The following is a 72,089-nucleotide window of genomic DNA, read 5'->3' on the forward strand; positions in this document are numbered from 1 at the left end:
AAGATAGGGGTCCAAACAAAATTCCTAGCCACTCAAACACTCTAATAGACTATAACAGCTGAGTAGTACAAGTATAATAGCCCAGAGTGACTATTGGCGAATTTAGTTAAAAAAGGAATAGCTATCCTTAAGACCTTAACAACTCTAAGAGTGACCTATAATAGTGTAACGAATTTTACAATCAATATATATTAGATACAAATTAAATCATTTTTAATTTACATGTGAACATCAAGGGAGGAAGAAGCATTGGTTTAGTCAATCCGACAAGTGCACTTGCTTTTATAGTAGTTTATAAGTCTTATTTGATTTGTAAATCAATCGAAGCAGGAACTAAACAGAGGCTTCAGTCTATAAAGAATTATATTATCATATATTCACTTTCCTATTTAGTGTAACTTAGATCCCGCATAATATGAATTATAGATTTGGTGTCTTAAAACTAGGCTTTAATTGATTTATAAAATATGTATATATGTATTGGTATTCTGAAAATGTAATATACAACTTCAGTCATTTCTCTTCTCCTCTAGCTAGACGTCCAAAATGCATACTTGAAAGAAGAAGTATATATGGAATATCCACCTGGAATTCACAGACAAAGGGAGAGCACTGTATGTCGTCTACACAAATCCCTTTATGGTCTCAAACAAGCATCAAGAAATTGATTTCTCACCTTTTCAGAAATCATTCAAAAGGCTGTCTATTAACAATCAAAAGTTGACTATTCTCTTTTCACGAAATCCCAAGGTACTTTATTTACTGCAATTTTAATTTATGTTGATGATATACTTCTCACAGGAAATCATCTTGAAGAAATTAAGTAGCTCAAAAGGTTCGTTCTCAAACGTTTCTGTATCAAAGATTTTGGAGATTTGAAATATATTTTGGAGTAACACCCCAAATTTTTTTAAGGTAAGACCGAGCCATCCTTCATATAGGTATGGGGTGATACCGGATGATTCATAATTGTGTGTATGTGTGGAGGTTAATTATTTAGTATGAGAATAGATTTGGAGATGAATTAAGGTCATAAGTATCTTCTAGCACAAAGTCGAGTTGAAAGCATCCTTATCGATTGAGTTTTGGAAAAAGATCTTACTTGTGTCAACTTCAAATGACCATATCTCTTAATATATGAGGATTTAGGTAGCCTATGGCCTATCAAATTAAATATCTATGAGTCTTCTTTCCAATGCCACCAATATTGCATCAATTGGAGTTTGGAATAAAACGTTATTCCCATTTTACTGGGCACTGTCTTGCCGCGCACCCTAGGCATTTTCCGCGCGCTAGCGCAACGAGGTAGTGACTACTGCCCTCTCCACGCATTGGCCGTGCATCTGAAACATTTTTCGCGCGCCACGCACCTGAGGCTTTTTAATAACCCCCCTCCCCCAAAGACGTAATTCATCTTCCTAGTTCAAATATTTATCCTAGAAAGAAAAGTTCTCAAAATATTAACTTCCTCCAAGGTTCATCCATCATCCAAGGTAAGATTTAACCATGAAATCCCATAATTTCTTCATATTAGAACCAATTAAAATCTTTTACCCATGGAATTCCTAGGTTTTCAAGAAAATATACCTCAAAGGTTCAAGAAACGTTCTTGCCATCTCTTTCTAAAAAGATCTCACATTTCTCAAGAGTTAGGAGCGTATAAGGTTTGTAAGTCTAATTATAGAGTTGGATTAAGTTCATCCATTCGTCCTACATCTACTTCTATCAATTGTTGAGAATCAGTTGAGTCTAACCTAGTTTCTTAAATTTCGAATGAGTTAATTCTTCTTCTATTGAGTTCCGTATAATTATGTATTGAGATTATTGTTGTTTTATATCTCTCACTCAATTGGAATTGTCGTTCATGACTACTTTCCCATGAATTCTAATTGATTTGACAATTATAATATTTACATATATGTTTTTGAGTATAGATGATGAATTTTATGCATTGATTAAGAGAGTGATTTGGACTACTATTATAGATATATATATTTTATAGACCTTAAATGAGTTTGAGTTTTCAGATGAGTTGAGTATGAGGAGTCTTTAAAAGTTTTCATTATTTTGAACATTAATATTATGAGCATAAATAATGGTTTTGAGACAGATTTTTAATAAATTGTGATTGATTTCAAAAATATATTTTTTCTTAAAGAACTTGATGATTTGAGCATGAGCCTAGCCCGAGTTGAATTGAAAGAGTCTTTAGGATTATAATTATTTTGATCCTACTTTCACTATACATTATTTTGAGTCAAGATTGCATATTTTAAAGAGATTTAAAAGAGTTGATTATTTAATCTAAATGGGTGAATTTGGTTGAATTGATTTAAAAGAGCATAATGATTGAGACGAGATTGAGTTTTGATGAGAGTCCAATGAGACTAGTCGAAAGTTTTGATTGAGCTGATTGGTTTTAGTTGCATGAGCATATTAAGTTTTGAGAATAGTATCGAGCACTGAATTGAGTGAAATCAAAACTCAATAACTACGTAGCCAGCGTAAGAGAGGATTGAACCGTTAAGTCGGATGTTTCCCTTTTTATTATCCAAACAAGATAGGACTTGATTGACTGTGGATTCAAGATTGGTAAATTCGTCTTTTACCTTGGCAAGTATTTGATAGACATGGAAACGACGTCGTTTCATTATACATCACATATTTATATGTGGTGGGATTGTCGGTTAAGAGAGACTCCCAGATTGTACATGAAAGTATATGACATGTTTTGAGCAAGATGCATATTACTAAGCCCTTCTTGAAGCATTGTTATATTTTATACTTAGATATCATATTAAGTTGGGTGAGTTTCATTCTATCTTGAGTACCTTTGATGTATTGTTGTTTCATTCTACCATATTACATACTCGTACATTTCATGTACTGACGTCCATTTGGGCCTACATCATTTTATGAAATAGGGACAGGTATTAGAGATCATCAACAGACACTTCGTTGAAGATCTACTTCTTTCCTGATAGTGGTGAGACCTCCTTTCTTTAGGAAGGATCATATTCATTCTTTCCATTACTTATGAGTAGTTCTTTTGAGGTAGCCATGAACCTTTTATTGGCACCATCTAGATAGTAGAGATAGATACTTCATAGACTAGATAGTGATGGATTTTTTTAATGTCTATAACTCTTGATTAGTTTTCTTTCAAATTATGTTTCTGATTTAAATGATTAAGATTGTTGATTGAGTTAGCCCATTAATATTTTTTTCTCTTAAATTAAGTCTTCCGCTGAATAAATAAATGTGTGATCAGTCTAAGTGATTCGCTTGAGAGCCAGCAATGGTTGTTGAGTACCGGTTTCGTCTAGGGTAACCTCTCGAGGTATGAAAAACTTAGTATCAGAGCACAGAGTTAAAGTGTCCTAGGAAGTCTATTAAGTCGTGTCTAGTATAGTCCTTATTATTGGTGTGAAGCGTGTCACATCCATAATGGGGAGGCTATATGACATTAGGAAGTGTTGACCTTCTTTTGGTATTCTATTTCGTACCTTAGAGTTTAACTCTGTATAATCCCTTTTAACTCTTGTGTTCACGCGTTGTTGTTAATCCATGCCTTCAAAACTCATAGTGAGCTAGAGAGACACAATCAAAACTGGGATTTCCTTGCCAGAAAATGCCCTCACATCTCTAATAGGGACCAGGGTTCGGGTAGAGGAGCTTGAGCCTTTTATCAACTTAACATACATACTTGATGGGAAGGAGAGGACAAGGAGGAGGACAGGGAGGAACCCTGGGGAAAAAAGGCTGACTCAGTAGGACACAAGCATAGTCAACAAAAGCAAGGGAATGAAAACAAGTCCTTCTTTCTGAAGAGTTCTTAGAGTTATGCGCCGCCATCAGTATGGACACCTATATCTAATAGCAGGTATAATCTGAGGCCACGTGGTATTCAGAAGTTTAAAGTCCGAAATCCTTAGATCAAAAGAAGTGTAGCCCGCGATTCTAAAGAAAAACCGCCATGTGGTACTTTTAGAAAACTTTATTTGGGAAAGTGTTGAAAGGGCAACAATAGATGCTTTCAGTGTGGTCAAGAGGGTCACTTTCAGAGATATTGTCTGAAGTGGGCCAGCAAAGCCCAATCTTCTGCTCCAGCACCACCAGTTCGAGTAAATTAGAGGGGTACTACTTCTGGTACGGGCGAGGGTACAAATTATTTGTATGTTATGGGTAATCGCCAAGATCAGGAGAACCCAGCAAATAATGCCACTAGTATGTTTTGAGTCCTTTCCTATGATAATTATGATTTGTTTGATCTAGGTGCCACCTTTTTTGTATCCCCCATTGATGAGTTTATCCTGATTGAGTGAGTCGATAGTGATTGTACCATTCCTGTCTGCTATGATTGATCTGATTTGAGTTGAATGTGATTGATTCTAATGTCGTTCTAGGCATGGACCGACCTTAGGCTTTTTATGCCACCATTGATGGTAGAATTTGGAATGTCAAGTTTTAGATGTTGATCGTACCTATCATATAGTGGAAAGATTGTAGTATTGGTTGTTGCCAAAGGGGGAGATATGAGTTCCTTTCGATCCTAATAGCAATGTTGATGATAGTAAACTGAGTTGAATGAGAGTAGATAGAGGAGAATGATTATTTCCTGATTGTGATAGTTGTGTTGTACTTGTCTAGTTAAGGATAGAGGTGTGGAAGAGGAGAAGAATGGGATCTTGTCATATGAAATAGATAGGTAAGAGTATTTTGGTGTACCTCTTTGTAGAAATTAATGCAATTATTGGTGTAGAGATACTAAGATTGGCATTAGAATTCTTAAGAGATATTGACTTCAAAGAATCCATAAAGTGGTTAGGATGATAGACTTGCATGTGTGGTGGTCATTATATGAGCGATTGTAGTATGCTATTAATGATTTCTTGTTGAGGGTTTCAAGTAAGGATATTTAGATGGTTATAGAACTAGACTTGAATGTGATATTGATGGCATATAGATGAATGCACGATGCATTAGGTGCTTCTTGATTTGGACTCGAGATTAGTTGAATGTAATGGAAACGAGTAGTACTCTTGAGATAAAATTCTCTAAAGAGGTATGAAGCTTATAGTGTAGATTAGCATAATTACATTATGTGTAGTACCTGGTCACTTAGCATTCAAATTGAATATAATAAGAGCATGTAGTTAGACTTGGACTCTTAGGCCTAGGTGAAAGTAGTCATATGTATCCTTCTGGGAGTTATGAATTGCAGCTTTAACGATCTAGCACGTCGTTACTTAAAATATTTATGGTAAAGGTATAAGAATCTCTTTCAACATAATACTAGGATCAATTCCTTGGTATGCGAGTGCATTAGTTGTGAAGTGAGGTCGTAATATGCTTTTATCTCAAAGTTAAGTTGAAAGTGTCTTTTCGATTTAGTTGAGGACTTGAGTTTAAACTATGGTCAACTGGAAATGACCATATCTCTCATCCTATTATGAATTAGGTAGTTCAAAACCTATCGAATTAAAGGTCTCTGCTTCTTATTTCCAACGCCACCAAGTTAATGTCATTTAGAGTTTGGAATAAAAAGTTATGTCCATTTTATTGAGGACTATCTGTGCTGGCCCGCTAGAGTGGGATTTAGACCGCCAGAGTGGGATCCGATGGGCTAGAAGCTAAAATGGGGTCTTTTATTATCTTATTCTTTCCTAAGTTCAAAAATAGATGTGAGTGACCCTAGAAACCATCAAGAAGCTGTTCTAGGCTTGAAGAGAAGGGAAGAAGAGATTTCTAGTGTAAGAAGGCTACAAACCATGGATTTCAGGCTCGTCTCCATAAGTTCTCCTTCCAAAAGTCAAAGATCGTGCTATAATCCTTCTTCAATTGCCTGGCGCCTAGGTAGGTTAGATTTTCTAAATTGAGTAGTTATAAATTCATTCTCATTGCTTAATATAATATAGATTGATGTGAGATTTCATGCCTAGGTCTTCGGGTACGGAGTCTATGTCATGACCCAACCCCATAGGCTGTGACGGGTACCCGAAATAGACACTCGTGTACCCTTACTAGTTATAAGCAAACCTGCCCCTATTTGTACAACTGTGCATACGTGCGTATACAACCCACATATATATCTACAAACCTCTAAGAGTACAATGATAACATAAGGCGGGACAGGGCCCCCGCCGTACCCCTGAATAAACAAAACTAGTGTACAAATCAAGAGACCAATACCACAATTAGGCTCTGATATAATGGAGCTTTTCCCGAACTTGTTGGTAGGAGTCCTAAGCTGGTGGGTCACTAAAATGTGCATCTGTACCTGCAGGCATGAACGCAGCCCCCCCCCCCCCCCCCAAAGAAAGGGAGGTCAGTACGACATATGTATTGAGTATGTAAAGCATAACTGGAAACATATCTGAAATAAAAAGAGCCAGGGGGATAAATTCGTTACTTAAGAAAACACTGTAACTGTACCTTGTGAATCATAAAAGATGCATGCTCATATTATACAATATAGCCGGCCCCTTCAAGGACTCGGTGAAACATATATCTGTAGGACCATCATAGGGCTCGGCGCCATCATTACCTTATCACATCACATCATATTATCATATATATATATATATGCATACGTTCCCAGCCCTCTAGTAAGGGACTCAGTGAGTTGTTCAAGTCATTGCATTATCATTTCCTCAAATAGCGTATCCGGCCCTTTAGTGAGGGACTCGGTGGATAATCCAGTGAACTGCGCACGATTACATTCTCAGCCCTCTAGTGAGCTCGGTATCATAACCTTCTCATTGCTTTACCATATCATCACATAATGTACCCGACCCATGATAGGACTCGGTGAGTAATCATAGCATTATAACATCGTTCTTATGTCAAAGACATGTCAAGAGGGGAGAAGGGTAGCTTTACCAACTTGTACCAAAAACATGCCAAGAGAAAGAAGGGCTTCACATACCTTTTTAGGGATTAATTGAAATCCATCTTGTCTTGATACCTCCTTAACCTATTTGACATGAAAGTAATACTAAGGTTAATAGCTTTTCACTTTCCAATATCCCACTCTACAACCAAGTACTAATAGGAGTCATTTCCTATCCATTACCCTCGACTAGTTTATTATTAGTTCTGAAGCTACCAAAAATTGGGCAGCATTTCCTTTGTAACTTCAACGTCCTAGAGATTTCAACTCGGACAAAATATCAACAACCATACCAACAACAACAACCAGCAGCATATTTACAAGTAAATCACTTCAACATTGCAAAATATAAGCTCCAAACAACTAGCTCTAGAATACGATACCAAAATAGAGTTTTTAATCTTTATTTCGCAAAAATCTTTAACCATACCAAATGGAGGGTCGTGTGGCTACACCAGAAGCACCCATAACCTTTTTAAAATACTTTAAATCCCTACAACACGCAATCCCACCAGCTGCACCCGCAGCACCACAACGACAACACACTACGCGACTTTGATTTAGCTACTACGACTTTAATTTAGCTTGTTTTTAACATCAAGCATCCTTGTGAAATTTTTTCAATTTCAGCATCATTTAATACATGTAATATACTTCATCACGTCATCATAAACTCCAGTTCAAAAGATAAACTCTTACCTTGCCCGAAACTCGTCAATCTCATCGAAACTTGCCTCGGAAGTTCCTTTAGCGCCCCTAAAATTTCTTGGCTGTTTAGTAACGTTTTGGGATGCTCAAAACCATAAATTTTCATTACTAACACCTTCATAACATCGTGGTACATCTTAGATAATTAATTCACAGAAGGAAATCGGAAGCTTACCCTTTTTTTTTCTCAAATCCGAAACTCTCTCTAGCTTAAGGGTTTCTCTCCTCTTCTTCTCTTTTCTAGAATATTTGGATGAAGTAATAACTTAAGGGATAATGATGACTAAAATTCATTAACATATATATATATATATATATATATATATATATATATATATATATATATATAGGCAACTTTAAGGGGGACACATGTCTTCCCCTAAGTGGTGACACATGTCAAGCCCTAAGTGGTGACACGTGTCAATCCCTCATTGGGCCAACACACCCCTTTCCTCTAATCACAGGCTTCCACGTGGCATATGGGGGGGTTTCCACCACCCTTTCTGCAGCTGCTGCCATATTGCATTTCCTCATGCTGCCACGTGGCACTTTCTCAAGGGCTGCCATGTGTTGCTTTCTTTTCCTCTTCATGGGTTCGTAATCTCATCTTACTTTAGGAACCTATGTAATCCTTTCCACATAAGCTTGGTATGAACTCAAGTAGTTTAAGTACGTAAGATTTTTAAATTGGTAGCTTATGTAAGTAAATCGAGTCCTACGACTCATTACTTGGCCTCCAATTCCTTCTAGATTCTCATAACCATATTTCCAATCTTTCCTTCTATAGGGTATCACATTTTCCCTTCCTTAGAGTTATTTGATAGCGTCATAGATTAACCGGCTCACATGACAACTTATAAAAAGATTACGATCCTTTTAAGAAATTTAAGAAGCTTAAATAAAACTTAAGAAGCTTAAGAGGTTCAAGAAACTTAAGAAGCTTAAGAAGCTTGAGAACCTTCCAAGGTACAAAAGTATGGGGTTTAACAGTCTGGATGGTTAAATGATTGTTAATTATTGTTTAGAGTGGGGATGTATGCTGTGGGTCATGATTATGTTGTGATTAGTGAAAAAGACTCAATCTTTGAATGTTAATCTTGGTAAAACTATTAGAAGGACAATGATTCTTGTGAAATTAAGTATAGACAATAGCTGGGCCATAACAGAATCCTGAGACTTGGGGATTATGGGCTATTGATGCATATAAGGATAGGCTTATACAATAATTATATGTGTTTATGCTGATTATTCCCTATGAATTACTTGAATAATGGAAGTCATGAAATAAAGGGTAAATGTGAATGACTTAACATTGATAGATCTCATGTCGTGAGCCAATTTGATGGCATGTAGCTGTAAGTTATGGTATAGACTATATCATAGAAAGATTCTTAATAATGATTGAGTAATACTGTGATATTTACCATGCATTTAATTGTTATGGTTGGATGAATGATATGTTGCTATGCTTGGTTTATAATCCGAATACCGTGAAATCCATAATCTTGAACTTGTTCTACCAAAAGTGATGCATTAAATAAAAAAGGTTTGATGAGATATTGTTAATGAAAGAAAGATAGAATGAAACTAATGAAAAGACTAATTATAAATAATTACATGTAATGAACCTTTTACTTGATTGTACAAGTATGTGAAATATTCATTGTGGACATGTGATTATGGTTGTGATTGTGATATTAAATTGGGTGTCACATACTGACACATATATTAGATCAAGTATCATATTTTGACACATATATAAGATCGGGTATCATATTTTGACATATATATAGGATCGAGTATCACATTCCGATACATATATAGCTTGGGTATGGGTTCTATGAGAGAACCATTGTATGAATATCACATGTAAATTGATCTTGACTATATGGTTGATGAGAGAGAAACTAACCCAAACATAGCTAAACACGCCCATCATGTGTAGTAATTGATATAAAAGGACGGAAGATCCAAGTGTAGTTATGTTGAATGTTGTAATTGAGATTTAACTTATGAAACTATATATTACTGCAGAAATGGTAAATTGATAATGTGTTTCTGTGTATGCCTATTCGGATTATGTTTTGGGCACTAGATGCCTCTATATAGTAGTTATAAGGTTGACGGTAAACAAGTGAAAAGTAGTCAATGTATTGTGAAGTAAGATTGACGACTTAATAGTCAGGTATTTTTGATGTCCTATGGGCACATGAGTTAAAATAAAGATTAGGAGGTTATTCAGAGTTTCTATCTCTAGAAAGGCCGCCGTTGCAGGAGGAATCCTGCTGTGGCGAGGCCACCAAAGCAAGATAAGTCCCACCATGGCGGGCCAGTACGGACCAAAGAGGAGCTTAGGTCCTTAAATGTTTACCTCTTCCAAGTGAGATGTTTATTATTCTAGGTCCATGTGTTGGTGTAAAAACTAAATATAGTAGACAGGTTAGACAGAGTTAGTAGTGGCCCGTAGTTTGGAAACTCCTCTATGTGATAGAATGGATAGGCCTTTATCTATATTAGAGTTGGCAGCAAACCAACTAGAAGGAATAAAAGTTAGGCTTGAACTGCTTAAATGAGGTTAATGAGAATGATAATAGTTTGTGCACAAAGGTTTGACTAGTATATTTTCTTAAGAGCATATTTTCTTCTTGTTAATTTCTTTATATTATGTGGTGGGTATCGGGTTGACTGATAAGGCCTACCAGCACGTGTTATTTGTACTGATACTACTCTTGCTATGCCACTTGGCATAGTCTGGTTGCAGGGTCAGTGATGTTTCTTAGGTTAAGACGAAGATGATTCTCTAACATCTTTTACTCTTCCTTTCTTATGATGGGAGCTGTGTCATTATCTTATTTATACTTTGTATCTTTAGAAACTCTTGTAACTATTTAGACTAGTATCCTTGGGGTGTTAGGTTGTTCTTTGTAATAAACCATCAGATTTTTAGGTTTATATAAAGTGATTTCATAACTATTTTGTCCTATGAGGGAATCGCTCTATCTCGATCAATCAAAAATGCTTTTTTACTTTTTAGCCATAAAGTCTAGATTTTATCGACTTATTTCATATCTTTTTTATTAGTAATTCTTCTACTTGTTATTTCTGTAAGGATTCTCCTATTTAGATTTTAGAGTAGGTGCTCGCACAACCCAATGGGTTGGGTCGTGATAAATTGGTATCAGAGCCCAGGTTACCAGTCTCCCAGTATAAGAGCAAGTGTGGAATAGACTCTTGCGGATTGGTGTGTTGACATCCACATCTAATCTTCAGGAAGCTATGAAGCATTCTAGGAAGTTGTTCCATTTTTTTTCCTTTCATGCAGTTTGTCACTTGTGGTATGGGTTGAATCGAATTGGTATCTCCGGATTCCAATTGGTATCTCAATGAAGTAAATTTTATGCTGTTGTCGCGACTGAAGGGACACAAATAAGAGAATTAGAAACGAGAAGGTTCTAATTGGTATCTCACCTTACAGGTTGTGTAAGTGAATAGATGATCAATTAAATGTCATCCATGAAGCGAACTAATTAAATAAATTGACTTGGTTGTATGATGTGGCCTTGAATTGTGATTATGTGCAGAGTGTTGCCTGAATAACTGCCAAGGTTTGAAGTGTACTTCCCTGATATGATGTGATTATGCGTATAATATTGCCTAAAGTACCTGCAATATGTGAAGTGTACTTGCCTGAATAGTTGAAATTATGTGGGACATGGTTGCTTAGGTTTCTATTAACTTGTTATCAGAAAAAGAGTTATAACTTGGTTATGTGCAATGGTCAAGTGATAAACTGTAATGTGATTAATAAATGAATTTTTGACGTTTAAATGATATACTTATATGAGGAAATACAACTCTTAATTGTGCGTGTACTTACCATTGGTAAAGATGATAAGGAAAAAGAATGATTTATGATTGTAGAGAAACTCTGATTTTAGGACAATCACAATTGGTTGGGAACCATATGAGAAAAGGGCTATTGTTGCATATTAGCAGAAATTGTTGTTATGAAAAATCTCCTTAGCATGTTTCATAACTATTTTTAAATAATGTGACGCTAAATTTTGGTCTATGTAGTGTTTGATATGGTCTTGGAACTATGTTAAAGGCCTTAATGCGGCATCAAGTGTTTATTATGTCAAGACTTAAGATTGAGAGTTCAGGTTATATTTTACTTGTGATCATGATTATTTTAACTATTGGATTGAATTTATAGGGACTCAATACTTTAGTTGTTGCTAAATTATTTGTCTATTTGTCATAATGGTTTTGACTATTGGATTAAGTTTATGAAAACATAATGCTTTCGCTGTTTCAAATATGTGCTTCTATTTATTATGATATATTTGGGTTAAGGTGGGTGATGAACAAATCCCTATGGTGTGCACGTTGTTGCGCCAAGATAATGGGGGAAAGCTTTTCAAGTGTGTAGTGCTCGGTTCGACTCTGGGATAGACCTCACCAAAATTCCACTAGGGGAGTCAAGTTGGACTAAGTCATAACCATGAGATTTAATAAAGGAATTTAGGATAGGGAATACTCCCATAAAAAGTCTTTCTGAGAATTTTTTGCCATAATCACCGCTAAAGAAGGCCTACCAGAGTGGGAACCGTCTCGCAAGAGCGGGACAAGGCGAGATAGAATCTAAGCCCTTTCTCCTTTGTTTTGACCTGTCCCACCCTTCTGCTCCTAAACAAATAATAGTTAACTCTTATTTTCAAACCAGTGCACATAGTAATAGAGAACTGGTGGTTGTCAAGTTAGATAGATGACTAGGGTAGGTGATGGTTTTGTTTTCTGTATGTGTTTCATGAACTTGCTAAATTGCTTCATGGTATGCATATGTGTATACGAATAGGGAAACATGCTAGGTTTTATGTGAAATAATCACTTGTTGGCTTGTTTTGTGATAAACTTGTTCTTGGTGAAATAATATTGAATATTGAATATAATTATGGTTGTTTTGTATGTTGGGATCGAGTGTCATGTTACGATACTTAAATTGGATCGGATGTCACATTCTGACATATATTTGGATCAGATGTCATATTCTGACACAAACTTTGGATTGGGTGTCACGTTCCAACATAAACTTTGGATCGGGTGTCACATTCCCACACATACTAAGGCTTGTAGGTCCCATGAGAGGACCCTTGTATGAAAATGCTTGATATTGACATTGATGTGACTCTTATGACATGCCTTGATAGTCTCATTGTGACTATGAATAAGCATCCTTGCATGCTTGTTTGTAATGTATTGATTCTTGTGTTTGATTCCTAAGATACTTTGTGGTTACTACTCTTTGAGTGGGGGTGATGTGCTTATTATAGCATTGATTAGGGTATAAGTGCCCGAGTAAAGTTCCCCCTAATATGGGAGGTCATAAGATATTAGTTTAGAATAGATTTTCATGAACTTTATGAATTATGTGGGGTAGAGATATTTGGTATTTCGAGGTGTAGTGTTACGGTGGTATCATGATATGTGAGGGACATAGTATTCCATAGAAACTTTCGGAATAAATTATGGGTTAGTAGAATTTTGCATATAGCGTTTGACATAAAAGGTTACTCTGGGATGTGATTTCTCCCTAAGTTGTATTGGTGTCTCATTATTGGTTTTGAAAAACTTTTAGATCGGTTTATTTCCTCTCCTCCGTGTTGTCATTCGCGGATGAACGAGGGTAAATTAGTATTTATTATAATAATCTAGCCCGTCGTAATTAAAAATATTTGTGGTAAATGTATACGAATCTCTTTCATCATAATATTAGGATCAATTCCTTGGTATACGAGTCCATTAGTTGTGAATTGAGATCGTAATATGCTCCTATCTCAAAGTTAAGTTGAAAGTGTCTTTCCCATTTAGTTTTGGACTTGAGTTTAAACTCAGGTCAACTTCAAACGACCATATCTCTCAGATTATAATGAATTAGGTGGTCTATGAACTATCAAATTAATGTTCTTTGAGTCTTCTTTTTAATGCCACCATTTACGTTATTCGGAGTTCAGAGTAGAATGTTATGTCTATTTTACAAAGAACTTTCTATGTTGGCCTGCCAAAGCAGGATTTAGGCTATGAGAGTGGGATCTGATGAGCCAGAAGCTAAAAAAATGTCTTTTTATTATCTTCTTCTTCCCCTAAGTGCCAAAATAGATTAAGGTTAACCTAGAAACCCTCAAGAAGCTGTTCTAGGCTTGAAGAGAATGGAAAAAGAGATTCCTAGCGCAAGGAAGGCTACAACCCATGGATTCCAGGCCCCCGGTCTCCATAGATTCTCCTTCCAAAAGTTAAGGATCGTGCTATAATTCTTCTTCAATTGCTTGGTGCCTAGGTAAGCTGGGTTTTCTCAATTGAGTAGTTATAAATTCATTCTCATTACTTAATATAATATACATTGACAGGAGATTTGATGCCTAGGCCTTCGGACATGGAGTTTAGATGGTTAAATGACTGTTAATTATTGTTTAGAGTAGGAATGTATGATGTGGGTCATGATTATGTTGTGATTAGTGAAAAAGACCCAATCTTTGAATGTTAATCTTGGTAAAACTATTAGAAGGCCAATCATTCTTGTGAAATTAAGTATAGATAATAGCTGGGCCATAACGGAATCATGAGACTTGGGGATTATGGGCTATTGATGCATATAAGGATAGGCTTATACAATAATTATATGTGTTTATGCTGATTATTCCCTATGAATTACTTGAATAATGGAAGTCATGAAATAAAGGGTAAATGTGAATGACTTAACATTGATAGATCTCATGTCGTGAGCCAATTTGATGGCATGTAGCTGTAAGTTATGGTATAGACTATATCATAGAAAGATTCTTAATAATGATTGAGTAATACTGTGATATTTACCATGCATTTAATTGTTATGGTTGGATGAATGATATGTTGCTATGCTTGGTTTATAATCCGAAGACCGTGAAATCCATAATTTTGAACTTGTTCTACCAAAAGTGATGCATTGAATAAAGAGGGTTTGATGAGATATTGTTAATGAAAGGAAGATAGAATGAAACTAATAAAATAACTAATTATGAACAATTGCATGTAATGAACATGTTACTTGATTGTACAAGTATGTGAAATATTCATTGTGGACATGTGATTATGGTTGTGATTGTGATATTGAATCAGATGTCATATACTGATATATATATTGGATCAAGTGTCATATTTTGACACATATATAGGATCGGGTATTACGTTTTGATACATATATTAGATCAGATGTCATATTCTAACACATATATGGCTTGGGTATGGGTTCCATGAGAGAACATTGTGTGAATATCACCTGTGAATTGATCTTGACCATATGGTTGATGAGAGAGAAACTAACCCAAACATAATTGAACACGCCCATCCTGTGTAGTAATTGATGTGAAAGGACCGAAGGTCCAAGTGTAGTTATGTTGAATATTGTAATTGAGATTTAACTTGTGAAACTATATATTACTGCAAATGTTTACCATGAATTTAATTGTTATGGTTGGGTGAATGATATGTTGTTGTGCTAGGTCTATAATCTTAAGACCGTGAAGTCCATAATCTTGAACTTTTTCTACCAAAAGTGATGCCTTGAATAAAGAAGACTTGATGAGATATTGCTAATGAAAGAAAGATAGAATGAAATTAATGAAATGACTAATTATGAACAATTGCATGCATTGAACTTGTTGCTTAATTATGCAAGTATGTAAAATATTCATTGTGGATTGGATCGAGTGTCACATACCAATACATATATTAGATCCGGTGTCATATTTTGACATATATATAGGATCGGGTGTCACGTTTCGACACATATATTAGATTGGGTATCACATTTCGATACATATATAGATGGTATGGGTTCCATGAGAGAACCATTATGTGACTATCATCTGTGAATTGATCTTGACTATATATTTGATGATAAAGAAACTGACCCAAACATAATTGAATACGCCCATCCTCTATAGTAGTTGATATGAAAGGACAGAAGGTTCTAGTGTAGTTATGTTGACTGTTGTAATTGAGATTTACCTTGTGAAATTGTATATTGGTCCTGAAATTATAAATTGATAATGTGTTCCTGTGTATACCTATTCGAATTATGTTATGGGTGCTAGATGCCTCCACATAGTAGTTATGAGGTTGTCGGTAAACAAGTAGAAAGTAGTCAATGTGTTATAAAGTGAGATTAATGAATTAATAGTCAGGTATTATTGATGTCCTATGGGCACATGAGTTAAAATGAGGATTGGGAGGTTATTCGGAGTTTCTGTCTCCGGGAAGGCCGCTCTAGCAGAAGGAATCTCACTCTAGTGAGGCCACCAAAGCAGGATAAGTCCCGCCATGGCGGGCCAGTATGGACCAAAGAGGAGCTTAGGTTCCTTAAATGACTACCTCTTCCAAGTGAGATGTTTATTATCCTAGGTCTATGTGTTTGTGTAAAAACTAAATATAGTAGACATGTTAGACAGAGTTAGTAGTGGCCCATAGTTTGAAAACTCCTCTATGTGATAGAAGGATCAGGCCTTGAACTATATTAGAGTTGGCAGCGGACCAACTAGAAGGAATAAAAGTTAGGCTTGAACTACTTAAATGAGGTTAATGAGAATGATAATAGTTTGTGCACAAAGGTTTGACGAGTATATTTTCTTAAGAGCATATTTTCTTCTTGTTAATTTCTTTATATTATGTGGTGGGTATCGGGTTGACTGATGAGGCCTACCAGCACGTGTTATTTGTACTGATACTACTCTTGCTATGCCACTTGGCATAGTCTGGTTGTAGGGTCAGTGATATTTCTTAGGTTAAGACGAAGATGATTCTCCAACAGCTTCCACTCTTCCTTCCTTATGGTTGGAGCTATGTCATTACCTTATTTATACTTTGTATCTTTAAAATCTCTTGTACCTATTTAGACTAGTATTCTTGGGGTGTTAGATTGTTTCTTGTAATAAACTATTAGAGTTTTAAGTTGATATAAAGTGATTTCATAATTCTTTTGGATTATTATTGGTAATTGTTAAACTTTCACTTGTTATTTCTGTAAGGGTTCTCCTATCTAGGTTTTAGAGTAGGTGCCCGCACGGCCCGGTGGGTTAGATTGTGACAGCAGCCGAGAAAGAGTTTTATGTAGAAAGAGTGTTTAATCTCAAAAGCTATCGGTCATGTCGCTTAATTCATAGTGGTCATACTCTTATATCAGGCTCATAAGCCTCTTTCCCGAAGTTATGAGAAATTTCGATAAAAACATTAGACATTATAGCCCTCCTCATATTTTTTCTTCAGTATAGATGTTGAAGGTGATATCTTTATTCCTATCTCTTGAGTTTGAGTAATTGAGTGAGTCATTTACGACCTTGAGTATTTGAGTTCTTGCATGGCAATTGTGCCTTCCAATGATGATATTGATGGTAATATTCTTTTTTTTTCTATCTTAGAGTTGATGTTCATTCTGAGTTTAAGTATACAATGAGTATTCTTGAGTTCAAGTAATGATGGATTGATTGTTTGAGTGTTTGAGTATCTGAGTTCTTAATTTGCGCTCGTGCCTTGTGCAATTTCCTAGCTTGGTCATCATTCAAAGACGAATAATCCCAAGGGGGAGATATTGTAACACCCCAATTTTTTTTAAGTTAAGACTGACCCATCCTTCATATGGGTATGAGGTTGTACAGAATGATTCATACTTGTGTGCATGTGTGGTGGTTAATTCTTTAGTGTGAGAATAGATTTGGAGATGAATTAAGGTCATAAGAATCAAATAGCACAAAGCTGAGTGGAAAACTTCCTTACCAATTGAGTTTCGGTAAAAGGTCTTCCTTACCTACAACCTATCAAATTAAACGTCTGTGAGTCTTTTTTCCAATGCCACCAAGTTTGCATCAATTGGAGTTCGAAGTATAAACTTATGCTTATTTTACTGGGCACTGTCTTGCCGCGGGCCCGAGGCATTTTTCGCGCTCTAGCGCAATGAGGCAATGGCTACTTCCCTCTCCGCATATTTTTCTTCGTACTCGTGCGTCTGAGGCTTTTTAATAACCCCTCATCCAAAGACGTAATTCATCTTCCTAGTTTAAATATTTACCCTATAAAGAGTAGTTCTTACAAAATTAACTTCCTCCAAGGTTCATCCATCATCCAAGGTAAGATTTGACCATGGAATTCCATAATTTCTTCATCTTAGCACCAATTAATATCTTTTACCCATAGAATCTATAGGTTTTCAAGAAAATCTTCCTCTAAGGTTCAAGAAATGGATTATTGCCATCTCTTCCTCGAAAGTTCTCACCTTTCTCAAGATTTAGGAGTGCATAAGGCATGTAAGGCTAATTATAGCGTTAGATTGAGTTCATCCACGCGCCCTACATCTAATTCTATCGATTGTTGAGAATGAGTTGAGTCTAACCTAGTTTCTTGAATTTTGGATGAGTTAATTCTTCTTCTATTGAGTTCTGTATAATTATGTATTGAGATTATTGTTGTTTTCTATCTCTCACTCAATTGGAATTATCGATCATGGCTACTTTTCTGTGAATCCTAATTGATTTGATAATCATAATTTTTACATACATATTTTTTATTATAGATGATGACTTTTATGCATTGATGAGGAGAGTGATTTGGACTTATATATATATACATTATAGAATGTAAATGAGTTTGGGTTTTCACATGTGTTGAGTTTGAGGAATTTTTGAAAGTTTTTACTATTTTGAACATGAATATTTTGAGCATAAATGATGATTTTAAGACAGAGTTTTAATAAGTTGTGATTGATTTCGAAAATACATTTTTTCTTAAAGAACTTGATGATTTGAGCATGAGCCGAGCCCGAGTTGAATTGAAAGAGTCTTTAAGATTATAATTGTTTTGATCCTTCTTTCACTATAGATTATTTTGAGTCGAGATTGCATGTTTTAAACAAATTTCAAAGATTTGAGTATTTAATCTAAATGAGTGGATTGGATTGATTTGAAAGAGCATAATGATTGAGACGAGATTGATTTTTGATAAGAGTCCAATGAGACTAGTCAAAAGTTTTAATTGAATTGATATGTTTTAGTTGCATGATCATATTGAGTTTTGAGAATAGTATCGAGCACCGAATTGAGTGAATATAAAACTCAATACTACGTAGCCAGCGTAGGAGAGGATTGAACTGTTAAGTCAGATGTTTCCCTTTTCATTGTCATGACAAGATATGACATGATTGATTATGGATCCAATGTTGGTAGATTCGTCATTTATCTTGGCAAGTATTTGAAGGATGTGGCAATGACGTCGTTTCATTGTACATCACATATTTATAGGTGGTGGGATTGTTGTCGGTTAAGAGAGACTCTCAGATTTTGCATGAAAGTATATGACATATTTTGAACAAGATAAATATTACTGAGCACTTCTTAAAGCATTGTTATATTTTATACTTGCATATCATATTGAGTTGGATGACTTTCATACTATCTTGAGTACCTTTGATGTATTGTTGTTTCATTCTGCCTTATAACATACTCGTACATTTCATATATTGACGTCCATTTGGGCCTTCATCATTTTATGATGCAGGGACAGGTATTAGAGATCATCAACAGGCACTTCGTTGAAGATCTTTTTCTTTCCTGATAGTGGTGAGACCTCCTTGTTTTTGGAGAAATCATATTCATTCTTTCCATTGCTTATGAGTAGTTCTTTTGAGGTAGCCATGAACCTATCATTGGCACCATCTATATAGTAGATATAGAGGCTTTATAGACTAGATAATGATGGGTTTGTTTTGATGTTTACAACTCTTGATTAGTTTTCTTTCAAATTATGTTCCTGATTTGAATGATTGAGATTGTTGATTGAGTTAACCCACTAAAATTTGTTTTTCTCTTAAATTAAGTCTTCCGCTTTTGAGTGTCGGTTACATCTAGGGTACTCTCTCGGAGCGTGACATTTAGATATTGTGTTTTTCAGATCACATAAAAGTATTTTCATGTCTCAAAGAAGATATGAATTAGACATCTCATAAGACTCAAAACTTTTTTTCCCGGGGAGGAGGGGGGGCTTAGAAATATTTTCAATGGAACAAAATTTGAAACCTATTCCTACACATGGTGAATTACTGAATGATCCAACTAGGTATAGAAAACTAATTGGCAGACTAATTTATCTTATGGTTACAAGACATGACATAGTATAATTTATTCGTACACTATGCAAATTCATGCACGAGCCTTGAAAACCTCATTTGGATGTTGTTGTACAGCTCCTTAAATATGTTATGGGTACTCCAACTCTAGGCTTACTATTTCATTCCACCAATGATCTGACATTGAAGGCCTTTTGTGATTCGGATTGGAGAGGTTGTAGTGCCACAAAGAGATCAGTTAAAAGATATTACATTTAAAGGAAATTATCTTGTCTCGTGGAAGTCCAAGAAACAATTGAATATTTCAAGATCGTCAACAGAAGCAGAATATCGGGCTATGACTAACACATACTTGGAGCTCACATGATTATGCTATATTCTACAAGATCTAAAAGACCACAATCAACTCCTACACAATTATTATGCAATAATCAATCCTCTTTGCAAATTGCAGAAAATTTTGTCTTCCATGAACATACAAAACAGATTGAAATAAATTATCACATAAGTCGAGAAAATTTGCAAGCCGGAATGATTAATCCATCATATGTACCTACACGCTTTCAGTTGGCAGATTTATTTACAAACATATTTGGGAAAGGATCAGTTTGCAATCAGTTTCGCTACAACACTCGTTTTAGCTAATTGTCCATCCTTTCAAAGTGTGATTTCTATGTTATGTATGGTCGTGCCTAAGGGCATGTGAATTATGGCCAATACCGGATATATAAGCAGTGATTTCAAATTCAGAGGTTAATCGTACTCCGACAACTTTAAGATCTCAAATATCTGGAGTTTCTTTTTGTATATTATATGGATGATCCGATCCACAAGGACCATGATTTTGAATTGTTTGATTGTCTTTCTCTGAGGAAGAGTCGGAATAGAATTGTGACACTAAGCAACAAGTTTAGAATTCATGATGTTCACTCTCCAACTTGAGGAGGAGTATTAAGAAATATTACGTAATCATATATTCACTTTTCTATTTAGTATAAATTAGATCCCACATAATATGAATTACAGACTTGGTGTCTTAGAACTAGGCCTTACTTGATTTGTAACATATGTATATATGTATTGATATTCTGTAAATGCTATACGTACACAACTTCAAACATTTCTCTTCTCCTCTAAAATTTCACTGCTCTTTCTTAAGTTTCTACATTCTCTATTTTCCAAGTCAAAAATGGAATCAAGAAAAAGCGTTAAAACCAATATAAATAAGATCCGCTACATCTAGAAGTTGATCTAGTAACTTTCTTAGGGTAGGAACTTGCTGCAATTTTCTTTGTAGAAATTTTTTGATTAATGAGATAGGTTCCTTTTCCTACTCCAATCATGAAATAATAAACCGGTTAATATATTTACTTGCAGGCCTCAACTTTGACAATTTAACAATTGGAGAATTGACACCTTAATTGCTATACCTTCTACCATAAAATTTTCTTCTTTTAATTCATTATTGTATTCTCTTCAATACTGAACACTATGCAAATTGATAATATTATAGGCCTGGTGGACTATAATATCATAGAGCAGCACCTGAATCATATCTCAAGATCAAACTCTAAGGAATTTAGATTGTATTCTCTTAAATTTGGATAACAACTACTCCTTCCGTTCATTTTGAAATGTACATATTGACTTGCATGACGCATCCTTTAAAAACTGATAACGTCAAAATATTAATTTTATGATATCACCTTTTGAATATAATAAATTTTATATTTTAGAAACTGTTTTGAGAAATATTTATAGTTAAAAAAATTAAATAGAAATTAAGTGAAATTGTTTTTGGATTTTTTTACTGGACAAGTAAAATTAAAATGGACCTCTATATTTAGTACAATAAATAAAGGGAGAACTAATGAAAAGATTAAAAAAAATCCATTTTTTGCGGAGATAATTTTTCTACATTCTAACTTCAATTAGTACAAATTTCATCACTTTCATTCTACAAAATCAGTATAAACAAATTAAAAGAGAAATAAAACGTATTATTCAAACATAGTTGTTGATCTACTGATCACATATCTTCTCTTCATCAATATCTTGTTTAAAAGATTTTTCTGAGAGACACGTTACGGCCATGGGCCATTAATTGATTAATATTAATTGAATTAACGTACCATATAAATAATGATTAATGAATGAGCCAATAAATTAGACCAGTGGCAAGAATCCACTCTATTCTTTAATGAACTAATAAAGACCTTTATCATCAATGTTAGCCATTGCTTACCATTACTGACTTAATTATTTGCATTTTGTTATTTTTTAACGATGACATGAGATTTTTGCTAGATATAGTCTACGTTGAGTTGTTATTCGTCTTTCAATATTTTGACTTTTTCTCCAAATTTGAACTTTTGGAGTGGGTACTTGCTTCTAATATTATTTAACGGAAAGGGTCAGAAAAGTTCATAAATTGTATGAAATGGAATAAAAATATTCTCGCTAATAGTTTGATTTAAAAATATTTATGTCGTCAATAATTTGATCCTAAAATACCTTTATTATTCCTTAATGGATTAAAAATATCTTTTTCTTGATAAATATAATAGCTTTTTCTTTTTAAGCATATTCTATTCCTAATAAAAATATTACTACTTTTAAAGAATCCCTATTTTTGTTTCTAATTTTTTTTTTAAAATCACTTTAACTAATAAATAATTAGGAAATAATCTTTGTTTTTCCTTCTCAATCTCATTTTAACAATAAAATAGAATAACTTCATGTATATTTTTAACTAATAATATAGGTCATATATATAGGATCATAGTAATTCCATCATTAATTTTCATTTAGGCAACGATAATTTATTTTCAATAAAATAGAAAATCTTATTTTTCTTAATTTTTTAGGAATTGAAGTAGGATAAGCATTTCTCTAATTTTTTTAAAAATCATTATTAGGAAAAAAATGTATTTAAAAATAAAAGAAATAATATGCTTATTTGAAAAAGAAAGTAACAATAGATGCATTTTTGGATCAAACTATTAACGGTAAGACCCATTTTAGACTAAACTATCAACTGAGTGCATTTTTGTTCAATTTCACATTTATTTATTTATTTAAACACTATAGTTGATAGTAATTACTTCGTAATTAGTACGATTTATTTGCCAGGTCAAAACTGATAGCCTTTTAATTATAAGACCGACGACCCACTCAAATTTGTAATAATTGATTATCAATTACTATGTCTGAACATTTCGTGCATGTATTGATTTAACGTAGCAGAAAATTTAAAAAACTATTCTTAATTAGAAATTGTCAAAATTGTGACTCATTCTTGTGAGAGTTGCCAAACCTAGAATCATTGTCGTGTTGCTGTAGTTAACATTATTTTTTACCTATAAATACCGCCTCATTTTACTCTCATCATCACAAAATCGAAATACAACAAACAAGTGTAGAACTTCATAGACTATATATTATATAGTAATTATACAAAAAAAAAAATGGCTTCAACTAGCTTCCTCTTTCTTCATGTGTTAGTCGTGTTTACTCTAGCACGCATGGCTTTTTCGGATTTGTCAGATGATTTCTACGAAGATATCTGTCCCGAAGCTTTACCAACTATTAAACGGGTTGTTGAGGATGCAGTCAGGCAAGAGAGGCGAATGGGTGCCTCTTTGCTACGATTGCATTTTCATGATTGTTTCGTTAATGTGAGATTCTTTTTTCTCTTGCACTTAATGTTTGGTACTTTGGTTACTTTAGATGTAGTTATTAATTACTATTGTATTTCTTATAATAAAAATGTAGGGTTGTGATGCTTCGATTCTTCTTGATCAAACATCTATTATCGATAGTGAGAAGACTTCTCGTGCTAATAACAATTCTGTCAGAGGATTTGAAGTGATCGATAAAATTAAATCGGAGGTTGATAAAGTTTGTGGACGTCCAGTTGTATCTTGTGCAGACATCTTGGCTGTTGCAGCTCGTGACTCTGTAGTTGCTGTGCGTATTACTCCTTGTTTTCCCCTAACATAAGCTATAGTTAATTTAATGTATAATTAAACTGATATTTTTGTTACATTCACACAGTTACATGGACCAACATGGGAAGTGCAACTAGGAAGAAGGGATTCCACTACAGCAAGTAGAACCACTGCCAACAATGACATTCCAACTCCATCCATGGATTTACCAGCACTTATCGACAATTTCAAGAAGCAAGGTTTGGATGAGGAAGACCTCGTTGCTCTCTCCGGTGGACACACACTAGGGTTTGCTCAGTGTTTCACTTTCAGGAATCGCACCTACAATGAGACTAACAATATTGACTCCACCTTTGCAAGCCAACGTCAAGCAAATTGTCCTCGTAGTGGAGGTGATTCCAATCTTGCTCCCCTTGATCCTACACCTGCTCTTTTCGACTCGAAATATTTCAGTAACTTGGTGTCTAAGAAAGGGCTTTTGCATTCTGATCAAGCACTATTTAGTGGAGGAGAGACTGATGAGCTTGTTAAAACCTATAGTACAAACCTGAGGACTTTCTCGAAAGATTTTGCTGAGTCTATGATTAAGATGGGTAATATCAAGCCGTTAACGGGGAATCAAGGCCAAATTCGTGTCGATTGCAGGAAGGTGAACTAATGTTGCTAATGAAATCAAGTGTATTTCAAAATCAATTTGTTATTTTCAATTGTAATTGTGATTTTAATTCGTTTGGTACCTTAATTTGTTGTTATTTACCTAAAATTAAATAAATTTATTGTGAACAGAGAATTGTGCGGTACTTTGTTTTTCGAAAAAATTGAATTATGTTGTTTAATTTTCAGCTGGCTAGTAAATAAAATATCAGGATACGATTGTAGAGAGAGAATGAACAATCTTTTTACTTGAGTAATTAAATTGATTTTCCTCAAACTTGTTTGACTAATAGATTATGAAATTAATAATTGCATCGGAAAACATCTTTAACATTAGCGCTTAGTTTTCTTAAATTTCCCTCAGTGATATATGTGGCCTAAAGAGAAACATCAACGAGAGGCCTTAAGTTTTTTATTAAAGAAAAAAATCATTTATAATTTTGTTTGAAATTAATTATTTTAACTTTTTGAGATGCAAAATTATTAATAATGTGTTTAGTATTCATTTCTTTTAATAGTTTTTTTGCTTGATAATATAGCTAATTCATTTAATCTCTTTTGAGTCATTATTGATCTTAGATAAGATTTTATTGATTTCAATTTTGAAAACTTCTTTCCATTGAGCTAATTGTTGTGAGAATTATTAACATTGTTCTATAAGCAATATAGATATTTGGAAAAGAAAACGCTTTTTATATGATTGAATATATCACTTAAAATATCATCTTCTGTATGTATGTACTACATTTCTCCTAACACTTTTAAGTCGAAAAATAAATTCATGCTCTAGTTGATATATTTAAATTAAAAAATAATTAAGAAGACAATATATTGTATGAAGAATTTTCTTTAAAAAAAATACGTAACAAGTTTTAAATGCAAAATAATAAAATATAAAATAATCAAATCTGGTTCGACAAATAAAAAAATTGATATTATTTTTATTGCTTGAGTAATCTTGATGCAACACTAGAACTAGAGAAAGAAAAAAAGAATTGGCAATTGACTTTTCTCTAATAAAGAATTTGGATTTGGAGAATTTAGAAAGGCCAAAGTGAAATATAAAAGTAAAACTATGGTATTAGTAGAAAGAGAAAAATAATAATCCTACTAAAAGACAAAATTAATGTGGCCTGTAATAATGATGAAGGTATAAATGTGGAAAGAAGGCTATTCATTCACACGTGGGTGCTAAGAGAGATTCTCAAAAATAGGATTTTGTTATGAAAGTGTATGTCCATTCACACGCCCTTTTCCCTTTTTATTTTTTCTTGTTTTTTTTTCTTTTTTTTTCCTTCACTAAATTTTATGCCCTCTCCCAATTTGTATAGTTTTTTATTCACAGTATAGCCACGGCAGTTATACAACAAGAAGATAGAATTCTGAAAACTTTTTCTCTTTCTCTTATTATCTTTCTTTCTTATTAATTTGCTGAGTTAATTTATTTTATAACACGTTATTAGCACGAGCCGCTAACCAACTGAGCTATATTTTTAAGAAGGTAACAAACGGGGTAAGAATTTTATTTTCTTAAAATATCTAATATTTCTAAACTTGAATTTGTTGCTCTTGACATATTTGGAAAAGGCTACTCATCATGGCATTAGATGCCGAAATACATCTAGAATCGATAGGTCTAGCAGACACCATCAAAGATGACAATACGGCATCTAGTCAACACCATGCCAAAGCCATGATATATCTCCCTCACCATCTTGACGAGAGATTAAAATTAGAGTATTTTACATTAAAGGATCCCCTTAAATTGTGGAAGAATCTAAAAGAAAGATATGACCGCATGAAGTTGGTCATCCTTCCACAGGCACGTCATGATTGACTAATTCTGAGATTAATAGATTTTAAAAATATAATTGAATATAATTCTTCCTTGTTTAGGATTATAGCTCAATTAAATTTATGTGGAGAAGAAATCACTGAGCAAGATAAACTTGAAAAAACATACTCCATATTTCCACATGCGAATATGCTCCTGGAGCAATATCGCGAAAAGGAGTTTAAAAGATATTCCGAATTACTATCTCACCTTCTAATTGTTGAACGCCACAACTAACTGCTAATGAAAAATCATGATAGTCGGCATGTTGGTTCTTTTCCACTCCCTGAAGTGAATTAGGCAAATTATAACCAACGAGAAAGAGGTGATGGCCCTAATCGTGGTCGTGGTCATGGTCGAAGAAGAAATTATAATCATGATGCTCGGCTGGCACCGAGAAATGATCAGCAGTACAAAAAGAAGAGTGAAAAGCTAGAAGCTTTACAAAAGAAAATTTCAAAAAGTATATGTCATACATATGGAGGTATGGAACACTGGTCACGGACCTGCCGGTCATCAAAACGTCTGGTTCAGCTATATCAGATATCCTTAAAGAGGGCAGAAAATAATCTAGAGACAAACTTTATCTCTGAAGATAATATTGAGCCTGTGCATCTAGATGTGGCTGATTTCTTTAATTTTTCAGAAGAAAATATGAATATTGATAATCCTAATAATATTTAAATAATTTTTTTTATTTGTGTGTACTAAATGATATGTTTGAATTTTTCTAGTTTATGTAAATAAATAAAATTTGTATAATGGATCATGTTTTAATTATAATATGTACTTTATTTTTTTGAAGAAAAAATATGGATATGCCTCAAATTTTATTTAGATCAATGATCAATTACAAGGATATTTGTGTAATTGATAGTGGAACAACTCATGTCATTTTTAAAGACGAGAAATATTTTTCCAACTTGCTTAGAAGAAAAGCAAATGTTACTACAATTTTTGATAATTCAAAAATGATTGAAGGCTCCGAAAGAGCTACTATATTTCTATCTATGGGGACAAAGATTGTTATAGAGGATGCATTCTTCTCTTCTAAATCCCCAAGAAACTTATTAAGTTTTAAAGATATCCGCAGAAATGGATATCATGTTGAGACACTATATGAAATGAATATTAAATACCTTGGTATAACCAAAAGTGTCTCAGGCTAGAAATATATTTTGAAACAATTACCAACTTTGTCGTCTGGCCTATATTATGCAAAAACTAGTGCAATTGAAGCATATTTGATCGTAAATTAGAAGTTTACTGATCTAAATACATTTGTGCTATGGCATGATCGAATAGGTCATCCTGGATCAATAATGCTGCGAAGAATTCTTGAAAATTCAACTGGACATCTAAATATAGCCCATTTATGAATTTTTGGTTGTACGGTATACGTACCTGTTGCACCACAACGTACAAAGATTGGCCCTCAATGAAGGTTGGGCATATATGTTGGATTTGACTCACCCTTCATAATTAGTACCTTGAACCATTGACAGGAGACTTATTTACTATTCGATTTGTAGATTATCAGTTTGATAAAATAATTTTTCCACCATTAGGGGAAGAGAAAAAGGACCCCGCAAGAGAAATTGCGTGGAAGGTTTCATCACTATCTCATATTGATCCACGTACCCGCACATGTGAGCAGGAGGTCCAGAAGATCATTCACTTATACAACATAGCAAATCAAATGCCAGATGCATTTACTGATTTGAAATGGATAACTAAGTCACATATCCCTGCAGTGAATGTGCATATCCGGATTGATGTCCCAAAATGAACATCTACTAGTATCATAGTTTCTGAATCTCAAACACGCCTGAAGCTTGGTAGACCATTGGGTTCAAAAGATAAAGATTCTAGAAAGAAAAGCGTAAGAAATAAAAAGAAATGATATTACAAAAGAACCCCCCGAAGAAGGTCAATATTTGAGTAATCCTGATATTTCTGAAGAAATCAATGAACCCGAGACTCAAGTGAATTAAGAACTTTCAATAAGTTTCACTGGTGATGAGATAAATTTAGATCGATCGAAAATTACGGTGGATAATATTTTTGCATATAATGTTTCAATTAACCTTATACAAGATAGTGAAAGTCTTGGGCCTAATTCTGTCGAAGAATGTCGATGTAGATATGATTGGCCAGAATGGCAAAAGACAATTCAATCCGAATTAGACTCACTTACTAAACGTGAGGTTTTTGGACCTGTAGTCCAAACCCCTGAAAGTGTAAAACCAGTTGGCTATAAATGGGTTTTTGTGTGAAAATGAAATGAGAAAAATGAAATTGTTAGATACAAGGTTGCACAAGGATTCTCTCAAAGACCCGGGGTCAACTATGAAGAAACATATTCACCTATTATAGATGGAATAACTTTTCTATATCTCATCAGTTTAGCTATACATAAAACTCTTGAAATACATCTAATAGATGTAGTTACAGCTTACTTTTATGGTTCACTTGATAATGAAATTTACATGAAAATTCCAGAAGAATTAAAATTGCCTGAAGCATGTACTAAGTCTCGGGAGATGTACTCAATGAAACTGCAAAGATCATTATATGGTCTGAAATAATTAGGGTGTATGTGGTATAATCGTCTTAGTGAGTACTTGATAAATGAAGATTATATAAATGATGTTATTTGTCTATGTGTTTTTATTAAGAAAATGGAATGAGAGTTTGTTAAACTCGCCATTTATGTTGATGACATAAATCTAATTAGAACCCCTGAAAAGGTCCAAAAGCCGATTGAATATCTAAAGAAAGAATTTGAGATGAAAGACATTGGAAAGACAAAACTTTGTCTAGGTCTGCAAATTGAACATTTAGAAGACGAGGTCTTTGTCCACCAATCTGCCTACACTGAGAAAATCTTAAAACAATTTTACATGGACAAAGCACATCCATTAAGTACTCAAATGGTTGTTCGATCACTTGAAGTGGAAAAAGATCAATTTCGACCTCCATAAGAGGATGGAGAACTTCTTGGTGCTGAAGTACTATATCTCAGTGCTATTGGTGCACTCATGTACCTTGCTAACGCAACCAGGCCTGATATAACATTTTTTGTTAATTTTAGCAAGGTATAGTTCATCCTCAATGCGAAGGCATTGGAACGGTATCAAATATATTTTGCGATACCTAAAAGATACCATTGATATTGTAACCCCCCCCCCAAAAAAAAAAAAATTATTTACTAAGATTCGGACCCTTCTTCGTATACGTGTAGGATCGAACTCGACTATTGTGAAGTGTATGCAGGAGTTAGGATGAGTTCCTAAGTAATTGAGGAGCGTTAGAGGTGATATGGGGTCATAAAGAATCCCTAATACCTAGCTAAGTCCAAAGAATTCGTCTTGGCTAAGTTTTAGAATGAGTTCGTATAAGGGGTCAACTTCTAACGACCATATCTCTTGGAATATGGCGATATGGATGGCCCATTAACTATTAAATTAAAGGTCTTCGAGTGTTCTTTCCAACGCCGCCAAGATTGTAATTTTTAGAGTTTGGGGTCAAAAATTATAACTATCCTAAGACAGACTAGTACTGTAGGAATTTCATGCCTGGGTGGTAACCGCTGGAAACCTAGGCTTGGCGCCGCAGTGGCGCGACGCGCCACTATCGCGTCAGGAACAAGCCTCAGTAGTTTGGTCCCTGGCGCGGTGCGCCATTACGAGATGTGTAGGGTTTTTAAGCCTATTTTCCAGAACCTAGAAAATATATAGGCTTGGCGCTGTAAGGGCGCGACACGCCACTATCGCGCCATAAAACAGCCTTAGTAGTTTGGTCCTTGGCGCGATGCGCCACTATTAGGTGTGCAGGTTTTAAGCCTATATTCGACTTGGCGCCATAGTGGCGTGATGGGCCACTATCACGCTAGGAGTGTTTTAGCCCCTTTTTCCAGATTTTCGAAGAAAGGGCAAATTGGGCATTTTCCAAATTATATATACACACTAGCCTTGGACGTTTTTGGACCATTTTCAGTTCCTCTCTCTCTCTCTAAAAATCCCTATAAATTCCCTCTCTTCTCCTTCAAATCTTTCTCTAACAAGGATTGCCTTCAAGAACTTAAAAGGTTCAAGCCTTACATTGAAGACCTAACATCAAGGTTTCTTCAAAGTCTTCACCAAGGTATGTAAGGCTACTCAAAGCATGTGTTGAGTCCGCCCATGTTCCCTACATCTTCTTTGAGATTGATTGTTCATAAGAATGAAGTTTATTGATAGAGTTAGGTCCAAATAAGTCCTTTTCATCTAGTAATCTAACTTTTATTATATTGATGTTGTGGAGTCAATAAAGTGATGTGCTACATGTTGGTATGAGTTGACTGAGATGAGAGATCGAACATATATTGTTAATTTCTTAACTATGTTGATTATGATAAGGAATGTTAATTTTCTTAAACATGTTACCTATCTTGCATTGTTGATTTAAAACCTTGGAGTTGTGATGAGTCCCAAAAGATTTGTTAATTGAATAGAGGCACGATTGGATAGGTTTGTATGTTATTATAAATGTATATTTAATCTATTCTTGAAAGATATGATTGGGATTGATCGGATAGTTTGATTAGGAGAGATTTGATTGTGATAGAGTTGATGAGTTGACAAGGTTGTAAATGAGACTTGTCGATATGATTTGACTGAGTTGATTGGATGGAGTTTTATGAGCATTGAGTCTTGGGAGGAGTATCGAGCACCGAATTGGGTAAGAGTAAGTAATAACTCAAATTCAATAACTACGTCGCCAAACGTAGGAAGGGATAGAACCGTTAAAGTTGGATGCTTCCCCAAAAAAAATTGTCCTGACATTATAGGACTTGGTTGGATTGGATCCATGATTGGTTGATTCGTTCATATCCTGGCAAAGTATGAACGGACACGACAATAACATTGGTTTGTTGTACTGTCACTGGCTCATAAGTGATGGTTGTCGGATAAGAAAAACTCCCATATAGGTCTTGATAGTACTCTGAGTCGGATTTAGTTGAATTGTATGTGAATGGTCCCGTCTAAACCATATTCTTGTCTAGACTTAGGACACTTGATTGAGTTGCTCTTCTTTCTAAGTTGAGATTCTGAATTGGTTTGATTCTTTCTGATGTTGTTTCATTCGGCCATTTTACATACTCGTACATTCCATGTACTGACGTCATTTGGCATGCATCAGTTCATGATGCAGAGACAGGTACTAGAGATCATCAACCGACGCACCGTTGAAGATTTCCCCACCTCCAGCTTGTTGGTGAGTCCTCCCAATTTCCGGAGGATACCGAAATTTTATTTATAGCTTTATTTTGTTCCCTTTATTTTGATTGTTGATAGCCATGGACTTGTCATTGGAACCTCCTGAATTGTTGATAGAGGCTTCATAGACTAGAGTGTGGAAGTGGTGAATTGTCCGTTTTGACTAATTTTATTCTAGTTAGTTATTGATTGGGTATTTATTTGGCCTTTGGCCCTAAATTATGAATAGTATTCTTATAATAGAGTCTTCCGCCGATTGATTGTGAATGAATGAGAGTGTGACTGGATCAAGTGGTTCGCTTGAAGGCCAAAAATGGCTTTCGAGTGCCGGCCACGTCTAGGATACCTTTCCGGGGCGTGACAGATATGGGTTTGTTTTATAATAAAAAAGATTGTGCAGACCTTATTGGTTATGTAGATGTAGGTTATTTATTAGACCCACATAAAACTTGATCTCAGACAGGTTATCTATTTACACACGGAGGAACTACTATATCATGACGATTTATAAAATAGTCTATTGTTACTACTTCTTCAAATCATGCTGAAATAATACCAATTCATGAAGTAAGTAGAAAATGTGTATGATTGAGATCAGTGATACAGTTCATTAAAGAAAGGTGCTGCCTGGAAAATAAAGTCAAAGTACCCACAATTATATTCGAAAACAATGTCGCATACATAACTCAATTGAAATGTGGCTTCATAAAACGAGACAGAACAAAACATAATTCACCAAAATTATTCTTCACACATGATCTCCAGAAGAATGGTGATATTGATGTACAACAAGTTCGTTCGAGTGATAATATTGCAGATTTATTCACAAAGACATTACCAACATCAACTTTTGAGAAGCTAAGGTGTAAGGTTAGAATGCACCGTCTCCAAAATATCAAATAAAGTTTTCATCAAGAGTAAATTACGCGTTGTACTCTTTTTTTCTTAACCAAGGTTTTGTTCCACTGGGTTTTTCTGATAAGGTTTTTAATGAGGCAGTACTCAAGACGTATTACCAGATGTGTGTACTCTTTTACCTTCACTAGGCTTTTTTCTAGTGGGTTTTTCCTAGTAAGGTTTTGATGAGGCACAAGATCTATGAGTGTTCATGATAACTATGTATATTGTTTCTTGTAAAAAAATTAATGGGGCACACTACACGTGGACATACAAGGAGGAGTGTTATGAAAGTGGATGTCCATTTTGTGGACGTCCCTTTCCCCTTTTACTTTTTCTTTCTTTTCTCCTCATTTTCCTTCTCCTTTTTCCTCCACCAAATTTTGTCCCCTCCCCCAACTTGTATACTTCTTTCATTCGCAGTGGCTATAAATAGCCACTGCAATTATACAACAAGAAGATAGAATTCTGAAAACTCTCTCTCTTTCTCTTATTATCTCTCTTTCTTATTAATTTGCTAAATTCGTTTATTTTATAACAAATTTTACTTTTCAATTTATTTCAAAGGTCTCATCATTCCTCCTTCTTTTTTTAAAAAAAAGTTGAAAAAATTATTTGGGTGAATACTTTTTAATAAATAATTATTGATTTTAACGATACTTTTTATTTATTACCAACTATAGTAATACATAATAATATTATGATATATCTGTCATTATTAAAAGTAAATTGTGCATGCAATATAAATGTATTAAAAATATTTTAAAATATATTATGCTTGTTTGATAAGAAATTGACACAATTATTATAAGTGTATTAAAGTATGTGATAAATATATTATTCATGAATAAGACTTGTATTATATGAATTTTATAAATTATTTTCGGTAATATATATTAAAACTGTATTATAAATGTAATATAACTTTCTAGTAAAAACAAATATTATTATTATAAATGATAAATATTTTTTTAATATAGTATATTTATGTAAGTTCCCATAAAAATTGTACTGCTGCAAGAAAATTTTAGGGCCTCCACAATGGTGAGGCCTAAAGCAGTTGCTTGGGCTGCTTTACCATTGGGCCGACCCTGGAATTTAGGAGCGGCAAATGCGTAATTTGAGTTGGATTTGAACAGTTTAAAATAAAGTATATTAGTATATAAATGAGGAAAAATTACTTAATTGAGTATTTTTTAAAAATTAATTATTGATTTTAGCGATATTTTTTATTTATTACAATTTATAGCAATACATAACAATATTATGATAAATCTACACTTGTATTAAAAGTGAATTATGTATACAATATAAATGTATTATAAGTGTTTTAAAATATATATTATGTTTGTGTAGTAAGAAACTGACATAATGTATTATAAGTCTATTAAAGTATGTGATAAATGTATTATTTATCTATAAAACTTGTATTATTTATGTTTTATAAATAGTTCTCTGCAATATGTATTAAAACTGTATTATAAATGTATTATAAGTGTTCAATGAAAAAAAAATATTGCTATAGATGATAAATATTTTCTTAATATTGTATATTTATGTAAGTTTTCCTATAAATGATCGGGTTAATGACTCGCCTAAAATATTTTGATAAGATGATCTAGGAAAAAATGCGCTAGACATAGGTGATAACCCAACCTTTTCAATTTAACACAACTTTTGATCAATAGATATTTTGGAACATTTATAGATATTCTTAATCAATCTTTAATGAATATTTATGTTGTCGAGCATACATATAAACGGAAGAAAGTAGAGGGATATTAGAAAGTCTTCCTTCTTTCATTCTTGTCTCGTGCAATAGAATTGAATTAAGAGTTAATCCTTAGATGTTTTGGTTACAAATAGTGAGAACAAGATCATTCTTAGGAAGACCAAATTGTGAAAGAGGCGTTAAGGCTAAAGCCGTAATATCAATGTTTTATTACAGACTTGACTATCCGAAAAAAAAAAGAAGAGACAACAAGACATGACCCTTAATATAATTAAGCATGATCAAACTCGATCCATATGCATCTTTATTCTTCGCCAACACGATAGCACTAACACCAATTTCACTGGACCCTGCATCGCAATATTAGATTAAACGAACATTAACCAACAAATTTATTGGCAATATTTATACTAATCTTCTCTTTTATATTCAATTTTGATGACTCGAATCTATAATTTTAGAATTTAAGATAGAGGGTATTTACCATCTGATTGAGCAACTTTCTCTTATCCTTTTATAGCCAATTGAATTTGATTGTATCGAAAAAAATATATATATAGCAAGCATTGAGATCTAAAGTTTCAAATTTACTACTGTTGGTGTTACTCCATTATCTAATTTACTTTAACAATGAGAGCTAGCACCAATTCTAAACATATTAGACATGTTTGTTTGTTTTTTGGTTTATTTCAAAATAAAATTACCTTTTTATATTTGAAAATAATTAACTTTAAAATTTTAAGATAATTTATAATTATGTAAATATTTAAGGCTTATTTTAGATCACAAATTTCTTTGTTAAACTCAATATCCAATCAAATACTGCAAGAATCAAAATATTATACTTCCTTATTTAGAAACAGTTTCCCCCGGACCCCGCGCATAGCGGGAGCTTTAGTGCACCGGGCTGCCCTATTTAGAAACAGTTTAACTTTAAACTTCTTAATGAGATTATTTACATTTACACCACATAAAATAATTATAACTTGTTTTAATTTAGATAACACCTTTCGAATTTCTTTTGTTTTTAACATAGTACACATTCAATCAAAACACCACCACATAAATTGGAACAGAAAAAATACAAATATTAAAATTAACGTACTTGGTGCAGTCAGTGGAGAGGCTAATCTTGAATGGACTTTTGACACCACAAATCCCAGGAAGAGCAGCAGCTTTGCCCATGTCAATGCCCTTTATAGTAGTAGCAGCTGATTTCAGGCAAGAGCATGCAGTCCTACGATCCTGTGTAGTCTTAGCAGAATTCACCAAACCTTTAACAACATTACAACAAAGACCCACAGGACCACGATTCTGCAAATAAGGGAGACAGTTAACCACACCAGCCTGAACTTGACCACAAGTAAATGCCTCTGATGCATAGGGTGCAACCATCACCATGCACAAAACCACCAAACATGCAATTTTCCCAACCATTTTTTTTAGAGAAGATATAAAGTTAATTAACAATATTAGAGAAACAAATGTTTTTTGCTCGTGTTGGGTACTTTTGATGGTTTTTTATAGAGTGGGAGAATTAGTTGGCAGTTGGGTCATTAAATTCAATGTTCTTTTTTTTTGGGTACATAATTACATAAATATACTCACTCCGTGTCATTTTACTTGACAACTATATTAAAAATAAATATTTTATTTTATTACTTGTTCATTTTAGCAAATCAAAAGAATTTTTTACCTTAGTATTAAATAACTACACAAGGCAGTAGCACTGTAACAAATAAAGAATTTTGTGGCACTTAGATTTTAGAGACTTTGGATGCAATGACATTAACTCAATTATCGCTACATGCTTTTGTGGTTGAAATACATATTGACGTTAAAAGAAAAAATTATTACCTGTGTCTCTTTTGTTGTAGTGCAATAGTCAAATTTAGAGTTTGAAAGGATCATTAATAAGATTTATGTGGTAAAAGACACATCTAATTAAAAATTTCTTAGAGAGCGCATTAGATCAACAGAGGCTAAATAATATAAAATAGAGGGAGTATTATTATTGCGGTTAGAAAAGAACATAGCTCTATTTCACGAAAATGGTGCAAATATTTTGATTATGAATTTAGGTATAAATTTTTTTAAATAAAATTTACACATTTAAAAATTACATAAAAATTAATACAAGCCAACATAATTGATGATTCAAAATAGTTTTATTTTAAAATTAAAAAATTATAACAAAAAAATATATTTGACTCTCCAAATAATAACATCTTCACGTAAAGGGACGAAGGGGGTATTAAATTCTCATGCAAACTAAACTAGATATTTTCAAATATTCAAGAGATTTGAAAAGACTCACTACAAATGTTTCTAAGTGCTGAGCTATATTTATTTTACTTGTGGAGTTAACTTAATTATAGCAAAGTGATACCAATTAAGAAGTTGCAAATTAGGTTGACGTGGAATATTACTGGTATTCTCCAACGCAATTCATCTTTAATTTCAGCCTATGAAATCAATATATCTAGAACTTGATAGAAAATATACAGTACTAAATATATAAGAGTTTCAAAAGGCATCTATAAGGTTGTGATTCATTATATACTGAATTAAATTGGTTCTAAGTTATATTTGACGATTAATCAATAATTTGAGGTGCTTTTTTGGGTGTATGACATCATATCCACTGTTAGTTCATTTATTCTAATTAGCCGTTTTAACTCTATATTATGATCATGATCAATTTAGCATTAAGATTGTCACTATATATCATCAATATCAATCTCATCAAGAATTTTATTCATTGCTTTAAGACGATTTTGAATTGGATACTCAAATTCTCTCAACAAATCAAAGCCAAATGCTGATAACCCTTTTTACATTAGTCTTCTCTCGGTAGCTACTACAATATTGGGGCTTTTTAAAAAAATAATAATAATCAAGTCGCTTTAGAATTCATTCATTTTTATCTTAAATCTAGATTAATCAGTATCAATAATATATTCAGTATAATCTTATAAATAAAATCTAAATAAAATAAAATATATGTAAACTTTGCCTTATTAATACTATCTATAAACTTTAGTTCCTCGTTATTTGTGTGAAGGCTTCAAATTGTATTTATTATATCCCCGGGACCTCGCCTACTCTTAACAATTGCTCTACGATTTTAGATTGAAGTTATTCTTATGGTGAGTTTGGTAAAGAAAATATTATTCCGAAAAATAAGTGAATTTTTTATTTATTCTAAAAAAATTTAAAATTTAGATAAATATTATGGAAGGTGTATGGGAAGGGGACTATAGGGGTGTCGGAGAAGATGAGGTGTGTTGGAGGGCATAGGGGGAACAAAATTAATATCGAATATAATGCTACTTATAGAACTTGTTTTTCATACTTTCATTAGGAACATTATTTTTCTCATTTTTTTTTATGAAACTTGTTATCAAAAAAATATTTTCTAAAATTTTAAATTTTGACTAATCAAACATGAAAAAATAAAAAATAAAAAATTCTACATGCCGAACACACCCTTAATCTAACAGTGATCAAATTTCTCATGGCCGTGGCCTAAATTCAAGTTGTCAATATTTGTTAGGTAGAAATTATTAATATAATAATTATCCAAACCAAAACACGTGGATTAGGCCAAAATCCCAACTCCGATCCACTAAATAAGAAAAGAAAAACAAATTGAAAGGAAATGGATTAATTCACAAGGGTACGTCAATCAATGTTTAATCTTTGTAGTGATACTTATTAAATAGGAACAATTTCAAATATATATAATAAATATATTCATATTTTATTTACATAAAAAATAGTAAAAAATCATAGAAAATATATAGTGACTATATAATATAGCTTACCAAAAGCCATAAAAAATATATACTAACTATACAATATAGATTACCTATACATGAGTTATACACTGAATATATATTTTAATACATTTTATACATGAAATATACATTGAGTATACATGAATATACACCAAATGACCCTTTTTTTGTTAATTAAAATGACCAATGACCATCTACTGTAATCATCCCTACTAAATACTCCATCGGTTCATTTTACTTGTTCAGTATTTTAAAAACAAATATTTATTTTTATTGGTTAGTTTTAACATATCAGAAAGATATAATTATAATTTTCATATTTTACCATCAATATTAATTAATTATTCTTCAAATTATTTTTGCAAAACCAAATTAATATAAGTATTATGATAAAATACTCTTATTAATTGTCAGTTTTTAATGATCAAGCATGATTCAAAATGAATAAACACAATATGTATATGCATGACCATAGATATCATGCTAAGGAAGGAGGAGGAGAAACCGATGAGAGAAAAGAAAATTAAAACTTAAAGAGTAACAATTTTGGTAATAATCAGACATTAAATCCTTTAAATTATGATGGAAAAGGTTCCAACTTCTAATGTGATAGTTAAAGCCCTTAATCAGACATTTGGTTACAAGTGGAAAATAACACATGCATATTAGAATAATTAGAAAAATAGGTTCTTGCCTAATAATTGGTGAGTAGGCAACAGATTAAAAAGAGAATTTTAACTATTTATTGATGATTTTGATTTTTGACACTGATATTTACTAAAAAGGTAAAAGAGAAAGTGATCAATTCTCTCTTTTAATTTTTACTAGTATATTTCAATTCTTTTTATCCTGAATTTGTTTTTCATTTTGATTCATTCTATTGACTTTTTTTAAAATTATTTTTCAATAATGTTTTTGTGTTCTTAATTAATTGGGAAGAAGGTGACACATTTTTGGAAGGAAATTTTAATTATTTACTTGATGAATTTGACGTCGATTTTACTAAGAAGGTAAAAACAAAACAGACCAACACTCTTTTTTAAATGTCTTTTAATATAATTGTTATCACATATTTCAATATTTTTAATCCTAGAAATGCTTTTCTTATTGATTTTAACTTTCATTCTACTAACATGTTTTCTCTCATTTTTCAATGAACCTTTTGTACTGATTTAGAATCCAGTTTGTTCTTAAACTATGGCGCTACAAATTGAGATAAAATAGAATTTAATGTCGATTCTTCTACTAAGTAAGAAGATATAAAGATATTAAAAAGGTTCAGTACGTCTCATTTTATAGTGACAAAAAATTCTATCAAAACATTATTATGTAATTTTTTAATATTTTTTAAAAAATTTAAGTTTCACTTGCTGATATATTGTTTGGTATTTTACTGTTATTTTATATTGTGAAGTATTTCTTAGACAACCTGAAAAAAAGTACACCAAAGTATAAAACAAATTAAATGTTCAACTTCATGTGCATTAGAAATAAAATAATGTTATCATTAAGGACTATATTTTAGATAAAGAATATACTTTTTAATAGATGTTAAATTTTGTTAAGCTTTATTTTCTTTCATTGTCTGAAAATTATCTTCATAATATTATTAAAATAAGTGATAATACTATGATTACACAATAAAGTAAATATAAAATTGATCGAAGAAAAAATTTAATTGTTTAACGATCACATAAAGCGCGATCAAATTCACCAATTTACGGATAAAGATAATCCTAATTATGCTCAAAATCATGAAATTCTTGTTCAAAAATAAATTAGCTACTGGGACGTTATTTCACTTTAACACCATTGATCGATACAAATGCACAATTTTCTTGGGAAAGAATATGAAATACGACACATCATGTGTCACACATGTACAAGGCCATTGAAATAGAAAAATTAATGTGAAGGCAGCTATGAACATGCCATGTTTACACATTTTAGATTTTACATACCCACGAGACTTCACTCAATGTGATTTTTAGGTCCACTGGGTGCAAACAATGGACAGTTGAAATTGGACTATGAAAATTTCGATTTGAATTTCTTACTTCCAAAATTTTAGAAGATTATATATAATGAAAATCAAAATCAAAGTCGGTTGGATTTTTCAAAGTTCCTTTTGGGGTCATTTAATTTTGATAATTTCAATTCTTTTGTTGGATTTTCTTCTTAAAGGTATACAAATAGGATAATATTTATCCGTTTTAGCTTGATTTTTGGATTTTCAAGAATTAGAGATTATTGTTTTTATATAAAATATATACAATTTTGTCAAAACATACGACTTGTAGATACCATTTTTGTTAGACAGAATCCGGTTAAAACATAAAACTTATAAACAACTTGAATACGAATTTTTTGTTGTATACATTTTCGGTCAAAACATATAACTTATATACAAATTATTTATGTCGTCCTTTTCAAATTTCAATCTGAAATTTCAACCAAAATCATCTCTAATCTTTACCAAATTCTCTCAAAATTGAGATATAAACTTTAAAGGGTATTTTTCATTCATTTCCAACATCCAATCCAATAAATAACTTCACAAAACTCAATTTTCAAATTCAAAACTTTTAAAAGCGTTTCAATTTTCGGCCCATTAATTTTGGTGCTATTCGGCCCACCAATTTTGTTAAAACTTCTCTTCTTATTCCAACTCTTAAAACCTATTGTAGAAAATACTTCACCTCCACCTTGATGAATGTTATCATCTTTAACAAATACCAATTCAAAAAATATGTTGCATCGTTACTTACACTATATTCCAATCAATCATGATCTTCTTTAAACCATTTAGGATTAAAACGACATATGTCTCCATAAAAATCTACTTGAGGAAAAATATGATTCTCAAGTTGACAATGACCTTGTTGGAGGTATGCTCTCCTACATCACAATCATTTAGATGATAGTTTAAGATTGAAGTTCTTTTCACTGGAGTGAACTCTAAAGAATTTAATTCAATTTCTTGTCTTCGAGAAGAATTCAATGGTACTTCTTAATCCAGTTTCATAGGAAAGCGTGGATTGTTTTGTACACCATTGAGTATTACAATCATGCTTAGCCACAATTACCTTTTTTCACAAACCAACATTTGAATAAACCTCTAATGCCATTTTACAAGCATACATTTGCTATGTTTAGCAAAATCTTTGATACCAAGGTCATCAAGAGGTTTCGGAAGAGTGACTTTTGGACACTTCATACGGTATAATTTATGAGATTTATTAGTGTCTTCCCATAGAAAATTGTTGGGGGAGGAAGCACCACAACTAAAGTTTGATATGATGAAAATATTGAAAATAAATTGGACACGAGAATTTTACGTGGAAACCCCTCTAAATGATAGAAGGGAAAAAACCACGGGGTAGAAGGATCTCACTATAAAATATATGGAGTACACAGCTCTCAAATACAAGGAAAAAACAATAATTAACACTTCTCTCTTGTAAAAGGAACAACTACTAAGAAGGACACTCAAGACTAAAAATATTTATCTTGGTGTATAACTCTCTTTGTATTCTTACTCTCTCTTTCTGGGATGATTTAAATGAGGGCAGGAAGCCCTCTATTTATAGGAGGATGAAAACGCGTAAACGGATTTTACGCGTTTCATCAAAACTCATAAACAGCTGTCTGCCAACTTTTTCCTCCATTCCTTTTTCCTTTTTGGCTGCCATTTCTTGCTTTTACTTTTCAAAAAGGACGGTGCATGTAGCACCTCCTTTTTGACTTCCTTTCATTCTCCCACTTGAAGATTTAATTGAGAATCAATTAAGTCTTCACACCATCCTTTCTACCCAATTACTGCAATGTTACGTTTCTGCTAGGCCAATAGAAGATTGACACCATATGAATTTGTTACTGTTGATCGGCTTCGTAAACATATCTGCCAGGTTGTTATTAGTGTGAATTTTCTGAATATCCACACTGCCTTCTTCCACCTTCTCACGAACAAAGTGATACTGAACTCGTATGTGTTTTGTCCTTGAATGAAATGCCGGATTCTTTGCAAGATGCAAAGCGCTCTGACTGTCACAAAACAAACCAATCTTCTCTTGTTTGTGCCCGAGCTCCTCCAATAACATCTGCATCCATATTGCCTCTTTGCTAGCTTGTGTAGCTGCTACATATTCTGCTTCCGTCGTAGATGTAGCCACGATAGACTGCAGTTTTGAAACCCAGCTTACAGCTCCTCCAGCAAGAGTAAACACATAACCTGTGGTGGACTTGCTTTTATCAAGATCACCTGTATAATCTGAATCAACATAACCTTTAACAGTAAAGTCTGATCCTCCATAACACATTGTAACATCTGAGGTACCCTTGATGTATCTTAGGATCCTCTTAACAGTATTCCAATGCTCTCTACCAGGATTAGCCATGTATCGACTAACCACTCCCACTGCTTGTGCAATGTCAGGTCTTGTACATACCATGGCAAACATTAAACTTCCCACTGCTGATGCATACGGTACTCGAGACATCTCCATCCTCTCTGCTTCATTGCTAGGACTCATACTTGAGGATAACTTGAAATTAATAGGAGGTGGGGTAGAAATTGACTTACAGTCTTGCATCTTGAAGCGTCTCAAGATTTTCTTTAAGTAGTTCTTTTGAGAAAGCCAAATCTTCCTATTATTTCTGTCTCGGTGAATTTGCATCCCTAGAATCTTGTTTGCTGGTCCCAAGTCCTTCATTTCAAACTCCCTAGCCAACTGTGCCTTTAAATTTGTGAGACGATCTTTGTTGGGGCCTGCTACCAACATATCGTCAACATACAACAGCAAAATAACAAAATCTTCATCACCAAATCTCTTGTAATAAACACAAGGATCTGAACTATGTCTGTTGTATCCAAGGCTTATAATGAAGGAATCAAATCTCTTATACCAACATCTCGGTGCCTGTTTGAGACCGTATAGAGATTTGTTCAACCTGCAAACCAAGTTCTCTTTTCCATGTTCTTCAAAACCTTCTGGTTGGAGCATATAAATTTCTTCTTCAAGCTCTCCATGAAGAAATGCAGTTTTGACATCTAACTGCTCCAAGTACAAGTCAAATGTAGCACACATCGCCAGGACCACTCGAATTGTTATGAGTCGAACCACTGGAGAAAATATCTCATTAAAGTCGATACCTTCTTTCTGAGCGAATCCTTTCACCACCCATCTTGCACGATACCTCTACACTTGGTCATTACCATTGCGTTTGATCTTGTAGACCCATTTGTTTCCAATGGCCTTCCTTCCTTGTGGTAATTGAACAAGATCCCATGTTTTATTTTTATGAAGAGCTTCAATTTCTTCTTGCATTGCTGCCACCCACAGAGATGATTCTTGGCCTTTCATAGCCTCGTGAAAAGTTGAAGGCTCTCCATCTTCTGTTAGTAGACAGTATGCAATATTACTCTCCATAAAATAATCTGAGTGCCAAGCTGGTTCTCTTCTCTCCCTAGTTGACCGTCGAACTCCTGGAGTTTCGATCTCAGCTTGCTCTTGTTCTTCTTGCTCTGGTGCTGCTTCAGAAGAAACTGGAACTTCTTCTATTTCTTCAACTTCAACTATAGTAGTCTCTGATTTTTCTTTTGAAGTGCTACCTTCTTTTGCTTGTATCTTGTTTTCAACAAATACAACATCCCTGCTGATTACCACCTTGCGGGCTGTGGGATCCCACAAGCGATACCCCTTGACTCCATCAGCATACCCTAAGAAAATGCATTCCCTGGATTTTGGATACAACTTTGATTTTTCTTGGGTGTTGTACATAACATAAGCAGGACTTCCGAATATATGTAAGCGAGAATAATCAACTGGTTTTCCTGTCCACATCTCCATTGGCGTTTTCAGATCAATTGCGGTTGATGGTGACCGATTGATCACATAACAGGCGATTTTGACTGCTTCTGCCCAGAATGGTTTTTCCAACCCTGCAGTTGCCAACATAGCCCTTGTCCGTTCCAACAAGGTTCTGTTCATCCGCTCTACTACTCTATTTTGTTGTGGAGTATATGCCACCGTGAACTGTCGTTTAATACCTTCTTGTTTACAGAAGTTATTAAATTTATCACCAGTGTATTCTCCTCCATTATCTGTCCTCAAACACTTGATCTTTTTCTCAGATTCAAGTTCCACCCGCGCTTTGAATTCTTTGAAAACTAAAAAAACATCTGCCTTCCTCTTGATTGGATACACCCAACTTCTCCTGGAGTAATTGTCGATAAATGACACGAAATATTTCGCTCCTCCTAGAGACTCCACCGGTGCTTGCCAGACATCAGAGTGAACCAGATCTAGTATTTCCTTGCTTTTAGTAGAGGAACTGCTAAACTTCAATCTATTTTGCTTACTGGTAACACAATGCTCACAAAAGGGTAGTGAAACCTTTTTGAGCCCTGGAAGAAGTTTTTGCTCAGCAAGAATCTTCAAACCTCGTTCTGACATATGGCCAAGTTTACGATGCCACATCATCGTTGATTCTTCAAATGAACTTGCTGACGCGGTTGATGCTTCTCCTTCTTGGTGTGTTTCACCTTTAAGCACATATAGATTTGCCGCAAGTTTTTCCGCTTTCATTACTACAAGCGCTCCTTTGGATATTCTCATGACTCCACCATGAGTCTTATATGAACATCCATTATCATCTAGTTGTCCTAAAGACAATAGATTCTTCTTCAAGTCTTTTACATGTCGTACCTCCTGGATGGTGCGAACCGTGCCATCATACATCTTTATTTTGATGGACCCAATACCAATAACATCCAAAGCATGATCGTTTCCCATGAACACAGATCCTCCTGAGATAGGATTATATTGATGGAACCATTCTCTCCTGGAAGTCATGTGCCATGTTGCTCCTGTGTCCATGATCCAGACATCAGCGAAACGTTTTCTGCCTTTATTATTTGATATTGCCTCACTACATAAAATATCGCCATCATCCGAGGTACATGCAACATTCCCTTGAGCATTTGATGGCTCAGGGTGTTCACTCTTCTTCTTGAACCGACAATTTTTCTTGAAGTGCCCTTTCTTGCCACAGTTGTAGCACTTGATGTTCTTCTTACTTCTTGATTGAGATCTGCCATGATTGTGACTCCCACTGGGGCTACGTTCCGTTGGTCTTCCTCTCACCATCATCAAGGCTTCAGCTTGCTGCGAACTTGCTTGTCTGTCTTCCTTATTTTTGCGCCTATTTTCTTCTTCCAAGACAGCGGCTGCAATTTCATCGAAAACTAGATTGTCTGTATTGTTCGTCAGGTTGATGATGATTTGATCATACGAGTCAGGCAGACTTTGAAGTAGAAGCTCCGCACGTTCAGTACCCTCTATTTTGCAACCCATTGTTGTAAGTTGCGAAAATAGAGTATTCAAAGTATTGATGTGTTCAGTAACTGACATGGACTTTGCCATTCGAAGAGTATACAATCTTCTTTTTAAGAAGATTTTATTATGCAAAGACTTGGCCTCATACAACCCTGTAAGGGTATCCCATATTTCCTTCGCCATCCGCTTTTCCGCTACACTAGACAACACTTGATCAGCCAGTGCCAAGTGTAGATCAGCAACTGCGTTGCTGTCTATGTCGTTCCACTTGCTGTCATCAACAAAGTCTGTGGGCCTGCCTTCAATTGCAGCTAAGCAATTGTCTTTTCTCAATATCGCTTTTATTTTCATTTTCCACAATGAGAAATTAGTCCCATTGAACTTTTCAACGTCAAACTTTGTTGTACTCGACATTGTTATTTGCTTCACACCCTTCTAGATCGTTTCTGAATATTTTTGCGAACAATCGTGACAAACTGTACCGTCACCGAAATTTACTATTCACGTGAATAGTACTATTCACCGAATTTTACTATTCACGAAAAGTTAGTATTCACAGATAGTACCTTCGCATAAAATAGACAAAATAACCGAGGGCTCTGATACCACTGTTGGGGGAGGAAGCACCACAACTAAAGTTTGATATGATGAAAATATTGAAAATAAATTGGACACGAGAATTTTACGTGGAAACCCCTCTAAATGATAGAAGGGAAAAAACCACGGGGTAGAAGGATCTCACTATAAAATATATGGAGTACACAGCTCTCAAATACAAGGAGAAAACAATAATTAACACTTCTCTCTTGTAAAAGGAACAACTACTAAAAAGGACACTCAAGACTAAAAATATTTATCTTGGTGTATAACTCTCTTTGTATTCTTACTCTCTCTTTCTGGGATGATTTAAATGAGGGCAGGAAGCCCTCTATTTATAGGAGGATGAAAACGCGTAAACGGATTTTACGCGTTTCATCAAAACTCATAAACAGCTGTCTGCCAACTTTTTCCTCCATTCCCTTTTCCTTTTTGGCTGCCATTTCTTGCTTTTACTTTTCAAAAAGGACGGTTCATGTAACACCTCCTTTTTGACTTCCTTTCAAAAATCTCTCCTAATTTTATCTAGACGCTTCAAGACTTGGTTGGAATCGGAAAGAGAGACATGAGATATGCTGGGTAAAGTCAATCTTCTTCCTAGAGAAAGATACTGTTTTTTCCATGTAGCCAATCTTTACTCAAATTTTTCAATAATGTCATTTCATATTTCAGTTGCTTTGTGTTTGTCCCCCAAAGGTAGTCCCAAATAGGTTGTTGAGAAATTGCCAATAGTGCACCCCATAATATTAGTCAACTCCATCAAATTTGGCACCATATCAATAGGATAAATAACACTCTTTCAACATGTTAATATGAAGGTCATACAATGCTTCAAAAATTGTGAGAGTGAGTTTAAAGTAGAGAACTTGTGATTTTAATTCAGCACAACAAAAAAATAAATATGTAATCTGCAAATATAAGGGTAAGATGGACACGAAGTCTCACCAATTTTGATGCTGAGGAAGCTGAATTGCTGATGGAGGGTAATAGACCAAGTAGCAAAAGTTTTTAGCAGTGTACGTTAGTCAAATAAGAGATTGGATTTCAGACAAACTCATAACACCTCGTTATAATTATAATACTGTTCACTTTGGATTATTCTCGATTCATAAACATTTCTCTTATCAGGTTGGCGTGGCCTATTGTCTGACATTGATCAAAACATTCAAGGCTTCTTTTTTTACTTTTCATTTATATTTTCCCTTACTTCTATTTTATCATACCAAGATAAGGACTACTTTTCTAATTTCCTACACTTCACTAACATATTCATATGTGATAATGCTTAGTGTTAGTTGGTTTTGATGATTTAACAAACTCAGGAAACAAGTAGAGGACTTGGTCCCTTTGAGGATACTTTGCTAATAACGACAGCAGACAAATAGTACAAAAGAGATCATGCCAAGTCTGCAGGTCTGTGTGTACGCGGCCGAGTTCCTGCGCAAAAGACCAGTTGTCTAACCAAATACAAATCGTTCAGCACAATGTATAGCACTGATATATACATTCTTTACAACATTTCTCACTTGGATTTTGGAATCAAAAGAAGGGAAAAATCCATTGAAGCTCATGCTCTCAAGAATCTGAAATTTGCTCTTGAAGAAGATCAAAGACCTGATAGAGTTATCAGTCGTTTTGTTCTTGTTTTTAGAGTTGTAATTTCTTGGTCTTAATCATGTAAGGTCTACTCCTAATCTATAAAGGAGGCTAGACCAGTTCTTTGTTTTTGTTTCATTGTTCATCTTGTCGAAGTAACTAGAGTTAGTTATATAGAAACCACCTGAAGTTTAAATCAGCTAGGAGTCTAGTGATTTAAGAAGTAGTAGAGTTACTGCTTCAGATCTGTAACAAAGTTGTTACAAGGAGAGAAGAGCGACTGTGAGTGCAATTCTTAGATTGCAAGAGCATGTAATCTGAATCTTTGGCTCATTTTTTTTAGTGGAGTTTTGAGTTGAAATCCTGTGGAATAGGTCGTGTTTTTTCTCCCTTGAGCAAAGAGTTTTCATGTAAAATCTTGAGTCTGATTTTATCTTTCTGTTCTTTAAGTTTTTGTACTGATTTTTGATAAGGGACCCTGTCCCGACTGTTTTGATGGAAGCATACATTCTAACAATACGAAATGCTTCCTTAACAATCGATATATTTCCTTTGTTAACTACAATATTTATTTCGAGTCAATTCTTCAAAACAGTCTATAAATGCTGAGTGAGGAGTATGCATAGCACCTAGCGACAGGGCTTAAGCGTGTATCAAACACATCTTGGCAATATTTTTTCAATATAATGATACAATCTCATATATTTTTCGATCAAAATAATCCGAAAGAAACATGACGGTGCTGTTTTCATATCCGACTTCCTCTTATCACATTTGCATATCTTTTGACAAAATCTTGGTTATTGTTAATGGGATTTTTTCCCCTAGTTTTGACAAAGTACAAGCTAAGCTTAGGTGTTGTTTGACCATAAATATTCTCAAAAATGGGGAAAAACTTGAATAGTGTTTAATCATATAACTTGTCATTATTTGTCAAATATTTTAGCAAACATGCCAAATTTTCAAATACTAGAAAAGACTAGTATTTGAGCCAAATTCTATTATTTGAGAATTTTTAAAAATTTAAAAATTATTCAAATTTTTATATTTTATAAGAACACCTATCATTTATAGTTTTGGTCGGAATTTTGAAGTCCTAATTTGCTGTACAAATTTTATATATATATATATATATATATATATATATATATATATATATATATATATATATATATATATATGAGTCATCATCTTCTTTCGAAAGGGAAGTACCATTTGATTATATGATTCTGAATGGAAAAAAGCATCTTGATAATGTTTTGATGATCAAACTCACATTTTGCCTGGTTTAATTCATTCTAATGGATTTGGGCATTTGATTTCCCTTAATGGAATTGAGGGTGGGTCGAAATTTCTCTGTGGCCGTGAAGTTATGGATTGTATTTCCACGATTTTTTGAGCTCGAAAAATCACTCTTGAACTACTTGAACAAGGAGGGCTAGGGTCTATTATGTGACTGATCCCGCTCTATCTGACATATCGTAAAAAGGGGATCTACTTAGAATGGATCTATTCCATCGTAGTTAGCCAAACATATCGGGATCCATAAAAACGATCGGGTAGTCAAAATCCTGATACTATTTATCTCTCTCTCTATATATACTTATATAATTTTTATCCAAGCTTGTTCTTTAAATTTACTTCCAATTAAAAAACGTAGTGGGATTGGTGTGAGTTTGATTCTCGGTATACCCTTCTACGTGGTCCTTTCTTTGGCACCAATATAGTGGGGGGAAAAGTTAAGAAAGTCAATACAAAACTAAGGCGTGAAGTTTAAGTGTTATGTTGCTCAGATCCTCCAAAAATGTTGAACGATATTTTTAAAGTATTCAAATAACAATGTCTTAAGACTTATGCCTCGCCTTGTATCATGTGAAGTACCGCGCGCACTCACTAAACTAAATAAGGTAGATCATGCATTGTAAAGATTGGGTTGTAATAAAACAAACCTCTTATTACAAGACACTGACTATGACTCAAATAAACACACAAAAAAGCTGCAAAGAGAAAACGGACATGATTCATAATATAATTAAGCAGGATCAATCTCGATCCATCTTATTCTTCTCCAATACATGATTGTGCTACCATCAATTTATGATGTGGAAAGAAAATCTCTTTCATCAGCCTTACTTCACCCTGCATCGTCACATTAAAGCAAATATTAACCAACAAACTTCCTAGCTAGCTATACATATGTACAATAATATAAGAGTGTAGGGGTAATAATTTTAAAGGAAGTTCAAAAGTTTAAATCACAACTATGTCATTTTAGATTATTTTTTACGAAAAAAATAATTCCTCTTATGTATATTTATGGTTATGCCACTACTTGAAATAATTATATTATATATAATTAGGTGTTGAAGAGTCTCATATTGGTATCTTTATATATATAAATTTGGACAATTCTCTATTTATGAACTAACTTTTGAATTTGTGTTATATTCCGAATATTCATTTCTTAATTTGACATGGTAGTATCAGAACTTAAATTCATCCCAGTTTATTGTTCATCCGGTGAAATTGGGATCCTACCTTATATTGTACAGATGTCTAGTCCTAGCCATGTAGGTTTGTTGAGTTTCACATCGATAGGATGAGGAAATATTATGGGTGTGTTTGGTACAACGGAAAAATGTTTTTCTAGAAAAATTTTCTTGAAAAATAAGTTGATTTCTTACTTGTTTTTTAGCTAGTGTTTATTAAGTAAGCAAAAAAATATTATCCAAAAATATTTATACGTAATCTAGTAAAACAGTACTATAGAGTGAGATGGCTAAGGTGAATTAAAAACATACTTGGAGCAGTCAACAGTGGGGCCGATCTCGAAAGGAATCTTGATGCCACAAACTCCAGAGAGACCATTAGCTTTGCCAAAATCAACGCCCTTTATAGTATTAGCAGCTGTTTTCACACATCTACATGATTTCCTACGCTCATGTGGTGTCTTGCAAAGCTTAAGCAATTCTTTAAGGACACCACAGCAGTTGCCGAGAGGGCCACGATTCTGCAGATAAGGGAGGCAATTCACCACCCCAACTTGAATTTGACCACAAGTCACTGCCTCTGCATGGGGTGCAAATGTAATCAACATGCACAAAATCACCAAACATGAAACTTTAGCAAACATATTCATTCTTTAAAAAAAGAAATTTAGAGAAGAAGTAGTGTGAGGAGTGTTGGGTACAAAAAAACTAGTGAGAACCTTAGGGGGTTTTATAGAAAGGAAATTGGAACTAGTGAGAACCTTTCCAAATCTTTTATATGTAAAAATAACATAAAATTGAATTGTTTTAAATTATAAGTGACCTACAAAACTAGTTTCATATCACCTAGCTATGGTGGCGGACTCAGGATTTTAAATAAGGGGGTTCAAAATCTAAATAAATAGACACACGAATTAGTCGGAGGGGGTTCAACATCTACTTTATATACATAAAAAATTATTTTAACCATGTATAAATAGTATAATTAGAAGAAATCTTGCAAACTATCTTTTTTAATTCATACATATATATAATGAAGTTTGAGGTTGATAACTCAACTTTATTCTTAGCTATTCTATTTTTGCATTACTAAAGCATCCTCATTTGTAGTATCATCAAAGAGAGTATTATAAACTCTATGATAATTATAGAATATCGATCTAGTTTTCTCTAGATCTTATTTTCTTCATACTTGTTAATTAGTAGGGATTTGTTATCTCATTAAAATTAGTAAAGTAAGACCTAGACCCCCTTGCTTATACTTTTCTCTTTAAAGTTTTTATTTAATTATTAATAAAAACGTAGCCATAGACACCTTTGCTTTTAAAAAAAAACAAATAATTCCATTGGGATAAATAAAATCAATGTTTATGGGACATAACTGTGGTTTGGCTTAGCTATAAAAGTCAGGTAGCTCTAAGAACGTGTAAGATATTTTATGAACCACGTTAGGACCATGGTCGTTATAATCCAAACGTAATTTTCCTTTTTATGTTTCGTGAATTCTGCGGATCAAGAATTTAAATTTATGAATTTAAAATTTTAACTCTTTTAAGTTATTTGTTCAAAATTAATAATTTATATATATTTAATGAAATTTATCAGTTGGCCATCTATATCACTATTGTATTTGTTAAAGTGAAAAATTAATTCGGTCATTGTGTGTGCTTACGGTGAAGGTTCATCTTTCCCTTTTTTTTTTTAATGTTAATGATGTTCGGATTAATTTATTTGCACTTGAATTATTTTATCAATATTTTTTACCTTTCACCATTGATACATGTAAGGTAATGTTACCCTATAATATTTTTGATATATCAGAAAAACTCATTTAATTTTTTAATTATTTTGAATTTCGGGATTTGAAACTCTTTTAAGTATTTAATTTTCCTTTACCGGACTTTAACCAAGTTTTTGATTTACAAAAAAATCCTATTGGTTTCCCCAAGGGTTGGCATAGTTTAGAAATAGAAATCCAAAAATCCAAATTTTTTATTTAGATATTCAAATATTCAAAAAATTATATTTTATATTTAGGTTTATTATATCCCCTATATTAATAAGTCCAAAGGTTCAATACCCTACCCATTATACATTAATCCCATGAATTTCGTTTCTCCAAAAGATGACAATGAGTATGAAAATAATAGATGACTTGTGGTTTGTGATAAAAGGGAGGTGCTTTGCTCAGAATTATAGTCCTTCCTAATATATAAGTGTGCTTTAAAGGCTCATAAGTCAAAATTAAAATTGAACTATTCAAATTGATTAGTTTAAAATTGAACTTAAATAATTCAAATTTAATCTAAATTTATTAAAGGGACAATTTCAAATATAGACAATAAACTAATTATTTTAGAACAAATATAGTCATGTTTTATTTACATAAAAAATAGCCAAAAATATAGAAAATATGCAGTGACTATACAATATAACTTGCCAAAAATCATAGAAAGTATACATTGATGATTATACAATATAGATTACTTATACATGAGTTATACACTGAATATACATTATGATACACTCAAAAACTGAAAATAGTTTGACTATACATGAAATATACACTGACTATACATGCCTATACAACGAATGACCATTTTTTTGATAATTACTTTTGCCGAATATCCATGTGGCGTAATTATCCCTTTATTGAATTGTAATTTCTTCAATTTGAAAATTAAATATTCAAACAATATTTTATATTTAATCTGAGTATTAATGGCCCAAACAATCACCCCTAGGATGATGGCTTTTTTTTCGAATTTTTTCACCCGGTATCCGGAGCTCATGGAGCTCTGACTAAATTCAAACAAAACTTAAACCAGAAACATCTGATTAAGGATGAAATAGTCTCACCGCTGTACTATAATTCATGTCAGTGAATTATGACTTTTCATTAACCATGTACCGTTAGACTTTTCGTCAGTAACTCACATTCCTGATCTGTTGTTTGTTTCACAAATGTCTTAATTTGTAGAAAATGGCCAATAATAATGGAAAAATCCAAATTATAATCTCATTTGTGATCATCATCTCTTGGCCATCTTATCACCCATTGTCACGTGGCCAAAGGCACGAAGAAAAATCTGGTTTAAATTGGAGTTATATGCTAAGTCAAGTTTGATCATATATAGATTTGTCTTTGGCATCATCTTCCAAGAAGCAACATCTCGTATTTTTTGGGGTCGTTTTTACCCGATGTTCGCACTTCATAAAGTCCCGATTAATTTCGAATCGCACATTGTAGGGTTCATTTGGGGGTGGTGCTCCCAACAAGTTTTTTTCGATACCCAGTGCTCGAACCCGAAAATTTTGATTAAGGGTGAAACAGTTCTACCATTACGCCATAACTCAAATTGATAAAATCTCGTAATTAAGATGCTAATGCTAGAGTTTGTGAGTTTTTTTCCCATTAAGCATTAGGGTTTGTTCTAAAATAACACTCATAAAAAGTCGAAATAAGAATAAGACCATAATATTTTCGCTAATAAAGCTTAACTCAACGTCTTGATTATTATATGTAAGCAATATTTCTTTTTTCTCTTAAGCATTTATTGTTTAAGTCTGAGATGTTATTGACTATGAAATAAAAATTATTATTTAAATAAATAGAGGTTTAATATAGAACTGTCACGACCCGATTTTTCGAGTTATGATGGTACCTACCATCACCCCACCAGTAGGTAAGTCTAACCTCACAGTCAGAACCACAGACAACAGACAACGGACCATCACAAGCAGAAGGAAAGAAACGAATACTACTACTAATAATAAGAAGAAGAAAAGAAGAAGAATAACAAAACAACAAGATCACCCTCAAGACCTGGTATCAGTCTGTAGTCGAGTTACTAAACTAAATAACGGAGTACAAGATTTATAAATATACTAGAATAGTAATAGTAATATAGACTGTCTCCAAATATAAATAAAGACTAGTCTAATTCCCAAAATAGAAGGAGATAGAAAACTCTGAACGTCAAGAGCTCACCCAAGTCTCCAAAATCCAAGAACTGCTCCGCACGATATCCAAATTAGTAGTGAAAAATTGTACTATGATCTGCAGGGTGCAGAAGTGTAGTATGGGTACCAACAAGTGACACTCAGTAGGCATCGGCCGTCTAAGCTCCAAAGATAAAACAAGTATAAAAAAATGTAAGCAATGAGTATATATCACAAGTAACTATTAGGAATAATACGGAAACCTACAATAAGAAACATCAAATATACGGAAAAGAGAGAAAATAGGAAACAAGCAAGGACATACCTAGTGGCGCCAGCCCAAAGACCTAAACACAACGACACACTACGAAGGGAGAACAACTAAGTGACAACCTACTAACAAAAATAAATACAGATATCACATAAAGGCCCAAAGGGCCGTATCACTAAATCCTTGCACAAAAAGGTAGATAAATAAGAACAAGGGCAGTAACTACCTTCAAACAAGAGACCACTATTTATGCCGCCAAAAGTTCACAAATAGTAAGACAATACCTCTCGAGCTCCTATATGCCTAGGAAGTTTACTCACAAACAGGTAAACCCGCACGACATCCCATACTACCGACAGGTACAAACAACTATCCTGGTGATAGGCAATGCATATATGAATGAGAATCATGCAATAAAACTGTTAGTACCATCAGTACCAAGTGCCTTATACCAAAATATATACCCATACTTCCAGTATCAACCAAGAAGTAGGACCCATGCGTCTTTATGGGATCGCCATAGGGGTCTCGGGAATGCCTCTATATACCTACTTAGTCCTGCTCCAGATCTTATATCAATCTGTATCCAATCATAAAATCAGCTCTGTTGTGATGACCGGAGATAAATAGTCAAATCAGTATAGAAAAGATTCAAAATCTCTACGACCAGTCCAGTATCATGAAATGAGTGCATCCTTGATGCCTTTAATCAATATAATAAGATGAGTGTATCCTTGATGCCTCGAATTAATATCATAAAATAGGCGCATCCTCAATTCCTCTAGTCCACTGAAAATAGTAGTAATAAAAGTAGTATGATCCTCATTCAAAAATCAGTATAAAATAGTTTGGGTGACAACCCAGCTTTCTCAAATTTATGCCATGAACCAATGCATGCACCAGAGTCAACTACATCCATCAGAAAATAATGATCCAATGCAATATATGACATCACTAGCACCCAAACAACACATACAACCACATACAATAATGACTTCATAAGCACCTTACCCTCTAGAGAATAGAAATAGGACTGGCACATGCGGCCGACCTCTAACCAAGGCTTATGGCTCATATCTACTCCTTTAACTCAAAATCAAGCCCCAAAAGAAAACTCAACCCTAACTGGGTAAAAAAGAGGAGGAAAATGAGAAAATGGTGCTCAATTAGTCAATCAAAACCTCCAGATCAAACTGAGAATACAATCTCGAGAAATAGAACCATAGCTAGGCCTGCCAAACGGAAACAAGAAAGCATACAACATTCTAGCTCTTAATCAAGAAATGGGATCCGACAGTAGATCACAAGCCTAAACGGGTGGAAGTCACTGCACCACAGCTTTAAGAAAGATACTACAATAGCAAAATACACTAAGCCTTATAAATTCTGGCCAACAACGGCTACATCAATTAAGTCTCATCCCAAAATCCATCTTAAAATGCAAATCCGCCAATCACTATAAACATCAATTAAGCCACTTAAAATAGGCTAATCACGGCTAAACTAAGGCATCATTAACAATCTTACCAACTAGACTAAAAATCTCATAAAGATAATCTAGCATAAGAATCACACTGGGACAAGGACCAAAAACTTAGGAATCAAGCCTAACCAATCACATAAAATCTAACCCACAAGTAATTTATACTAAACAATACCTCATGAATCTTAATAAAAAAAAGAAGACCATAGCCTACTTCGAAGCCGAACACACTCACTCCAAGCCCACTTCCCTGTAGGTTTTTGTCCAAAAACGACTCCAAATGACTCCACGTTATTAAAATATTGATCACCTCATCAATAGGAATGTTTTGACACTAAATCATATTTTTTGGAGACAGACCCAAAATGATTCAAAAATAAGATTGTGGGACCCGCGATGAGAATCTCACAAATGACTTTTTAAAAAGTGTTTTAAGTGCATTATTCAGCTTGTACTCCAAAATGGGGAACAAATCGATGCTCAAAACATCCTAAATCAACCCAACAATTAAAAACACCATTAAAGTTTAAAGTTAAGCTAGGGCAGCCCCCTTGGGGTGAATTTTACCTCAAATCGTTGCCTTGCACATTTCTCCAAATACACCAACATGTAGCAACGATCAATATGAATCCATCGGACTTGGAGTCGCTCAATTTGGAGTCATATAGCTCCCAAAATTGCAAAAGGGGGAATGGGGGCCGGGGATGATCGCGTCTTATCTTAAATTAAAAGATCAGACAAATAATACATCGCGATCATGAAGTACTATGCTCAAGATCGCGAGCAACAAGGAAATTTCCCTTCGCGATCACGGCAGAAACCTCGTAATTGTAGGGGAAGTGGTCATGATTGCGACAAGAGGCATCACGATCGTGAAGGCCAAGTGTGGCCTGCACCAGCAAGGTGCTGCAATAACATTTTGGCCAAGTTGAAATTCTCCGACGGGGTGCTCAAGATTCATTCGGAATTCCATGTGTGCAAATGGACTATGTTACCCCACCAAATTTGATGTTTCGAACTCAATAGCGCAGTTGAAATTTTCATCTAAGGTAATCTCAATAAAAGGTGGGTCCTACACCCATGCACCATTTTGCTAATTTTACAAGGAGTCTCAAAATGAGTTTGAAAGTATCAAAAATCGCACGAAGGGTCGTTCCAGACCAAACTCAACATTCTAGAGATAACCCGCACTGATGAAATTTCAATCCGAGGGCGTTTACCAAGAATGTTGACCAAAGTCAGTCTTAGGCTAAATTTCAAAGGCTAAAGCACCAAATGGCCTCAAATTCGCATTGATTGCCTTGATACTCGTGCCGACCATGCTACTAGCCAATGGAATTGTCAGAATTCCATTTTGAGGTCATTTTCATAGAGTTCTGACTGAAGTCAACCATTAAAACTCTAAGAGCTCCAAAATATGAAAATGAGTATAAAACCCAAACGAATGACTAGGCAACTAAATTGTCAATGCCAGTAAGTCATAAATGGCTTGGGGTCGCTACAGGGAAAGCTCTAAATGCTGAAAATATCAAAAAAGATGAAAATGACCTGAAGGGTCAGTACAACATCCACTACTAAAAGGACTTTCGTCCTCGAAAGTCAAAGGATAGAACGAAACCCAAGGGCACTAAAAGACTAGAAAGCTAGGTCCTCAATTTCTGCTAAACCTACAGGTACTTTCTCTGGTCAGGCAATGCAAACCCAGAACTCAAGCTAAAAGAAAACTCCAAATTCACTTTGCTTCTTCATAACTCAACCCAACTTCCAATTTCTCTCTTTCGGATATTGATCTCCACCCAACAAGAACAAACACAACTGAGCGCAATAAACTAACTCAAGGTAAACCAAAACCATATAGATTTCTCAAAATTTGGTGACTAACAGACAACAAAAGATGTTAAATAACTCCTAAATCAAATTCTTTGCTTTATACTCCAAAATCAAGACTCTTTAGTCATCATGAGTATCCTACCCATCCTAAACCACTGTAACAATTCTCACCATCTTTTGAACACTGCCCAAATAAACATGAAGGAAATGCAAGCACTACCTGAACATCGATGAGCGGCAAGAACTCAAAATAAACAACTCAGACCAGGGCACAAACCTAATGTTCAAATCCGATGACTCCCAAAACCAATAACTTTAATCTGAATTCTATCTTTCAAAATTGAAAAGGTTATTCCAAGGGACAACCAAATCCTCGAGTAGAAATATCACACTGACACCAGCTCTAATATCGCTTTGCAATAAATAAAACTTTCGAAAAACTGATCTAATATGAGAATCTAACACCCATAAGCAATCAAAACTAATATCACGAGTCCATACACCACCCTACGAGTGTATATTTGAGTAAACCACCAATCCAGGAACAAAACTGACCACTCAAACTCAAGAAAAAGCTAAGCTCACAGGTAGCAAACAAGCATATAAACCCTTTTTCGAGAGTGACCCAAAATAAAATCAAACCACCGCAATGAACATCACAAGGAACACTGTCAGCTAACCACAATGACACCAACCTCACACCTTGAACAAGAAATCAGGAGATGATTTCATGAATTAATTTGACTCATCCTGAAGGAGAGTCATTTGAGGAATTTCATTCGCCTATGGGAGCCAAAGTCTGAATTAGTCAAAGCATGCCACCACAGAAGACCCAAATCAACACTCTGACTTTTTGAACCATTGACACACCCGCTGTAGTTTATCGATAGAACCAAGGCACAATACGGAGTCACCGAGATTGAAGGTAGTCCCGGTTGTAAGGTAAAATAAGCCGGTGATTGAAATTTTTGAGACGTAGTGATTAACCACCTAAAATTCCATAATTTACAAAGGCAAACCAAGGCAATTTTGATAAACCAAGGCTCATCAATATGATCGCTCTCGCTCTACATTTACCCCTTTTTAGCCAACCGCTGGTTGGTCATAACTGTATTACTCTATCTCTTTCACGAATCTTAATAATTTTTTTTATATATACCTCAAGCAAAAACATCGCCATACTTAGAATAAACAAATGTAATTCTATTTCAAGCCTTCCCAACTCATACATAGCCATTTGACACCGTATCACACAACCAGTTGACCCAATAACTTAACCATCAAACTTACCATGAAGAGACAACCCTGCCAAATATGAAGGTAAAACCTTACTTCACTATCTTAGGAACTAAGAACACGAATCAAACAAGGGAAAAATCGCAAACAAGATCTACAATAGACCACAAAGGCACACAACTACTGACACACCCTTCTCTCGGTAGCAACCTCACACTAGCTAAGCACGCTAAAATGGAGACAAGCTAGGAAGGGGAGAGGATCAACCTAAGAAAACTCAAGAAGGGCTAAATGGAAATTCACCCGAGTAATCAACTAAGCCCAACATCTATAATGTATAACTCTACCACTACTTCTACATCATAGTAAAACCAATATGATCCACTAGTAAAAGGAATCATCTAGGAAAGATAAACACATACACATAGTTTTAAGTAAAGTTGTCATAGCAAACAGTAGGAAAGCAATCAAGTCAAGTAAGCACACCTACAAAAGTCCAAGTAAATAAATTACGAGAATCATAAGATGAATCTAACAATTCAAGTAATCACTGATGGGTATGAAGACCCCGACACCCAAGTACTATAAGTAGGGAAGGTCCTAGAAATAAAATTTACAAAATCTGATTAATACCTTGAGTTTCATCCTTTGTCTGACCTGTAGAAGCATGGTATGGAATGCGCCTAGCCTCGAACTAAACATCTGTACCACTGACTGCAACACTAGGGTAACCACCCCTAACTGACTGTCTCTAAACCCTACGAACCTGAAACTGTTGAGCCTATCACCTACAGTGTGTAACTATAGGACATTCCCTGGCCAGATACCCAAACTCACCACATGCATAGCACTTTCTACCAAACGCAACCCATTAGATGAACCAGCTGAATTAGCATGAGCCACAAAACCTGAATGCCTGGATAGCAAACCCTGAGAAGTCTGTCGTGAATTCTATCCACTATAGGTACCATAACCTTTCACTGAGATGCATGGAACATGAGGTGCTCCCGTTATGGGTCCGGTAGGTCTAGAGTGAAGCTGACCCTCATTAGGATGATGCCTACCTCAGAGCGGGGTGCTACCTCTACTATGCTGATGACGTGATCTCCTATCTCCACCTCTATAAGTCTCCATAATGCACGTTCCATAGACCTCACACAACTGACCACCTAGGGAAAAATAAACCCCATTGCTATGAACTGTTGTGATGATAGGCGGAGCAGCAAAATCAATCTATTAATAAACCCCTGAATCAACTTTTGCTCTGTAGAAAACAAGTGGGAATCTATCTGGCCCACTCCAGATACTCAAATACATATTCAGAAACCAACGAAGAACCTTGTTAAGGACCAATAGATCCAACTCTAGGATGAGAACCTCTCAATGCACCAAAAACTACTCCTGCCTATGGCGTATGCTTATTGAGATGCTGAATCTCCAATGCCGGATCCAAAGAAGCCGATGTGGTTATAGTTATTATCAAGTTCTGGGTAGTATGTGTTGGTGCTCCAGTCATGGCCATCAAAAATATTTAGAGTTTGATCAAAAGAATTTCACACGATCAGGAATCAAGAATGGAGTTTCCCTAAAATGCCCTATAGCCTCCCTAAGATAGGATACAGATATCTCCATTCCGATTCGCAGGACTGTACTAGACAGTTGATCTTATACCGATAATACTGATAAACCTAAGCTCTGATACCACTCTATCACGACCCAATTTCTCGAGTCATGATGGCATCTACTATCACCCCGCCTCTAGGTAAACCTAACCCCACAGTACAAAACCATAGGCAATGGGCCATCACAAGCAGAAGGAACTAAAATGAATAATACAAGTAATAAGAAGAAGAAAAGAAGAATAATAACAATACAATAAGATCACCCTCAAGACCTAGTATAAGTCGATAGTCGAGCTACTAAGCTAAATAATGGAGTAAAAGGTTTACACAAATACCATAATAGTAATAATAATACAGACTGTCTCCAAATATAAATAAATACTAGCCTACATCCCAAAATAGAAGGAGAGAGGCAACTTTAAATGCCAAGAGCTCATCAAAGCCTTGAAAATTCAAGAGCTACTCCACACGATATCCAAATCAGTAGTGATAACCCATACTATGATCTGCAGGGTGCAGAAGTGTAGTATGAGTACCAACAAGTGGCACTCAGTAGGCATCGACCGACTGAGCTCCAAAGATAAAGTAAGTATAAAGAACATGTAAGCAATGAGTATATATCACAAGTAACTATCAGGAATAATATGGAAACCTATAATAAGAAACATTAGATATAAAGAAGAGAGAGAAAATAGAAAACAAACAAGGACATACCTGGTGGCGCAAGCCCAAGACCTAAACAAGATGGCAACTACGAAGGGGGAACAACTAAGTGACACGCTACTAACAAAAGCAAACACAGATATCACATAAAGGCTCAAAGGACCGTATCACTAAATCCCTCCACAAAAGGATAGATAAATAAAAACAAAGGCAGTAACTACCTTCAAATAAGAAACCGCCCTTTATACAACCACAAGTTTGCAAATAGTAAGACAATACCTCCCAAGCCCATGTGTGCCCAGGAAGTTCACTCATAAATAAGTAAACCCGTACGTCATCCCATACTACCGACAGGTACAAACAACTATGCTAGTAATAGGCAATGCATATATGAATGAGAGTCATGCAATAAAACCAATAGTACCATCAGTGCCAAATGCCTCATACCAAGATATATACACCTACTTCATGTCCCGGCCAGAAAGTAGGATATATGCGCCTCTATAGGATAGCCATTAGGGATTTGGGAAGGCCCCTATATACCTGCTTGGTCCCGATCTAGATCTTATATCAATCTATATCCAATCATAAAATTTTCTCAGTCGAGATGACGGGAGACAAATAATTAAATCAGAATAAAAAGAGTCGAAAATCTCTACGATCGAGCCAACATCATAAAATGAGAGCATCCTCCATGCCTCGAATAAATATAAGAAGATGAGCGCATCCTCGATGCCTTGAATCAATATCATAAAATGGGTGCATCCTCGATGTCTCCAATCCAGTAAAAATAGTAGTAATAAAGGTAGTACGATCCCCATTCAAAAATCAGTATAAAATAGTTTGGGTTACAACCCAACTTTCTCAAATCAATGCCAAGAACCAATACATGCACAGGGATTGACTACATCCATAAGAAAATAATTATTTAATGCAATGCATATCATCACCAACACCCAAGAAATACGCACAACCATATACAATAATGACTCCACAACCACCTTACCCTCTAAAGCATAGAAACAGGACTGACACATGCTACGACCTCTAACCAAAGCCTATGGCTCATATCTACTCCTCTAACTTAACAACAAGGCTTAAAGGGGAATTCAACCCTAACTGGGTAACAAGGTGGAGGAAAGTGAGGACACGGTGCTCAGCTAGTCAATCAAAACCTCTAGATCCAACTAAGACTACAACCCTGAGAATACACTATAGCTAGTCCCGCCAAACGGTGACAAAAAAGCATAGGAAATTCTAGCTCTAAATCAAGAAATGGGATCCAACAGTAGATCACAAACCTAACTAGTGGGAAATCACTACCCCAAGGCTTCAAGAAAGGTGGTGCAATAGCGAAGGATACTAAGCCTCATAAATTCTGGCCAAAAACGACTACATCAATTAAGTCTCATCCAAAAATCAATCCTAAGGCACAAAACCGACAATCACCATAAACATCAATTAAGCGACCTAAAATAGGCTAATCACGGCCAAATTAAGGCATCATCAACAATCTTACCAACTAGACTGAAAATCTCAAAAAGGCAACCTAGCCTAAGGATCACACTAGGAAAAAGGACCAAAAATCTAGAAATCAAGTCTAACCAGTCACATACAATCCAAGCAACAAGTAATTTATACTAAACAATACCTCATGAAGCTCAATCAAAAGAAAGGAGACCGTAGTCTACCTCGAAGCCGAACACGTACACTCCAAGACCACTTTTCGGTAGCTTTTCGCTCTAAAAATGACTTCAAATGCCTACACACTATCAAAATATTGATCAACTCGTCAATATGAACGTTTTGACACTAAAATCTTATTTTTCGGAGATAAACCCAAAAATGGGAAAAATCAAAATTGTGGGATCCGTGATGGGAATCCTAAAAATGACTCCATAAAAAGGTTATAAACGCATTATTGAGCTTGTACCCCAAAATGTAGCATAAATTGATGCTCAAAACATCTTAAATCAGTCTAATAATTAAAAACACCATTAAAGCTTAAAATTAAGATAGGGCAGCCCCCTTGAGGCAGCTTTTACCTCAAATCATTGCCTTGTAAGTTTCCCTGAATATGCCAACACGTAGCCACGATCAATACGAATCCATCGGATATAGAATCTCTCAATTTGGAGCCCTATAGCTCCCAAAATCTCAAAAAGGGGAATAAGGGTCGGGGCTGATTACGTTTGGTCTTAAATTAAAAGACCAAACAAACAATACATCGCGATCGCAGAGTACTATGCTCATGATCGCGAGCTACAAGAAAATTGTCCTTCGCAATCGCGTAGGGAACTCGCGATTGTGGAGGCCTAAAAATGAGACGGTTGCGATTGTAGTAAGAGGCATTGCAATCGCGAAGTCCAAGTGTGGCCTGCACCAGCAAGATATTGTAACAACATTTTGGCCAATTGAAATTCTCCAACAGGGTGCTCGGAATTCGTTTGAAATCTAATGCGTGCAAACGAACTATGCTACCCCACCAAATTTGACATTTCAGACTCAATGACACAGTCAAAATTTCCATATGAGGTCATCTAGACAAAAGGTAGGTTTCATACCCGTGCACCATTTTTTCCAATTCTATAAGGAGGCTCGAAATGAGTTCGAAAGATTCAGAAATCACACAAAGAGTGTTCTAGACCAAACTCAACACGCTGGAGCTAACCGCAGTGACAAAATTTCAATCCGAGCGCATTTACCATGAATTTTGACCAAAGTCAACATTAGGCCAAATTTCAAAGGCTAAAGCGCCAAATAACCTCAAACTAGCATCGACTGTCTCGATACCGATGCCGACCATGCTACTAGCCTAATTTGGACATTTCAGAGCTGATGAAACTGTCCAAATTTCATTCTGAGGTTATTTTTCTAGAGTTCTGACCGAAGTCAGCCATTCAAACTCCAAGAGCTCCAAAAAGGGAAACGAGCATAAAACCCAAATGAACGATCAGGCAACCGAACTGTCAGTGTCAACAAGTCATAAATGGCTTGGAATCGCTACGGGGAAAGCTCTAAATGATGAAAAGATCAAAACAAACAAAAATGAACTGAAGAGTCATTACAAGAACACCTTTTTTTCATTACGTATAAATGTCTCCTTCAAATGATAAATTATGTAGTTTTTCTCTTTTGTTTTTTAAGAAGATGAGTGAAAATTGTTAGATATATTGGCAATTTAATATTAAAAATTATTAATGTATTAAACTGATTTTGTACTCTTCCATCTTGAGCTATATAAATGAAAAGTTGCCACAATTTCTTTAACAATTCCATGATATACCCATTAATTCGTACTTCACTAAATTATCTATGAACCAATGATCTCATGTTCGTTCCATATTAATAAACACTATTATCTTATTTACTCTCTGAAAGAGTTTCCACATCTATAAATAGTATAGTTGTTTCTCCTTTTTACTTCCTTTGGTCTATTTTAGTTGTTGCACGTACTTACTAAAAACGGTGAATGGTCAAATTTACTTTTGAATCAGGAAAAATGGAATAAAATTTGCCCCTCGTTAATAATTAGGGTTAAATATACCATTTTTATTACTAGTTAAAATTAAATTTTCCTCTTAACTATGCGAAAAGGAATAAATCTCCTTATTATTTATCAACTTTAAACGAGGAATAAACTTTAAACCTTTTTCATAATTCAAAGACAATTTAATCCTTTCTTCTAATTTAGAATCTTTTTTAAAACAATTTGCTGGTTCCTCACCCCACCACCACCTACACCACTAAGAAGAAATGCACTAATTAAGCAACTTGATCAACATGCAATAATATAGAAAACTATTTAATTTTAACGCAGATGTATATAGCCGCATCCGGTCAAAGGAGGAAGAAAAGGTAAAAACAAAATTAACATATAAAAATAGATTGTCATTTCATAAGAAAAATCATTGTTCAAGGATTGGTGACAACGAAATAAATCCCTACAAAAGATCAACCAACTGGATATAAATGAAAGGATGATTGACGGTTAATTAAGGTAGTAATGCAAAGAGAGAAAAGAGCAATAAAAAATAAGGAAAAATTATGCGAATAAATAAATATTTACTAATTAACTAGCTAATATAGTTATAATTTGAATTAATTATGACTCGCGGAAAATATCTAGTTGTAATTACAGTTTGAGTTTTTTATAATTCGTGCAATTATATAGATGGGTTTTGTATAATTCGCCGTAATTTTTACAAACACTGTGCACGAATTGAATTGTATAGCAAAATATACAAACACTACAAATTGTATAGCAAATTATACAAATGATATGCATGAATTGTATAGTGAAATATACAAACCTTATACAAAAACTGCGAATTATTTAGAGAATTATATAAATGTATGCAAATACCGCGTGAATTATACAAACGTTGCTATAACTATAGCTACGAATTGTAATTAACAAACTATAGCTATGAAGCATAATTAAGATATTTTTGAGTATCTATATGCAAAAATTTCTCAAAAAATAATTTAAAACTCAAAATTAGGAGGAAGGGCCGAATTTGCCCCTGAACGACAATCAATCAATCAAACCCAGTGTAATCCCACCATGTGGGGTCTGGAGAAGGTAGAGAGTATGCAGACCTAACCCCCACCTTGAAAGGTAGGGAGGCTATTTCCGGGAGACCCTAGGCTCAAGAGAGGAAAACAAGACAAGACAAGATAAAAGGTCAGATATGGTCAAGCATATCGAAGACAAAATGAGAACAAGGAATAACGAAAGCGAGAAAGTCATGGTAGAATAGTACAGAAAGAAAGAGGCATTAGCTACTATAGATAAATAAGATAATCAAAGTACATGGCCCCACACCTATAAACAACAAGAAAATGCAGAAATCAAATGAGCAGAACTACAACTACTATGGTGTAAGGATAAGTCACCTAGCCTATTATCCTAATCTGAGTCCTTCACAACCTCCTATCTAAGGTCATGTCCTCGGTGAGCTGAGACTGTGCCATATCTTGTCAATTACCTCTCCCCAATACTTCTTCGGCCTCCCTTTGCCTCTCCTAAAACTGTCCATAGCCAGTCTCTCACACTGCCGCACTAGAGCATCAGTTTGTCATTGAACGACGAAAGTTTTAAATTTATCATCCGTTTAAAAATAAGGACAAATTTGTCTCAACTAATTGAGAGGACGTATTTGACCTCCATTATTAATCGAGGGTAAATATGTTCAATTTCTCATAGTTTAGGGGTAAATTTGATCCTTTATCCTACCAAAAATAATTGGTTCAAAATAGTTGTCATTTTAGAAATCAAGATATAATTAATTATTACTATTTTTTACCCTTAATCAATGTAGAGATAGATTAATCTTATAAAAAAAAGAGTAATATTAAATTGAAATCAAAGAATAAACAATTTTTTAATTAATAATTTTTAAAGGGTATAACAAAAGGTAAAACATGACAAATAAAATGGATTGAAAAGAGCAATTTCTTGTGACGATGGATGCACAAATATTGAAGTGAGGTGTATTAGTTGTGAATAAAAGATAGAATTGTGAGGAATTAAAATTTTAAATCTCTAATAGATATATGATATAAGATAGACTTTTCGTCAGTAACTCGTGATATTTGCTTTAGTTTTGCCTTCACTGGACAACAAATTATGTCCTAATTTTTGAAAAGTCAAATTTATAAATTTATTGTGATCTCTATTATTTGGCCATCTTATCCCCATTGGCACATGACCAAGACATTAAGAAAATGAGATTTGGAATCATTTGCCAATTAGTCAAGTTTGATCATCAATGGTCTAATTTGGCATCATTTGTAAGTAGAAAATTCAGAGAATTCTCTTCTAGGAAGGCAGCGATAGGAAAAACAAAATTTTATAGGAAAAGAAGTTCATTAATTGAGAAAAATAACTTTTTAATGAAAGTAGAATAAACGGGTTTCACAACCAGCATTTCAAATAAATTGTTTCTTCTTCACGCTCAAATTGTTCGATGATCAATGGAAGCTGTGGAAGATGAAGAAGAAAGGAGATGAAGATGAAGAGAAGAGGCGGAGAGCAATTAGGGCTTCTCTGTATGTATTCCAAAATGGGAAATGAATTGTACACAAAAATATCTACACTTCCTGTACCTATACAATCCTTAATTAGTATGGGGCCCAATATCTTAACAAACTATTAACAACTATTAACAACTAACTAACAACCAATCATCTAACTCATCTAACAAGAATCAGCTAACTATTCACAACTAACTAACAACCAATCATCTAACTCATCTAACAAGAATCGGCTAACTATTCACAACTAACTAACAGCTAATTATCTTCAATACTCCCCCTCAAGTTGGAGGGTGCATAACATCCAACACTCCCAACTTGTCCATTAGATACATGTGTTGCTGCTTGCCTAATTCCTTCGTCATCAAGTCTGCTTGTTGATTATTTGTCTTCACAAACTCAGTCTTTATGGTTCCTTCCTTTATCTTGTCCCTTATGAAGTGACAGTCGATCTCAATGTGCTTTGTTCTCTCATGATAGACTGGATTTGCTGCTAGTTGAATCGCTGCCTTGCCATCGCTCCACACTGTTATTGTCTTATGAATCTCTACTCCAAGTTCTCTGAATAAGCCCAGCAGCCAAGTAGCTTGTGCTACAACAGCTGCCATGCTCCTATATTCTGCCTCCGCTGAGCTCTTGGATACTTTTGCTGCTTCTTAGATTTCCAGGAGATTAGTGACTCTCCAAACTTCACTGCATAACCTGTGATGGATCTTTTAGTATTAGGACATGCTGCCCAATCTGAATCACACCAGCATGTTATCTCCTGTGTAGGTTGTGATTTAAAACTGAGGCCTTGACCTGGCGCATTCTTCATATATTTGACCACTCTAACAACTGCTTCCCAATGTGAAACCTTAGGCTTCTGCATAAATTGACTGAGTGTTTGGACTGCAAAACTGATGTCTGGCCTAGTGATGGTGACATACAGTAATCTTCCTATCAGCCTTTGGTATTTTGAGATTTCTTCTAAAGGCTTATCATTCCTGACTCCAATTGCCTTGTCATTGTTATACCCCATTTTAACTCGAGGTCAAACGGTGTACAACGTATTGATGATTCCTAAATTATTTAAATTTTAAGGAGTCGCCACCTAATTATTTTAAAGGTAAATTAGGATACCTAAATAATTAACTTATTTAATGCTAAAAAATGATCTCCGATTAGTGATCTACTTAGCTTATGAGATTCTAGATAAGGGTTCTAGTTATCCTAAAGGGAAGGGGTTAGGCATCCTTCAGGATTCGTTAAAAAACGATTACCGGCCAAACTTAGGTTAAATGATTAAAATTATAAAAAGGTTGCTCAAAAATTTTGAAAACAAAGCTTAGTAACTAAGTGAGTGTTTAAATGCGATATATATTTTTTAATAACTAAGCTTTAAAGAAAAAAATATTAATTTCTTTTATTATGATGAACCATTTTAATTAAAGTTTCACAAACCTAAATATCCATATAATGTTAGCTATTGCATTAGTGAGAACATAACGACAATAATAATATGATAAATAATAATAATAATAATAATAGTAAATAATAATAATAATAATAATAATAATAATAATAACAATAATAATAATAATAATAATAGAAATAATAATATTAATAATGGCAGTAAATAATAATAATAATAATAATAATAATAATAATAATAATAATAATGATAATAATAATGATAGTAACACTAAATAATACTAATAACGAAAATAATAATAATAATAAAAATACTAATGATAATAATGATAACGAATTTAATACTAATAATACTAATAAAGATAACGATAATAATATTAATAATAATAATAGTAAAATAAAATACTACGAATAATAATAGTAACGATAATAATAATAATAACAGTAAATGAAAATACTACTACTACTATTAGTACTACTACTAATAATAATAATGATGAAGAAAATAATAATAATAATAATAATAATAATAATAATAGTAAATGGAAATACTACTAATACTAATGATAATGATAATAATAATAATAATAATAATAATAATTGTAATAACAATAATGACAATAATAACAGTAAACAAAATACCCTAATAATAATGATAGTAATAAAAACGAAAATAATAATAGTAATAATAATACTAACAATAAAATAAAATACAACTACAACTCATAACAACAACAACAACAATAATAATAATAGTAATAATAATAATAGTAAATAAACTATACTAGTAATAATGATAATAATAATAACAAAAATAATAATAATAATAAGTAAATAATAATAATAATAATAACGGTAATAATAATGATGAGAAATAGTGATAACAACAACAATAATAATAATAGCAATAATAATAATAATAATAATAATATGATAACGGTAAATATAATAGCAATAATACGAATAATAATAAATAGATAATAATAATAATAGCAATAATAATAATAATAAGAAGAATAATAACAATAAGCATAATAAATAATAACGTTAATAACAAATAATAATAATATATAATAATAATAATAAAATAATAACGATAATAGTATAATAATAATAATAATAATCATAAATAAAATATCGACAAATATAATAATAATGATAATAAATAAAATAATAATAATGATAATAACAATAAATAATGATAATACTAATAATGATAATGATGATGATATTAATAATGATAACTATACTAGTAATGATAATAGTAATAACAATAATAATAACAAAAATACTAACAATGATAGTAATAATAGTGAATAAAAAAAAACATTGCTACTACTAATAATAATAATGACGAAAATAATAATAATAATAATAATAATAGTAATGAAATGATGATAATAATATTAACGAAGTAATAATAATAGTAAAAAATAGCTATTAATAATAATGACGAAAATGATAATAATAATAATAATAATAATAACGAAAATGATAGTAGTAATAATAATAATAATAATAATAATAATAGTACTACTAATAATATTAATAACGAAAATAATAATACATATAATAATGATAATAGTAAATAAAAATACCACTACTGCTAATAATAACACTAATAACGAAAATAGCAATGATAATAACGATACTAATAACAAAATAAAAAAAAGAAAAAAAAAGAAAAAAAAATAGTACTACATACTACTACTAATACTAATAATGAAAAATAATAATAAATATAATAATAACGACAACAAATAAAGACACTAATAATAATGATAATAAGAATAATAACAGCAATAATAAATGTTGGAAATATAAACAGCCGGGATTGACGCTGAATATGGTCATCTTATTTGTTTGCTATTCAAAAGATCTAGGATATCGACTCCATGTGAGGGTAGGATGATTATATCGAGTCTCAGATCAAGACTCCATTTTTGCTCCAGGAGTGTTCATGCAAACAAGAAAATAATGACGAAATTAGCAAGATAATAATTTAGGATAACCTTTTATGATAATAACAATGAAAAATAAAAGAAGAACGTAGTAAATATTATCTGTTGCTGGGCAGTGAACGGAAATGCTTTGGTCACGAATATACCCTCATTTTTCAAGTAAAATCGAGTTCAAATTGAGAGAAAAAATTCAAAAATTATTTTACAAGAAAATACTTAAAATGAGAGTGTAAGATTTTTTTTTTAGGTGTTCTTCCCTATTCTGTCTGTGTTCATTTTTTAGAGTGAGTAACCGGGTATATATAGGAAAATGAAAGGAAATGCCGGATGATTAAAATAATGCGGAGTGGGAAATTAATAAAATAATGCGGAATGGGCAGAAAATATAAAATAATGCGGAGTGGATAAATTAATAAAATAATACGAAGGCGGAAATATATATTATACTCTTTTTTTTAAAATCAGATGAATATATATATATATATATTCTGCAGAGACAAAGGATGATGGGCGGGGCACGCGTGGATTAAAATAATATTTTTTTTTAATTTTTATTAAAAAAGATAAATAAAAAATAAATAAAATAAATAAAAAATAAAAATCGGATGAATATATATATATATATTAAAATAGTACAAAAGTGCGGCGGAAAATATATATATATATATATATATATATATATATATATATATATTATTATATTCATTTTTTAAATTATTTGGATGAAAAGAAAACAATTATATATTTTATTATTATTTAATGTTTATTATTATTTATTTTTTAAATAGGGGACAACGGGTGATGAGCATTATTAATATAGTATTAATATAGGTATGGGTAGGGCACGCGTGGATTAAAATAATTTTAATAATTTTTTTTTAATTTTTATTAAAAAAGATAAAATAAAAATAATAAAAAATAAATAAAATAATAATAATAAAAAATAATAATAAAAATCGGATGAATATAATATATATATATATATTTGGATAGGCAAAATTATTTGTTTATTTTATTTATTTCGGATGAATATAAATATATATATAGTTTAGAGACAAAGGGGTATGGGCGGGGCACGCGTTAGTTTTTTATTAGTATAGGGAAATGGGGAGGGGACAAAAGTACGGCAGAATATTATATATATATATATATATATATATATATATATATATATATAATTTTATTTTTTAATTATTATTATTATTATTTTTTTGGTTGGATGAATATGGAATTTTTTTTATTTTTTTTTATTTTTATTTTTATTTTTAAAAAGGGGGACAAAAGTGCGGCGGAATATATCATTATATGTTATATTATTTTTCGGATTAAATAAAATAATTTATTTATTATTTTGAAAATATAATAAATAAAAAAAATAAAAAAAAAGGTACAAAGTATGGTAGATAGTATATATATATATATGGGGAAATGGGAGGGGACAAAGAGTTGATAGTAAATTATTTTTTTATTATTATTATTAATTTTTTTTTATATTTTTTTATTATTATTTTTTATTTTACGGAAGATTAACATTATTTAATTATTTATTTATTTATTTATTATTATTTTAAAAGAGGGACAAAAAGGTGTGCAGAATATTATTATTTTATTTTTAATTATTTTTATTTTCGGATGAATAAATAATATATATTTTTTTTATTTCTTTATTTATTATTATTATTATTATTATTATTATTATTTATTGATTTATTTATTTTTATTTTTTGACGAGGA

General features: G+C 33.4%; 3 protein-coding genes across 3 annotated transcripts; 1 reads left to right on the forward strand and 2 right to left on the reverse strand.

The window, feature by feature from the left end:
• Nucleotides 1-23,155: 23,155 nt before the first annotated feature.
• LOC129876546 (peroxidase 22.3-like) lies at nucleotides 23,156-24,488 on the forward strand. The gene is made up of 3 exons (XM_055952005.1): nucleotides 23,156-23,425; nucleotides 23,523-23,717; nucleotides 23,805-24,488. The coding sequence occupies exons 1-3, from the start codon at nucleotides 23,216-23,218 to the stop codon at nucleotides 24,354-24,356; spliced, it is 957 nt and encodes a 318-aa protein (XP_055807980.1). The 5' UTR covers nucleotides 23,156-23,215; the 3' UTR covers nucleotides 24,357-24,488.
• Nucleotides 24,489-34,041: 9,553 nt separating this feature from the next.
• Nucleotides 34,042-35,563, reverse strand: LOC129876915 (non-specific lipid-transfer protein 2-like). Its single transcript, XM_055952391.1, has 2 exons — nucleotides 35,182-35,563; nucleotides 34,042-34,426 (listed from the first exon to the last, which is right to left on the reverse strand). The coding sequence occupies exons 1-2, from the start codon at nucleotides 35,511-35,513 to the stop codon at nucleotides 34,417-34,419; spliced, it is 342 nt and encodes a 113-aa protein (XP_055808366.1). The 5' UTR covers nucleotides 35,514-35,563; the 3' UTR covers nucleotides 34,042-34,416.
• A 13,762-nt stretch (nucleotides 35,564-49,325) lies between these two features.
• LOC129876410 (non-specific lipid-transfer protein 2-like) lies at nucleotides 49,326-50,611 on the reverse strand. The gene is made up of 2 exons (XM_055951847.1): nucleotides 50,208-50,611; nucleotides 49,326-49,545 (listed from the first exon to the last, which is right to left on the reverse strand). Exons 1-2 carry the CDS (start codon nucleotides 50,543-50,545, stop codon nucleotides 49,536-49,538), a joined length of 348 nt encoding a protein of 115 aa, XP_055807822.1. The 5' UTR covers nucleotides 50,546-50,611; the 3' UTR covers nucleotides 49,326-49,535.
• Between the last annotated feature and the right edge of the window lie 21,478 nt (nucleotides 50,612-72,089).

Source organism: Solanum dulcamara, chromosome 12 (genome assembly GCF_947179165.1).
Source record: "Solanum dulcamara chromosome 12, daSolDulc1.2, whole genome shotgun sequence".
In the NCBI taxonomy this organism is placed as follows: Eukaryota; Viridiplantae; Streptophyta; class Magnoliopsida; order Solanales; family Solanaceae; genus Solanum; species Solanum dulcamara.

Excerpts from the sequence above, each read along its gene's own strand:
- LOC129876546 (XM_055952005.1), top strand. The coding sequence starts at position 23,216 with ATGGCTTCAACTAGCTTCCTCTTTCTTCATGTGTTAGTCGTGTTTACT. Across the intron at positions 23,426-23,522 it reads TTCATGATTGTTTCGTTAAT|GGTTGTGATGCTTCGATTCT; the intron begins GTGAGATTCTTT and ends ATAAAAATGTAG. Across the intron at positions 23,718-23,804 it reads CTCGTGACTCTGTAGTTGCT|TTACATGGACCAACATGGGA; the intron begins GTGCGTATTACT and ends ACATTCACACAG.
- LOC129876915 (XM_055952391.1), bottom strand. The coding sequence starts at position 35,513 with ATGGTTGGGAAAATTGCATGTTTGGTGGTTTTGTGCATGGTGATGGTT.
- LOC129876410 (XM_055951847.1), bottom strand. The coding sequence starts at position 50,545 with ATGAATATGTTTGCTAAAGTTTCATGTTTGGTGATTTTGTGCATGTTG.